Genomic DNA, 70,618 nt, shown 5'->3' on the forward strand with positions numbered 1-70,618 from the left:
CCGGGCTCTGCGAGAGAGGGTCTGAGCCCCGTGGTGGGAGGAAGCCACGACTTGACCCCTGCAGAAGCACAGAGGACGTCCGTCCTCGGATCCCGCGTCCTGCGGTTTGTGTGTGGGGCCTCCTGGGGGAGCAGACCGTGACCTTCCCCCACCCGTGGACAGACCCCCGTTCTCACTGCCGCAGCTCCTCAGGAGAGGAGTGAGATCACAGGGGTTTCCGCTTTCTGTGTCTCCTGTTTGCCGAGTTCTTTACCGTGAGCACGTATGTTGAAGTCGGAGAAAGTGTGACTCAGCAAGCTGCCTTGTCCGCTCGTCTATGGGTGGACACTTGGGTGCTGCCGTCGCTGTCAACAACGCTGTGGAGCACGGGGGCGCCTTCCCTCGGAGTCAGTGTTTTGTTTTCTTTGGGTACTTACCCTAGTAGTGGAGTCACTGATGCACGTGGTAATTCTATTTTTAGTTTTGTGACGTGGTGGTGAGTGTGGCATATAGATACATAAGAACGGGATAGCCCTCGGCCATCAAAAGAACGGAATCTGGCCATTTGCAACGGCGTGGACGGAGCCGGAGGGAGCTCAGTGAAGTGATCAGTCAGAGGGGGCAGATGCCCTGTGACTTCACTTACCTGCGGAATTTAAGAAACAAAACAGAGGAGGAAACAAAACCAGACTTAACGGGGCACCTGGGTGGCTCAGTGGGTTAAAGCCTCTGCCTTCGGTTCAGGTCATGATCTCAGGGTCCTGGGATCGAGCCCCGCGTCTGGCTCTCTGCTCGGTGGGGAGCCTGTTCCTCCTCTCTCTCTCTCTCTCTGCCTGCTTGCCTCTCTGTCAAATAAATACATAAAATCTTTAAAAACAAACAAGCAAACAAACCAGACTTAACGACAGAGAGCAGATAGGCGGTTGCCCGAGGGGTGGTCGGTGAAGGTGGGGACTAGGAGCGCACTTGTCCCCAGCACGGGGACAAATGGAACAGTCAAGCTTCAGATTCCATACCCGAAACTAATGTAACTCTGTATGTTGACTAAACTCCAAAAAAAGTGAAAAAAACAACAAAAAATATAATATTTTTGAATCTGCATAATTTCTACAGTTTTTAAGTCACTGTTACACAAATCAACTTAAAAAATAATGTATTTCTGTAGTTCCATTTTATAATGACGAGCAATCTGGGGATAAGCTGTAGGATGTGTGTGCGAGTCTGTGCCACGTTGTCTTTGTCCGTTCATCTGTCGGTGGCATCTGGGCTCTTCCCACAGTCTGGCTGTTGTGGACGTTGCTGCTACGAACACCGGGGTGCCCGTGCCCCTTCAGATCCTTATGTCTGTGTCTTTGGGGCACATGCCCCGTCGTGTGATTGTGGGGTCGTAGGGCGGCTGTTTTCAACATCTTGAGGACCGTCCACGCTGTTTTCGTCCCAGCTTGAGTTCCCACCAACAGTGCAGGAGGTTCCCCTCTCTCCGCGTCCTCGCCAACACCTGTTGTTTCCTGACTTGGAACCAGAGTTTCTCCTTAACAAACAAACTCTGGGAGTCCGGCTGTTGATGAGGTTTTCTAGGACTAGAGCCCTCAGCTGTGGGGATGGAGGCCAGAGGTCAGGGAGGCCCATGGGCCTGAGTGAGGGAGCAGTGACTGCCTGTCTCCCTGTGCTACTGGCTCTGCCCTCCCACACCTGCCCTCCCGCCCCTGCCCTCCCGCCCCTGCCCTCCAGCACCTGCCCCGCCCCCGCACCTGCCGGCTTGGCTCCAACCTCACGCACTCGGATTCCAGCGCAGACTAGACTCGAAGCAACGGTCCGGCCGCTCGCTTCTGTGACCCACGTACGACGTCGTCATGTGGAAACGTGGCCAGGCCGGGCTGCCCTGGGGTCTGCACAGGCTTCCCTCGCTCTGAGCACTGCCTACAGCGCTCCATCCGCTCCCGGTGTGGCGTCCCCACGCCCTGGCCCATGCCCTCCTCGCTGGACGGGCCCCAAGTCCCAGGCCCTGTGTCATTTCCCTGCCTTCTCCTCCCCTGAGACTTCATCTGGAGTTTCCATACGGCGGGTACCGTGACAGTGGAAGTGACTTCCCGTCCCGTGCAAACCTTCACCGTTAGCGAGCACGTCTGGGCGCAGTGACGAGCCTGGGGAAACGCGCCCCCAGCCTCCAGTTCTGAAATGAGGGTCAGCGGTCACCCTGAACAACTCTGTCACTGTCTGGTGACACGATCCCCCGTTTTCATCACGCTGGTGAGCAGGGGGAACGAGCCCCAGCAGCTCCTGGCTCCGGCCGGCTTGTGGATCCGCGGACAGCGGGCTGTGCACCTGCCCCTCAGCCTGGCCTCCCCCTGCCCTGCGCCCCCAGGACAGGGCATCGCCCAGCTTCCCAGCGGCTCCTCTTGTAGACGTGTGGCCCACACCGTTCAGAACAGGCCACAAACCCAACCTCGTGCTCGGAGGACCCTCCCCTGACCAACGGCCCCCAAGCCCTGGACCGCTTACCCTCAGCGGGGAAACAGAGCCCGGTGTGCTAGCGGCAGCTCTGCAGGGCACGAGGGACTAGGCCCGGTCGCACGGCCGGCCTGGCTGTGAGCGCAAACCAGCGCGGGGCATCAGCCGCAGGCTTCCAGGTCTCAGGGTTCTGGGAGCGAGGAAGCCCCAGAGTCTCTCTCTCCCTCTGTACAGGACGCTGACCCCATCGTGGGCCCCAGCCTCCTGCCCCCACCGGACCTGGGCACCTCCGAACCCCGCCCCACAGGGAGGGGCTCAAAGCGTCAATGCAGGGATTTGGGGCACACAGTCTGTAAGAGGCGCCGTGGCATTTCTGCTCTGGATTCTCTGCACCGTCTGCCCCTGTTTCCCACAGAATAATTACGGGACACATTTATAAAAACAATTTTTTAGTTTCTCTTAGGAAGACAATGGGGAGTTTTCAATGGGTTTTGGGAGCTGTAACTATTGTAAAGTCTTTGCTGCTCAGTTCCGTGCATCGCTACTATCTGGCGTGGAAAACCCTACAGGAAACTCCCAGGTAATGGCAAAATCATTGATCTCGGGCAGCTGCTGCTTACCGGTCCCACGGGCTCCAGACTCTCCCACCCGCTGCGTCCTGACACCGAGGTTCCGGGAGGCCCTGGCGAGCCCTAGACGGGAAGACTCCGCTAGAGAGGAGACCGTCGGCTCCAGCAGCAGGTGCTGCCCATGGCCAGCAGGTCCCCTGGCAGCCCACACAGGGCGGTCCTCCTGCCCGGGTCCCCCCCACTCCCGGTGGGAGGACGGACCCGGCAGTGGGGCTGGGCACGGCCCAGATGATGTCTGCCCTTACAGAGAGCGACGGATCACATGTGGGCCAGGACAGGCTAAGATCCCCCGCGAGGTGACACAGCAGCCCCGGGAGGCAGAGCTCCAGGCCCGAGGCCCACAGCTGTGCCCCAGACTGCCTTCCCGAAGACTGACCTACGGTGTCGTTGCGGCATGTGAACACATGGGAAAATTGATTGTCGATGAGTATTGGACTGAACTGCCGGGTTCTTCAAGCTTTCTTAGATTACACCCGTCTGTCTCCTACAGATCAACAAGAAAAAGTGCAGTTAACACCGTTAGAGAACGGGCAAAAGATGCAGACAGGCAATTTAAATAAAAATGCATAAATGGTAAGTAAACACAGGATGTGGTCAACCAAACTGGGGATAAAAATCTCCATAAAAACCGCAGGAGACTTCTAGGAACTGGTGAGATTGAGAGATTCATGAACCTCAGGGCTGACGCGGTTGGGGACACATGGACCGCTGGGCTCAGTGACTGTGTGCGGTAGGGCCAGGTATATGGGGACCAGGTACTGGGACTGGGTACTGGGACCGGGTACTGGGATCAGGTATGGGGACTGGGCATGGGACTGGGTTACGGGGACCCCCATCTAGCACAGCTCCCGTGAATATTTGCAAACAGCCATCCGGGCCCGCGGAGTCACAGCATCCACTAAGTGGAAGAGCCAGAGCTCGTGTGGAGAGAAGCCGGGCAGGAGCACGAAGGGGGCCAGCCTCAGCCGGGTCCTCGAGCGCCGGAGCCCAGCGAGCCGAGCAGCTGCGGTGAGAAGCGCCACACACTTGCGGCCAGGAGAGGAATGGCGCGGAACAGCCCTTCGGAGCCAGACTCCAGGACAGAGGAAGGGGTCCGTGGACCAAGCTCTCGGCTCCAGGCCAGGCCAGCAGATCAGCACAACCTCGGCCTCAGCTCAGGCCTCCCCAGGGTGCAGTCCCCGGGGCCCGCCTGGTCGTCCCTTACTCCACCATCGCTCGGCCCAGTGGTCGGAGCCGCCTCGGTGACCGGGGAGTGCTCCCACCCCGACTCTTGACTCTGGCCCCGGGTCTTGCCCATGCCCCTGGCTTCCTGATGTCTAACTTTAGGGGAAGGTACAAACCAAAAACTTCATAAAACGCATAATTTGGGTGAATGTTTAGGCTTCTGATTTTACAATTCAGACTGAAGACAGACCCAGGAGCTCACGGACCCCTGGGGACCCTCCTCACCCTGGTGCTCCCTGCGATTTCTCAGCTCTGATTTCCCATCAGTGGCCGTGTTCCCATGGACCTGCGAATGTGGGTCCCGTGGCCGCGTCAGGCCAGGCCTTGAATTTCTACCTGGGTGGGACCCTCGCGGAGGGTCCTGTTGGGGGTCCCTGCTCCTGGGTCTGAGCCCTGAGGACCATTCAGAGCTCCGGGCTCTGCCCACTTCCGACTGGCCTTGCACAGACCAGCTTCTTACGGTGGTGGTTTGGGACATAACCACGCAGCTCGGGTGTACGTGGCGTTCTGTCTGCTACGCGGCGTACCCCGCGCGAGAGCCACGTGCCAGCAGGAGGGACGCCGGAGCAGCACTGGGAAGGGACAGAGACCCCGTCTTGGGTCCCCGCTCTGGACCAGCTGCGGCACGAACAGGGACACAGCCCTCCGCAGACCCGGCATCCCTCGGCCCCAGGCACAGACCCCCGCCCGGGCGTTACCTACTTGATAGAGATCCAGAGGCCACAGACCCTGACCACCTGGAGGCTGCATCCACGGGGCCGGGGGAGGGCCGGTGCTGCCGGGGCCACCGGTCAGCAGGGTCCTGGCCCAGAGAGCAGGGACGGCCGTGTGTCAGGGTGGAGAGCACGGGGAGCCGAGACGAGGGACCACCCGCAGCAGAGCAGCTTGGGTCAGGGAGGACTGGCCCGGGCAGCGGGGGCCCAGATGACGCCCCGATCCACACCCTGGAGCTGTGGGGGCAGGAAAAACAAAGAGGAGTCAAGTCCCTCTTAGAGTCCTATGGGGGAGGGGCCACAACGCATCCTGGAAAATAAGCGACAGGATTGTCCGTTGAACTTTGACTGTAGAACACACGGACACGGAATCTACCGCCTCACCTCGTTGCCGGGGTGCGGTGCCGTGGCGTGAAGCCAGGCAGCCTGGTGTGCGACCATCACCGCCGTCCGCCCCCGAACCCGTCCCTGAGTGAGTGAGTCTGACACCCGTCCCCCACGGAGCTGCGCTCTGCCTCCCGCGCCCCTGGCGCCCCTGTTCTAGTGACTGTGTCTGTGGAGACGCCCGCGGGGACTCAGTGAAATGGGCCCACGCAGGGTCCGTCCCACGACAGCTGACGGCGCAAGGACAGCGTCCTCAGGGCCCTGGATGGTGTGGCGGGGTCCGAGCTTCCCTCCTGGAGGGCTGGCTAGCGTCCCGCTGTCGGGATGGCCCCCACTTCGTTGGCCCTCACCCACCCGTGGACGCCTGGGTGCCCCCACGTGGCTGTGGGGAGTCGTTCCACTGGGAACCTGGCAGGCAAGTGTCAAAGCCCGGCTTGGGACCGCGGCCGTTGCAGGAGTGTGACGTGTGAACACCACCACATGCGCCCTTCTCTCTCGTATGTGAGGAGAAGCGCCATGGTCCGGGGGTCCTCGGGGTCTCGGAGCCGCGCGGGCGAGAGCAGGGGGTGCAGGTCCCCACGGGGGAGGGGCCGGCGCCCACACTGGGAGGAGGGCAGCCTCGCAGCCCCTCCCGCGCCGTGTCCAGCACCGTGTCCCAGGCAGGGGCCTCACCTCCACTCCGGGTCAACGGCACCTTTTATATTCCTGTGTCTGAGGCCCTAACACCAGCGCTGACCCTGGAGGGACGCCCGCCCAGGGCTATCAATGCCCAGAGACGGCAAATGACTCCCATGTGCCACCAGCTGACCCCGGGGCCCTGGCCGCTCACCCCTCTGTGGGGCTTCCAGCCTCGGGGCCTCCCTCACCCGCCCCCACCCCTCAGGGCAGGTGCCCCACAACCAGGGAGCCCGGAGCCCGCGGACGGTATTCACGTGAGCCAGTCCTCAGCCTGTTCCCCTGCCTGCCTTGTCTGGTCCTCCCCATGGAAACCCTCGTCCCCTCCCACTCTGCCTCCTGGTGCTTCCCCCAGGGAACCCCAGCCTGGGCACGGCCTGCCCCCCCTTCCTGGGGCTGTGAGGGGTGAGCTAGCTTCCCGACAGCGGCTGTCTCCTGGTCGCAGGCCTCCGCAGCCCCGGAATTCGCTGCTAATCCGCTGCGTCAGAATGCCCCGGCCAGCACTCCGTTCCCTGCTGGTGGGCGACGAGGGCAGAGCTCCCGGGTCCCGCCGGAGGGAGCTGCAGGGCTGGCCTGTGCTCAGGGGTTGGCCCGGGGACCCGGGGAGATGGTGTCCTCACCCGCACCCCTCCTCCCGCCTCGCTGGTCTGCGGAGGAGGAAGCCAGGGTCTGTGTCACTCCACCCCCTCCCCCACCCCTCCCCAGGCCTTCCCACAAGGGACACATTTGTCACCAAGGATTCTCGGCTTTGCTGCTTCTAACTGGCTGCCGCCCGGTGGCCACTGTCCGACCACATTCAACACTGAGCAGGTTGACACGTGGCACAGGTGTGCGCGCGAGGGTCTGGAATCTGAGTAGCTCTGGAGGCGAGCCCAGACGCCCGCGGGCCCCGCGGTGCAGTCTCTGTGGCCCGGCCGCTCCCAGCCCCCGCGGGCGTCTCCGTGGCGTCTCGCGCTCCCTCACGGGGCCTAGAGGCCGGGATGCCTGGCGCGGGGCTGGTCCGACCCTCGCTGGCCAGGTCAGGGAGGCAGTCCTGATCCTCTGTGTGCTCTCCGGAGAGGGTCTGGCGGGGAGCGGGGGGAGGTCTCTGGAGAGACAATCTTGGCGAATGTTTTCCTGCCTGAGTCACGCTTGCTGGGGAACGTGGATGACCTTTCTCGGTGGGGGTGCTGTGAGGTCAACGTGACGCCCCTGGGGAAGGCGGAACTGGGATCAGGAGCAGGAAATGTCCCCAGGGTGGGGACGCTTGGGTGTCCCTGAAGGAGGGGGCGCACAGAGGTCCCATGAAGGCCTGCTCAGTCCCTGGAGGGCTGAGACCCCCGCAAACAGGGGGCCTGGCACCAGGAGGGGTCTTGTGAGCCCCTCGCAAATGGACCACCTCTTTGGGAAAGGGGGGCCTCGGGGAGGTAAGGAGCTGGTGACATGTGTGCTGAGGGGGCCCAGCCGCGTGGCCTGGGGTCTCATGGAAATACTGCTTTGGTGCTACTGAAGCCTCTGGTTTTCCTTTCCTCCTCCATCGGGCTGCAGGGGGGTCTGGGGGAACAGGGCCTGTGGGCGGGAGGCGGACCCTCCCCCTCCCCCTCCCCCTTAATTAGCACAGGGCAGCAAGCAGACAGCCCTCGGGCAAGTGTTTCCTGGAAGTGTCCTTCGCTCTTAGGGACAAATGCTGGGAAAGGACGTGGGGCTGGTGGTGGGCAGCAACTTCCACGGAGGACGGGCAGCCCCTTCCCGTACATGGTGAGTGGTTTTGTGAGCTCCGGGCTGTAAAGGGAAGGGCAGTCAGAGGCCACGTGTGCCACCTGCTGGGGTCACGGCTCTCCTGGGACCTTTGCCCCTTGGGCCCCACGCTCGCGGCCAGGAGCGGCCCCCAAGTGCTGGAGTGAGACCCGTGGCAGCGCAGTCCTGCGTGGGCGCCCCAGGGCTGGAGCCGCGGCCGGCAGGTTTGGGTCTCTCCGCGTCCACACTCTCCCAGACACCGCCGGCCTGGTTGTCCCCGTGGGGCTGGCATGCGCCCCGGGGTGAGGTTCCCGCCTCTGCTCCCTTCAAGGACCGCGTCCCTGCTGTGCTCCCTGCTGTTGTAGTTCCTTCGTCATTCCCAGACAGAACCTCCCTAAAATTACCCTCTTTCCAGCTCCTCCCTCAGCTGCCCGGGGCCACGGCTCCTCGAGGTGGCCCTCCGTGCTTCAGGTGGGACGGCCAGACCTCACCCGCTGATGCTCCCCGCTCTCCCGGTTTTCCTTCGCTTCTTCCTCGCCTCCCACCCAAGGTCGCCTCCTTCCTGGTGGACGGATCCCGCGCGTTTCCTTCCGGAGCCCCAGGACTCCCTCCTGCGCCGGGAGGACCACCCCCTGCCCCATTCCCCGCAGCTGCCCTACATGGGGTCCTGCGCCCCTGCTCCCAGACCCCACTGGCCTGCAGGGGGCGCCCTGTCCTCCCCCTTGCCCTCTCCGGCCTCCGTTTCGGAGGATGTCACGAGCGCGTCGGGAAACTCCATCTCAGATGCTCAGGGCGGCTTGAGCTCCTGCAGGACGTGGTTCTCAGGGCAGCTGCCGTCCGCCTTCAGGAACTGGAGCCTCGACTACCCAGGCCTGGGGGAGCGCCCCCGCACCCCTGCCCGCCTGCCTTCCCCACCCTGTCCCCGCCGCCCGCCCTCCTCCTGCGCCAGTCTCCCGGGCCTCCCGGCAGGTCTGCAGGGCCCGAGGCCCAGTGTCTGGTGCTGCTGCCCCCTTCCCGCCTGTACCGGGGATTCTTGTGGTTGTGCACAGGAGACACCTCAAGGACACACTGCTTATTAACGAGAATATTCTACACCCTCACAGGAATCCCAGCTCCATCAACAAGTCACATACCAGCATTTCTGTATCGCAGGCACGGATACGTGTGTTTACACGCAGAAATACTACGTACGTGGTCAGAAACACTCACGCGACGAAGCACATTCAGTCGCTCCAGTGAGCTGACCAGGCCCACCCGCGTCACAGGAGCGCACGAGCTCCTCGGTGGGATATTGGTCATTGCTGTCCTCACTTCCGCACTTTCTCGGGCCGGATGGCCGTGGGCGCAGGTGGGCGCTCACCTCCGTCGGTGTCGCTGCCTCACAGACCGCCAGGGCTCAGCCGCTCGGAGTGGGAGCGGTCGTCTGGGTGGGGGTCCCGTGGGTTGACCCAGCGGGGCTCACGTGTGCGACCGCTAATGCCCGCGCGGGCTGCTCACTCTGCCGGCTGTCCGCGGGGCGGAGGGGACGCTCGGTCCCGGGCCCTCGTCGTCCGTGGGCCAGGCTGGTCTTGTCCGTGTGGTGGAGGCAGCTGAGTAGGCCGTGGTGCGCGTGGATTTGAGAAAACCTCGCGGCCCGTCCAGGATCCAGGGTAGGAGAAGTGGGCTCGGCTTGTGGGGGGACGAGGACCGTGGTGCCGCCGTGGCTACTAGCATGGGAGTGTTTCTGGAACGAACGACTAGGTTCCGTGAAGAACATCTCACAGAGTCATTGTATGGGATCCCCAAAACCCCAAGACCTCGGTCATATAAAGTGGGGCCCTCGAAAACTGTTGTTCTCCCCGATACACTGGGACCCCACACTCCAGAGTGGAAGACGCCTTACCCTTCGGACAGGGGTCAGCTCAGGAGGGAGGGCGGGCGGCCCAGGGTGTTCAGGTGTGTTTTCCTTTAAGGTCCGAAACACGAATGTCAAGCGCCAGCAGGTCACAGCCCTGCACTGGGTGTGAGCAAAGTGCCGGTGAGAGCACACACTCGCGCCCAGTAGCCAAACGCCTTCTTTCCTAAAATGCTTCTGCATCCCCGGCGGGTAGAGGACAGGGCGACGGGCCCTCCGTGGTCCACGCCAGACTGCCCTCCCGGCCCTCCGCCTTCTCGCACTGCCGCAGTGATCTGCATGCATCTCCATCCAGACACACGGGTGTCTGAGCATCCCCACGTCGCTGCTCATGTCACTCTCTCTTCCTGGAGTCCCGAGCGGCCTCCCTGGGCGGCACCCTCCATCCTCCCAGACCGGGGGCCGCACACTGAGTATCTGTGTCCCCACACGGCCCCAGCTTCACACGGGGTCACCTGCCCTTGGGAGGTGAGTGGGCAGAGGCCGGAGCCTCGTGATGGGACCAGTGTCCTTAAAGAGAGGCCCAGAGCGCTCAGCGTCCAGCTCCAGATGGGAGTCTCGCCTTCTGTTGGCGACGAGCCTTCCGCCATACCACACCTGCGCCCGGCTCAGCCCAGGGGTTGTCTTGCGAACGGAGCTGGAAATGGCTCATCGCGATGGACCCCCTTGTGTCCCGTGTTGGGCGCCGTGTGAGTCGGAGCCCCCGTGTCCACGGGCCTAGTGCCACGTGCGTGTCCCGCGGGCTTGCACTGCGTGGGAGCCACCAGAGCCAGAGCGGGCACGGGCCCAGACCAAGGGAGCCACGTTCCAAATGCCAGGGAATGCAACGCCGATCGTTGCGCGTTAGAAGGCTGTGGAAACATGGAAAAGGAGATCTTAAGGCCGGACGTGCATCTGACGGTGGCCCTGCCGGTGGGCGGCAGGGACGGGTGGGCCGGGTGGCTGGAGGAGCGCGGCCGTGGGTGCCGGTCGCCCGGTTCCACATAGAGCGCGGAACGTCAGCGACGGTCTCAGGACGTGCGGCCCCACGCGACACGGGCGAGGGGAAGACAGCGGTGCAGACAGCAGGGTCCGTGCGCGTACCAGGGTACGACGTTCCGATTGGTGCCACGGACCATCAGGACGCAGCTGGGAGGGAGATGTCCACGGAGGGGCGGGAGGACAGCAGAAGGACCGGCAGGAAGAAACACAGAAACCCACGTGGGACGTGGGGGGCGCACACACTTGTTCCCTCGGTCGTGACGCTGCTTCTGCACGTGTCCCCACCGGCCAGTGGGCACCCCGCGTGCAGCTGAGTGTACAGCAATTTCCCCTCCCTCGAGCTGGTTTGAGAAGATAACAGAAACAGGGGCAGCATGTTTGATTGTAAAGTTCTGCTGTTGCACTCTGGCTCTGGGCACCATCGAGGTTAAAATCATCGAGTTTTAAATGGTTAATTATTCCGCTCTTGTCTACAGATTTTTAAATGTGGTGAGAACGAATGGGGCAGGTAATTAGACGCCAGGATTAATTCCTCCCCAGGTACGTATCCACAGACTTTCTTAGCAAACCAGACCACCGCTGGGAGCCAGAGCCCAGGTGTCCCCTGAGGTTGTCCCACCATGTCTGGACAGATGGTCACTCTCGCCACGGCCCACATCCCTGGTCCCATCGGTCCCCACAGGACATCCAGCTTGTCCCTCACTCCCGCATTCTGACACCCACACACCTCAATGCACCCACCTTCCCTTCGCACCCTCCAGACCCGGGAGCGGGGTCAGCACCGGCACCTCCCCTCCCCTTGTCCCCCACGGCCCTAGAAGGCAGCCGGTGTCTCCCTGAGCTCTGCGGGGCTCCTGGCATGTTACAGTCCTCGATAAATATTGGATGACGAAGTCATGAATAAACGGTGACCTCACTGGGTGTGGATTGAGGCTCTGCAAGCATTGTCTCACTTTTCTTTTTCTTTTTAATTTTTTAAGATTTTTTATTTATTCATTTGAGAGAGAGCTAGCCAAAGCACAAGCAGCCGGAGAAGGAGAAGCAGACTCCCCGCTGAGCAGGGAGCCCGACGCGGGACTCGATCCCAGGACACCGGGAACATGACCAGAGCCGAAGGCAGACGCTCCCCGACGGAGCCCCCGGGCGCCCAGCGTTGTCTTACTTCTGAACTCGTGTTCACAGTGTGGGCTTCCCTGACGCAGAAGCTGCATCTCCTCTGCCGCGTCCCTGGGGCTGGTTCGCGGTCACGGGCAGAGCGCGGGACGCCAAGCCCAGAATCCCAAGCAGGTGCCAGAGTCTGGGCGCAGTGCCGGACGCAGACACAGCGGCTTCTCCCAAACGCCGTAATCTGGCGTCCTCCTCCTGCAGGTCTGGCTCTTTGAATTAACTTGTCGACGTTCACCTTGTCGGGCTTTTCCCCACGGTGCGCATGGTCTTTCAAAGAACGTTTCACTCAGTTGCAAACGGCAGAAAAGCTCTCTTTAAACAGAAGGTTATTTTACTTGGGTATTTACTGGTGATTCCCAGCTTAAAATTAAACAGCTAGGGATTCTCCGCGGAGACTGTAGGGTTTCCACGGCGACGCTGGCCTTAGAAAGGCAGGTGAGGGACGCCCGCTCTGGATCCCACGGCGTTCCAGGACTCGCTGGCTGGAGGGCAGGGACAGGGAGTCGAGGCCCCGGGTGTGTGGGGATGATGGCTACTCGGGCTGGGAGTAACCCCGCCCTGGGTGGTGTCGCCGGCGGTCGGTGGGGGCCTTCCCTCCCTTGGGCGCTGCCGAGCTCTGTTTCCGGCAACACCCGGGGCTGGATGTTCTGGGTCCCCGTGCGGAGCCCTGAGCCAGGCCTGTGGTGGGCGCGCACCACGGGGCTGGACTGCGTGTGTCCTCTATCCCCCATCTGTGCTCCAGCAGCCCCCGCTCCGCTCCACCGTAAACAGAGGAAAAAATAAATCGAGTCTCTCGAAAGAATTCAAACCCACTATTACTTCAGAAGTTAGTAACAAATCCTCAGGGACAAAGGAGCTGGGGGCTGTCCGGTGAGCACTGGGACTGGACACGGTCCCTTAGTTGACAGGGGCAGACGTTCTAACGAGTCTGAGGCAAGTGGACTGCTGGCTCTGGCAGGTCCTGGGCGGGGACTGGGGACACAAGGCGGTGCCCACGTGATGAGAGGGGACGGCTGCAGTTAGCACAGACCCGGACGGAGCTCGTCTCTGGGAGGACGTGAGAGAGTCCCCGTCGTCCTGCTGGAACCTGCTAATGAGTTGGCGTCAAAGTGTCCGCGGTGCCCAGGGAGCCCAGCCCCGAGGTCGGGGAGGCCACACTCCGGGGCCGGGGCCGTGGGGCCAGGTGGTGCTGAATCAGCTGGAGCTCAGTTGCCCATTGGCAGCGTGTCTCCTCCCTGCAGAGCCAGAGCCCTGGCCCTGCCCCGACGGGACCAGGAGAGACGGGGTGTTGACACCAACAGCGTGCCTGGGGCCCACGTGTGATCCCTGGGTTCTGCCGAGGATGTTCAAGAATCAGATCCCGGCGTACAGTTCTCGCTGAGTTTGAAGAGTGGCGTCTGTTCGAGTTTCCTTTCTGGCTGCATCTGCAAAGAGAGTCCAGGTTTCTCGGTCGGTCGGTCCTCCCTGTCCAGACGTCCCTTATTCCTCCCAGGGCGGGGTCCCCACACAGTGACCGCACTCACTGGGAACTGGACGCCCAGAGTTGGGACTCGATGCCTCTCTGGCTGCCGTGACCATCACGTTCGCCGGGGACAAGGGCAGGCGCGAGGAGCTGGCAAACCATGAGACCATAGCGGTCCATGGGTTTGAGGGACCTGCTGCTGGGCGAGGACAGATGGAGTCCCCCATACCTGGGCATGTGTGTTGCGACCTCATGGCCTCCGCCCGGACGCAACAGCCTCAGGGCCAGGTAGGGCACCTGGGAGATGTTTGCTGGGGCTGCTCCTGATGGTGTGGCCGACACTGGGGTCCCAGCTGAGAGCCGTCCGTTCTCCACGTGGCTCCTTCCCCGTCCCGTCTGACGGCTGTGTAATTTTAGGTACAATTATAACCCACATTTCATTAAACCAATGATGAAATGTGCTCATTTTCACCACTGTTCGTGCTGTTCTTGAAGCTACGGTCGTATCCAGGGGCCCATACGCAGCTGCCCTGGCCCAGGCCTGGCCCGATCCTGTTTCAGGAAATAAGCGTTTTACGGGGACAAGCCACACTCCTTCTGCAGCTGCCGCCGGCTTCTGGGTCCGCCGTGTGGGCCCCACGCCTGGGTGCTGGTGACCTTGGATGATCTTCTGCCCCCGAGGGTAGGTGGGCGCGTGCTGTGCTGCTCACAGACAGAGCACGGAAAGGGGGTGTCACTCCTGGGACAAAGTCATGTCTGCCCGGTGCCGTCTTGCTCACTTTCTCCCTGGCTGGCTGGGAAGAACCAGTCGTGCGGGGAGAGGGCCTGTGGACAGGGCCACACGGCTGGACCCACGGGTGGTCGGTGGGACTGAGGCTGTGCCTGGACTCCACGGATCAAACCCGTGAGCTCACCGGCACACGTCGTCCTGAGCCACTGACTTTGTGCCGTGATAGAAAGTGGCCCGTCCCAGCAGCGGAGCTCCGTCTGGCCCACAGACACGGCACCACGCGGACACGGCGCCACGCGGACAGGGCGCCATGTGGACACGGCGCCACGTGGTCCTCACTCCCCGCACCTTGAGTTTGCGAGAGGACCAGATATGGCACGTTTCTGCACGACCTGCTGACTTAGCGCCCAGGCTCTGAGGACGGGAGGCCCTGACGCGGGCCGTGGGTCAGGCCTGGGGAGGGCTGGGGCTCCCCCGTCGGCGTCCGAGGTACATGGTCTGGACGTCCTGCCTGGGAGTGACCCTCAAGCCGCGTTCGGGCATATCTGCAGGAAATCAGAACACGGGTTTGTCCCCGGGGTCTCACTCCCTCAGGGCCAGCGGACAGGCCCACCGACTGAGCGGCGTTTCGGGGTGTCACAGTCGGGGCCACAGACTCCCCGGATGAGCACCGGCCCCTGCCGCACGTGGCCGCCTGCTCATGAGGGAAGCTGAGAGGAGTAATTAGGACTGGGGCCAGCGGGCGCCCAAGCCAGGCGGCTGTCAGCTGACCGGTGAGATGTGAAGGGCAAGTCTGACCAGAACCGATAGCTCTCATCCCTGCAATGAGTGGAAAGAGCTCTGTTCTACGTCTCCGGCCGCCCGGCAGTGGCCGCGCTTCTTAGGACGCATATTTCATTCCGTGGAACTGCCCAAGTGTGACCCTGCAGATTCCATGCCTGCCAGGCCTCGCTGAGCCCGCCGCGCCTTAGGGCCATCGTCACCACAGTGCGGCTCTCCGGGGACACCTCCCCACACACGGACTTTATAAATGAGGCTGCACAGCCCAATTCTCTTTTCTCTGATGTGTCTTATTTTCTCCCCAAATGATCGGTCTCAGTTTAAGTCAAGAATGTGACTCTGCGAAGGCTCGGGCCGGGCTGGGCTGCTGTCCCCTGTGTTGCTCCTCCAGAAGCCCCCAACGTGGCCCTGGCCCGGTTTTACAGCAGGATATGTGCCTGACCCATGGCCGAGGCGTCGCTGCTGCTCTCTGCCTTGGCCTGACCCAACGCCGGCAAGGCTCCCCTGTCCCCTGACCCAGGAAGGGCTTTGCCGGCCCCCGGGTCTGAGCAGGACTGGAATGCAGGACCATCCGTGACCAGGCCAAGGTGGGCGGCCTGCGGACCCCCTCCCCACCAGGTTCCCGAGCTGCGTCTCCGTGAACGTCTCTGCGGGCCCCTCCCTGCGGCAGAAAGCCCATTTCTGTTCGGTCCTGAGGTGTTCGCAGATTCTGCCGGACTGTCCCCCACGGCCACGGCGTCTTTGCAGAGTCTCCTCATCTACCTGATCTGGCAGGAGCAGGCGGGAGGGGCGCTGGGGTTCGGGTCAGGTGTGGGCGGTGCAGGGTGGTCCCAGAGATGGGTGGGGGTGGCCAGCTGACCCCAGACCCTGCAGGGCCTCACGTGCACCCCAAGGAGCTGACCTTCCCCCCAGGCCTCCCTGGGGCTCCAGCGGCAGCCGGGACCGCATCTGGTGGCACCAGTGAGCCCGTGGCCATCGATGGGGATCAGCTCTTTGTTGTCTGAGTCCGCTGCCCAGCCCACCGGGAGTCTGCGCGGAAATGAGCGGGGCCGATGGACCGATTTGGGAAGAACCGTATCCCAGTGGCTGTGACCGACAGCAGCGAGTTCTGCCCCGACTGACTCTCAGACTCTGGTTCCCGGTGGAGGAACCGCACACGCGCGGCTGTGAAACACGCTCTGAGAAGGCTCATAACGAAACAACGGTGTGGGCTCCGGGCTGCTCTCAGAGGCAACAGCAGGCACCCCAGCACCCGCGCCTGCGGGGCCCGGCTGTGGTAGCGATGGCCCCAGCTGGGTCCTGTGATCCCGGACACGCTGGAGGTCTGTTCTTCTTCTCCTGGGGACCGTGCAGGGGACAGAGCTCTCCCATGAGCCAAGCCCTGCGCCCGCCGGGGTTCCTCGCCCTCCAACGAGTGTTGGGAAGGTGCCCTCCAGCCACAGGGACAGCAGTCCTGGTGGCCACCAGCCTGCCCTCTGCGGTCTCAGGAGAGACAACAAAGCCCAGAAGGGCCAGGATGCCACACCATGACCAGTGAACTCTGGGCGCATTAAGGAGACCACTGGGCTCCCAGCCACTCCCTGGTGACCACTGGGTAGGTCACTGGACCGCTGCCCTCCGTCCCCTCCCCTGAGTTCCCCTCAGTCCTGGGATGTCTGGGATCTGGGACAGCCTCGGCCAGGTGGCCAAGGTCGGCACCTGCCGTGAGTCATGCTGACAGCATGTGGCCTCCCCGGGCTTTGGGGGCAGGAACTTGACCTGCGTGGTCTTCCTCCCCAGAACCAGCAACCTCCTCCGATCGTGGGGAAAACACCGGCCATGTCCCCATAGAGGCCCCCGTGCGAAGTTCCTCAGCAACCAGCAGAGCTGTGGGGTCATCGAACCCGAGGAGATCCTGCGGAACACAGACAAGGGGAGCCTGAGGAGACGCGGCAGCCTGCGCCCCGTGTCCCGGAGGGATTTCCGCACAGGGCGGGGGGTGACGTTAGGAAAAGCCAGGGAGGGCCAGACAGAGTGGACCTCGAGACTGTTCCCGAGGAACGCAGTGTTAGGGTGCGGGCTGGGCTGAGGGCTCATTGCCCTGTCTCGTCACCATCTCTGCAAACCTAAAATTGTCCTATTTTAAAATGTTACTAAAAGTAAAATGAGCAAATGACAAAAGGGTGCCGCCTCTGGGGAGAGCAGCTGCTGGGTCCCGGCTCGTGCACCGAGCCACGGAGGGGCCACGTGCACCAGCATGGGTGGGGCTGAACCCCAGAGCCCATTTCCTCGATCGGGACCAGAAGTCCTGCGTCACGGTGTGGCAGGCTGTGCGCCGCCGGGCTCCAGGGGACGGGCCTTCCCGTCCTTTCTGGCTCTGATGGGCCCGCGGGGCTCGGTGCTCCAGAGCCTTGGCCACGTCCTCCAGGCCCTGCTCTGTCCTCACATGGCTCCTCCCTGGTGTCCGTCCACACGGCCTCTTCCTTCAGGGACCCAGTGTTCACCCTCTTCTGACCCAAGGACATCTGCATCGACCGCGTGTCCAGATGAGGTCGCACCGATAGGGGTGGGGCTGGGACAGGCGTCCCAGTTCAACCCGCACCACCTCCCACGTGTCAGGTGCTGGGAGGCCTGGGCCCCAGGTCCCCTGCCAAGGAGGCCGGGAGGGAACGGACGTCTGGAAGCTCACAAGGGTCATGGGTTTCCCGAATTGCATAGCCGAGAGCGGATCTGAAACTGTCCAGTGAGAACGGAACCACTGTCCGAGCGAATGCCCCTGCCGCTCCCCCCCATCCTTGTCTCTGCCCTCCCTGCAGCCCCCCTGCTGAAGAATCCCGGGGCACTTGGCCAGGACGTGAATTTTCTAATTAAAAATGAACTTAAATCTCAAACCTTTCTCGCCGCTGTCATGTTATCACGATAATGCTCTCAAGGAAGGGCTCTATGTCCAGCCTGTTCGGTGCCCGCTCACGAGCCGTGCGCATCTCAGGTCAGAGGGGACGCGGTGGCCCCTTCCAGGCTGCTCGTTGCCTCTGTTTCCTGGCTGGGCCCCAGCCTCGGTCTCCCGTGGCGCGTGGGGAACACCTGAGAGCCTCTTGTCGCTTGGAAGCTTTCCGCAGGACAGAGCTCCGGTGTCTCCTCTCTCCGTAGGGACAGCGCTTCACCCCGTGACCCCATGTCACCTGAACCGCCCCCTACAGGCCCCATTTCCAAATGCAGTCGCCTTTCAGAGTAGGACTCGGACACAGGTTTCTTTGGGGGAACAAGTTCCGTCCATAAAGACCATCTCTGCTGGCCGTCTTCAAGATCTCCACATGGGCCCCTCACTTCCTGGCCTCTCCAAGGAAAGCCTCCTGATGAAAACCTAAGGACCTTGTCCCCAGGGGGAGGGCTGAACTCTGGGCTCTAGGACCGTGCTACAAGGCCATCTTGCTTAGGGATACATGCTATTAATTCAGCAATTAATTTTCTCTTTGCACTAAATTCCTGTCCCTATAGCCTGAATAGGACTGATTATTCATCAATATTAAAGTGGCAAATTCATTATATTCTAATGATCTGACATCAAATATTAAATCTCATTACGCGATTGGCTGGGGATTTATGGCCACTATTAGCTAACTCAGGTGAGTGGCTAGTGTCCCTCGGTGGCCGCGGGATGGCCTGTGGTTGGCGTTCCTGCCTCCCACGGACGCTGGCTGCGGGGGCGTCAGGGGGCACCTCCGTGGTCTTCCGGGCAGAAGGAAGGGGGCCTGGGGAGAAACCCTCTTCCTGGCGGCTTTCCCCAGCACGGGGGCCATCCTGCTCTCTTGGAGAGTGACTGTGCGTGACGTCAGGAGGAACGCTGTCTCTGACCCAGGAGGGCTTCTGGAAGTTTCCAGAGCTCACTGTTTTCTCCCTGAATCAGGTGTCTTACTGCCTGGGAGGACCTCCCAGCTCCTACCCGCCTTCAAGCTTGTTCCTCTTTGGTTCTACACCCGCCTCCCCGGCCCACACAGTGAGCAGCACCACGGTTGTGATGTTCGTGTCTCCCACGGCCTGGGGCAGAGGGTCCCTGGGGCGCAAGGATGGCCCTCACGGCACCCCGCCCTCTGGGGCTGTTTCCTTGGCAGGAGGTGGGTGCTCCGACAGTCTTCCTGTGGCCTCTTTTGTACCCGTGGCTGAGCAGCGGGGCATGGGACCCTGGGCCTCTGTGCAAGGGCGAGTCCCCTGTCCCAGTGCAGAGCATCCCACCGAGCACAGGGCCATAAGAGCAGGCGAGAGTACACGGAAACCAGGAAAACGTTCTCCGAATGGGCACCCTGCAGTCCTCGGGAAGATGACCCCAGCCCCCCAGGACAGAAGGGACAGGCATGGCATGGGCGAGCTCAAGGCTCTGGGTCCCCTGTGGAAGCCAGTGGCACGTGTCCCCCTCTAATGGCACCCCTGAGCGAGGAGGCGATGGCTGGTCCACACGAGACATGTGTGTGGAGGATAGGCAAAGTGCCAGCCGAGGTGGTCTTCCCGGTCCCCTCCTCCTCTAGAGGCCCAGCAGGTGCATCAGCTGGGGCTGTGGAGCCTGGGGAGCCCCGCACAGCCCTCACCTGCAAAAGCTGTAGCTGTGGGTGGAGAGGAGGGCACGGGGGCATGGGGAGGACCTCACACCTGCGCACCTGTGCCGGGCTGCCTGCTGCCGCTCGGGGACAGTCCCCACACCCATGCACCTCATACCTGCTCGCACGTCCTCACCTGGACCCTACATGGGTGTCATCGCCCCTTGCCCGGACCCCCCTCCTCGCTCAGACTGTGTCCTCACCTGGTGTTTGGGGACCGTCCACGGCCTGGGGCGCCCCCTCAGCTTCATGTCCTGTGCTGCGTCTCTGCCTGTTCTCTGAACACACCGGGGACCCTGAGCTCCCTCCCGAGAATCTGCGGGGGCCCGGACAGCCCCCACCCCGTTCTTTACCTGGAAGCCTGCTCCGCTTTCTCGTACCCTCCCCAGAGCCGCTGTCAAAGCAGACAGCTAGCGTCGGGAGGATGTGGGGAAAGTGGGTAAAGCCTCGGTGCGCCAGACAGAGGGCGTTCCCCCTTCAGGGTCGGCGGGCAGGTGAGGAAGCCCACCAGCAGGTGCCACGGGGAGCTGGCAGGACAGCGTGGGGTGGAGAGAAGGGCTCGGCCCCCCTCCTACTGCAGAGGGAGCAGCGTGAGTACAGAGCGGGTGGGCTAGGATATGCATTCTGGGGACCCAGTGACCTGGCTGGAGCTGGTTCATTGGGGGGACAGACCAATTTGGGGGAGCACAGGTTCCAACCTCACCTCCTAACCCTGTGCTCCCTTCCACCTCCTGCAGTGGCTACCCACCTCATCATGGGGCAGACGGGCATCACCGCCCAAGCTCCCAGCGTGCATCAGTGATCCCAGGTGCGGCACAACCCCGACCGGCCCCACAGCTGCCCAGGCTCCGGTCTGCTCAGCCCTGGGGGGCAGAGGCCCCAGATCCCGATGCTGCGTCTGTGTTTTTCCAGCGGCCTCAGCTGGAGGCGCTGGTCCGTCCCTGCGCCTGTTCTGCCATTAGGACTCTTGGTGGCCGCGAGCTCGCGGTGCGCTCGTTCCCTGGGAGGAGGACCCCAACCCCCATGATGCGCCAGTCGCCGCGCTGAGCTCCACGTCGTCACAGGGACACGACCGGGCCCTCCTGTCACTGGAGGTCCGTGTCACCCACTGGCCTTGGAGACGCTCTGTCATCCCCGTGGCGTAGTTGGGAACACAGTCATTAGTACAAAATCCTGTCTCCTGTATGCAAATGAGGGATGTGATGCTCTCCAGTGTCCGAGGCACATTTCCTGTCTCAAGCAGGACCCGAGAACAGCTGCTTCGAATGAGAGCCCTCGGAGAGCCCGGGTGGCGGCTCTCACCGCGGATCAGCGGGACACGCACGTGCACAGAGACACGGGCTCTTCTGGCTCCTGAATTCTGCCCTCATCTCCGTGCGTCTCCTCGATGAGCACCGGGCGGAAACTGCAGGCCGGGCGGCTACCCCTGAATGAGCCCGCCCCGGAGCTCGGGAGCGGGGAAGGGCAGCGTCCCAGACCACGCGCTCCTGGTCCAGAGGAGCCAAGACGCCTTGCGCGGAGGTCTGCAGTTCCCCAGAGCAGAGGGACAGCGGACGATAACTCAGGGTCTGCTGTGGGGAGGACGGCTGACAGGGCCACCCCTGCGAGGGTGCACATCTGGTTGGTCGTGGAATGAGCAGCATCAAGCGGCATGAGGCTGTGTGCTGTCTGCTATTGGGAGCCGCTTGGGGTGTGGACGTCAGGCAGAGGCGTGGGGGCCCCGTGGCCCTGGGGGTGGGCTGGGCACACTCTGTAATTAGCCCCGCCCGCAGTCCACTTCGGATGAGTCGGGAAAGGCCGGTTCGGTTACGGTGAGAAGACGAACATCCGGGGAACACGCGGAAATGGAAGAAATGTAGAGTCTTCTGTAGAAACTGGGTCGTGTCCGGAACGTGACAGGGAGCTGGAAGCAACTGGTTTTGTTCCCAGAGCGGCCTGGGTGTGGGGCGGCTGCGGTCCTGGTGGGAGAGGGGCACCGTGGCCGGGTCCCCAGCCCCCGCCTCAGGGAAGCCGTGGCTTGGACGAAGGTGGGTGCACACCGGCCCCGTCCTGCAGAGCAGCAGCCCACGGCCACTCGTGGCTCAGAAGAGCAAGTGACGGGGGAAAGTCCAGGTAAAGCTCCTCTTGGTCGGGCCCCTCGGGGGACTGGGGTCGGCGTGGCAGGAAAAGGATGTCATTGAGGCAGTGTTTGGGGACCTTCGGTGAGACGTGAGGCGGCAGTCGGTTTCTACTCTTTAATCTCCTGTGACCATGAAGTATCCAGCAGAAAATGTTAGTCTCGTAATTAAGAGTTGTTTATATTACCCTGGGGTACAATCAGAGAATTATTGACTTGCGTACTGTGATGTGTGTCTTATATTCAGAAAACATAATTTTTGTATTTCAGTTATTACATTTCAACTCCAGAATTTCTGATTCTTTTCATTACTTGCTCTCTCATTATTGATATTCTCTATTTGATGAGATATAATTCTCATGCTTTTATTCAATTTTCTTAGACAAGTTTTCCATTAGTGCTCTGAACACATTTATAATAACTGATTTAAAATCTTCATCTAGTAAAACCCAATGTCTGGGGCTCCTCGGGGGCAGTTTCTATGAACTGTTTTTTCCCCTCTGCCTATGGGCCATAATTTCCCATTTCTTGGTGTGTTTCATAATTTCTTGTTGAAGACTGGGTATTTTGAACAACACAGTAACACAAGGTAGCAAGTCTGGCCGTCAGATACCTCCCCCTCCCAGCCCAGCACTGTTGGTTTGCTGACCTCTCCGGTTAATTCTATCTTCTTCCCCATTGCTTGGGGCCACTAACATCTTCGCTTGGTTCAGTTAGAGGTCAGCTAGTGATTTCATAGAGATTTCCTAATGACCTTGAGCCACTGTCTCCCAGCCTTTGCTGAGGGGTCCTGTGTGTCTGTTGGGACACACCTTCAATGCTTGGGCAAACCATTGATAACTCTGCCTAGTCTTCTCTCCCTGCTGCGCAGAGCCTCAAGGTCAGCCCAAGGTGAGAAATTGGGGTCTTCTCACGTCCTCCTGGGCATTAACACAGCCCTGCACGTGCATGGGCTCTAGATTTCCAGGAGTATGTCAGCAGTTTTCAACCCCCTACAGACGTATCATTCTCCAGATTTCTCCTTGCCCTACCTAGTCCCCCCTGCCCTCACCACCCAGGCAGCTGCGGTATTAAATCATTGTTGCTGGTTGTTTTCAACAAACGGGCTAGACCAAGGACTGTCTGCATATCTTTGTCTCTGAGTTAGCCAAGCTTAGAGAAAGCTTCAGAGTGCAACTTTTCAGGGAATTGGCAGACAGATCAAATAATGATGATTCTCTGGGGAGGAGTTTTTGGGGTTTTTAGCACACTTCTCCTAAAGGCTGCTAGATTGCTGGTTTCCACAGTTACCACTGTTGTGAGGGTGCTGCTTTTTATTTTTTTTTAATATTTATTTATTTACTTTGCGGGGGGGACGGCAGGGATCGAAGGAGAGACAGTCTTAAGCAGACTCTGTGCTGAGTGGGGAACCTGATGCAGGGCTTGATCACATGACCCTGAGATCATGACCTGAGCCGAAACCAAGAGTCAAACACTTAAATGACTGTACCACCCACGTGCCCCAGGGTGCCGGTTTTTAATACCACCAAGAAGTTGGGAAGAGGAAGATGGAAATAAATTGCGATGTCACGAAGCCCAGAGTTTACTCAAGATTCAACCGATTTCCTTGGACAATCACTCCTCAGTAGTAATGGGGATGTTAGTCTCAAGGTCAGTAGCAAAACCAGAATGGCAGTCAGGGTCATTGCTGGGAACCACTAATCAATGTGGTCTTCCCAGGAGGGAGAGGTAGGCTGTGTACTCATGTGTTGCCCAACTGAATAACAAATGGAAATTGAAGCGTCACAAGCAGGAGAATAGTGCTGGCCCCTTCAGCAGAAAATCGTGGTTCTCTCCCGAGAGCATCTACACCAGTTCTCAGGCCCAGGGCCAGCGGCTGGAAGGAGAGGCTTTCCCTTTGTGGAAGGAGTCAGAAAGCCCATTGCACGCAAGCGTGGCAAGCACTTCCCTGAGACGTCTCCAGAAGGTCCTGGAGACCCTTGCCAGGGTTTTTCTGCAACAAGGAGAAAATACCCGTTGTCTCCCAGGGTCATGGCCACTGATGGAGTCTGAGTTTATACAGATTATGAGGGGACTTGAAAGTCCACTGTGCTCTTCCAGGTGCAGTGGGGGCCATGGAAGTCACATGTGGGCCGAGTTTGGTGCAACTCCAGCTCCGTGTGGCCCCGTGGCTCCACGGCCACATTTCTTGATTTGTCCCACGTGAACAACTGGGAAACAGTGTTGGCTCCACGATGTATGATGGGAGGGACCGAGCAGAAGGCGTGTCACTGACTGGGGTACCGCATAGTTGTCCCAGGACTACCGCCCACAGCCACACACCTGGTCCTGGGAGGACCAAAGGGCTTACAGCCACTGTCACATTTCCCTGCCAGCCACCCGGTCCTTTGCGAACACCAGTGGCTCACGGTCGGCTCCTAGACGTAACCAAACAATAGTCCCCACCGCAGGGCTTTCCCACCTGCTGTGCTCACCAGAGCAGATCACACCCTCTTTGGCGCCGCTGCAAATGCTCACGACGACTCTCGACGCCTTCCCCAGGGGCCTTACTGCTTGCCTACATGGGCCACATACTTGGTAGATGGTGTCCATTTGCCAAGTGCTTTCTTCCCCGATCTTTATCAGTAGGAGGATCAGAACAGCTTGTCTTGATGTGGCAAGTCCTTGTCTTACGCTGTTAACTCCCTTCCTTTCTAGAAACATGAATTCTGCAGGCGCAATGACGATCTCGTTTCCTGCAGAGCAAAACCCTGGTCCACTCTGTGGCTTATAAGTGCTAAGTGGACCCAAGAGTGGGAAGTGCCAAGTCCCCTTGGACCCTACTGGTCACAATGCATTTTTCTTCTTACTGATACACTGACTGACGTGAATTTTAAGTAGAATTTTCCATTGATATTCATAGATATTGAGAGTTTTTTTAATTTTGTTATGTCTTTATTCAATTTTGTTTTTAGAGTCATTCTAATTACATAAAATTTAAAGGAGAGTTATTCTCACAAAATACTTTCCATGTTCTGGAATATTTTAAATAACACGGATTAATCTACTTTTACTTTAGTAGATTAGATGAACATCAGTCTGAATTTCAGTTTAAATGCATCTAAATCCTTGTGATTTTCTCCTGTGGTAGAGCTTTAATGAGTTTGCTATTTTTTTTTTTAACGGTAATTGCCCCATTCAAGTTTTACACTTCTTTTTGGATATGTTTAGTTACTGCTTTATATTTCTAAGAAATTATCTCTTTTTCTACATTTATAAATGTTTCTGTGGAGTTAGATACATCATTACCTTACAGTCATCTCAACTTCCCCTTCTTGTCTGATGGTTCTCGTTTGTTCCTCATGCTCCTGCTTCTCTGTCTCCCCTGTAATTAGCGCATGAAGGTTTAACATCAAAGGATCGGATTTGAATTAAGCCACGTTTTCTACTTATTTGGTTTATTTTGTCCATATTTTCACTTTCATGTTTGTTCATTGATTTTCCTAATTCTTGGGTTCATTTTGTTACTTTACTAATGTTTTTAGCAGAATACCAAATTCCTCTCTCTTTGTTTTTCTTTAAAAGTAGTGAAACTGTGTTAAGACCTGTATTTTCTTTTAATAGAGCCTTCCCTGGGTCCAGACTTTGGCATGAAATGTTCTCCATCTCAAAGCTCGCTGGGTACTTTCTCATTTCTTTTTTGATTAACTCTCCAATCCAAGGATATTCTATAAGTAAACTTCTTATTTTCAAGCCCTTAAGGTATTTTTGGTCTTCTTTTCATTATTATGACTAATTTTACTTTTTAATGATCAGATTACGGGACCAGCAAAGTTTCAGCTTTCATTTTAATTGTTTCAAGAGGTTTCATTTGAGGCCGAGAGTGTCCCCAGTTTTGGTAAAGGATTTCCACGAGGGGAACCAGTGGCTCTCTCCGAAGGGTGCAGAGGGCTCTCTGCGGGGTGCTGGTGTGCTAGGGGCCAGGATGCCGTACATGTACTTGGCCAAGGTCACTGCTTATTCACGGAGAGGCCTCTGTGTCTCTGTTTCCTGGTGCTTCATCATGTCTGCTCGGTGATGGAACGGGGGCAGGGAGGTCTGGCTGCGCTATTGATTTTATCAAGTCCTCTTGGTTTCTAGTGGCTCTTGCTCTAAGAGTCACTCGCGTTTATCACCGAGTGACTTCCGGAGCCCCTGCCCCGGTGTCAGGAGTCCCGATGGAGGGATGAAGGCAGAGGACGTCACACGTGCCCCGTCGGCCGTGCAGGCTTCTCTCGGGGATTCCTGGCAGATCCCTCACCGCTCACCCCTTGCCGCCCTCTCGAAGCGCAGAGTGAAGATGGTCACTTCTTCATAAATGTTGCCTTTTGTTATTCGGCTGGTCTCTCCCTGTTTATGTTACTTAGTACGTCTTTCTGCAGAATCAATTTTAACAGCTTTATGGAGGTCGAATTGACCTAGAAACGTTGTACCTGTAATTTGATGAGTTTGGACACAGGCAAACCCTGTGACCCGCCACAGTTGGGGGAGCGGACACAGGCCGTGCCCCCCCCAAGATTCCTTGCAGCCCCCCTTTCCTGCAGCAAGAACATTGAACACGAGCCTCACCCTCTCAACCCGTTCCTTGGTGCCGCGCTCCCTCGACGGGGCCATCGCTGTGCCACTGACCGAGGGCGCGGCTCGTCTGGGTACCCGAACCCTCGTGGCCCGCGCACAGCATCCCACTCCCCGCTCCCTCGACCCTGCCTTCGCCACCCCGCTCCCCGCTCCTATTCGTTGACTACTCAGAGCCCCTCCTCTAAGGAGGCTGCATCGTGTTGCCATCCGGTGGCCGACTTTGGTGTCATGCCAACCTTGTCTAGGTTCACTGTGCTGGACTTTAGGACTGGCCGCCGCAGCACTGTGCTCGTACCCACGCTTCCTACAACTGCTCACCCGCCCAGGGGCAGGTCGGCCGGCTGCGCGCAGCGTGGGGGACACGTGCGGGACACGTGGGGGACACGTGCGGGACACGTGTGGGAGCCGAGGTATCCTGGAGACCCTGCTGCGATTATTTCCATCCAGACACAGAAGAGGGACCACTGGGTCTGTGCTTCTTTTACGTTCCATTTTTTGGTTTCAACCTTGGGTACTGTTTTGGCTTCACTCACGAACTTCCGTAGAGCGCTCACTCCCCTCCTGGGCCTAACGGACCAGCACCTTCGTGCGTGAACGTTCCCGCGCTTCCTCTCGTCGTCTGCGGAGCCTCCGTGTTTCTTCCTTTATTTCTGACGCTTCTTAGGGCTTCCGTTGGACTTCTCCTCCTCTTGGGTTCTGTACGCACAGGCTTCGTTTTTCATTAACGTTGAAAGCAGAGTCTCTGAAGGGCGACGGCTGTCCACCCCGGCAGCGGACTGACGGCTGCGCGTGGCCACAGTTCATAACGAATTCTACGTACTTGTATTTGCAGGTTTGATCAAATGAAGGTTTATTACATTTTCTCCAGCGGTGATTTTCTCTGTGTGGAAGCTCACTGCCGTTACTCCCTTGGACTCCACGTTCTCGAGCAGGAGAGATTTTTTCTGTAAGTGGAAAACATGACACGGCGACCTCTCACTGGTCTTCTGTCGCCTCGGCCAGGGAGGTGATGGGCTCCACGCCTGTGTTTCTCTCCACGACGCTCTCCCACTAATGAGGCCTTTCAGACTGTTTTGCTTTTTCCTCCCCTCCTCCTCAACCTTCTAGATTGTGCTGAGATTGTGTAAAATCTTCTTATTTCTGGAGCATTATTAGAATTTCCATTTTAGTTACCAACTGCATTTCTCCTTACTTGGCCTGCAGACAGACTCCCGTGTAAGAGATGGTGTGGGAACAAGGGTACTCATCGCAGTGACTTAGTGAGGGGTAATTACTAGAAACGACCCAAATGTCCACCAATAGGAGGCTGATTATAGAAATTATGGCACATTCAGGCCGTTGAACTCTGTGCAGCTGTTAAACTTAACTAGAAAGCTTTTCATACCCTCTACAGATGTGTCTCTAGGTGGAATTTTCAGTAAAAACAGCGAGTACAGCCTGATGTATATAAAATGTTGCTATTTTGTTTCACGGTGTATAAAATATTGCTATTTTGTTTCATGGCGAGGGTGGGGAGCCTGCGGTGATCCTATGATCCGTTTTGCTTCTAGAAATACACAAGTTTGAGCTGGTTTCCTGTATCCGTGCAGAGGAGCTGGGGGGGGTGGCCCTCCCAGGCCCCCAGACCAGCTGCTCCGGCTGGGACCGTCTCCCCAGGAAACGAGCAGGTGGTGTCCTCATGTGCCCTGCAGATCCCCCCCGGGTCCTCTGTGCTGACGTGCTCTTGTCTTGGGGGCTGGGGGCCCAGATGGGGTCCCTCTTTCCCGGACTCCAGGGGTTGGGAGATGAGCTGTGTTGCCTCTGACCTCTGGTTCGATGGACGCTTGCCCTGTGGCCTTGCCGTGCTCTGTTCTTTCCACCCCAAGCTTTCCATCCTCGCTGCGCCAACCGCTGCCACCTCCCAACTCCCTGGAGATTCCCATGCTGGCCTCGCGTGAGCTGCGTGTTCTGCTGTCTGGTTGGTAGAAACCTTGGGTTTTGCCCCGCAGGGCACCAGCCCTGGGTCCTCATCTTTAAACATGAGTTTTATCCTGTGGTTGTTTCCCTTAGAAAGTCTTGTCCAGGTTTTCTCTTACTGTCCTCCAGGGTCCCCTTTCCTGCCTCCCGACTTCCATTCCTGGAGTCCTGAGATGGCCCATCATGGGACACAGGGCAGCAGTGGCCTCGGGCCGGGGGTAAGACAGCAGAGCCCCGTTGGCCTCTGGGGCGGGGCCTCCCACCTGCTCACTCCCCACAGCTTGTCAGGACTTGTCAGGACCCACTCCCGGGTCTGATGGGGTGGGACCTGTCCCGGGAGTTCTCTGTGAGCTCTGGGCGATGTTTCTGGAGGATTCGATGCCTCAGGGGCCCCAACAGAGGTTTCCACGCTCAGCCCACCTCCCTGGACCCCAGACCCGAGTTCCTCCTGGATCCCGAGACCTCATGGCACTGAGCAGCGTCCTGGCCATCGGAAGAAGATGGACATGAACTGGACAGGAGACCAGTGTGTCCCGGGCCTCCCAGCGCCCAGCCTCCATCAGGGCCATTTGCAGAACACCGGGGACGGATGCACCACTGAGCCCTTCCTGACCGTTGTCCCAGCTGCCCACAAAGTACGTGTTCTTGTCAACCCTACTTGGGGGATGAGGACACTGGCCCTTGGGGCAACAGTGCTGTCCTGGCAGAGTCGGGGAGCGGTCCGTCCACACGGGCCGGGCGGTCTGAGCTTGTCTAGGAGGAACTAATGGGCCATTGCCGCTTGCTTGTCATGCTTCTTCCCCGGCCACTTCCCTGAATGAGACCAGGGGGGCCTCCAATGGCCCCCCAATTCCCCTGCATCTCTGTAGCTCTGCCAAGATGCATTTTATTACTGACCTGGAGCACAGCCCAGGTCCCTGAACAAAAATATCCAGTCGTGCCAAGCGGATCTTTTATTGTTGCTATTAAACATTTATTAAATACTCTGCACCCTGCCAAAGCCAGGGATGGTAACGGGGGATGAGCGAGGGCTGGCGCTTTGGCAGATGACAGCACGGAGCACCGTGTCATGGCGGCCCTGGGGTCGGGCGGGGAGAGGGGCTTGGGGGACTCTGGGAAGGAGCAGAGAAGTGTGGAGATGGGTGGAGGGGACGGGGTGGGGGATGGGGTAGGTAGACAGGGCGGGGGATGAAGAGTGGGGACGAGGCATGGGGATGGGGCAAGGGGTGGCCTTTAGCAGGTGGGAGATGCGCCCTTGGGGGTCACCAGAGAGAAGCGTCACCAGGACCTTGTGGCTGTAGGTGGGGCACAGGCTGGAGCAGGGCCAGGGTGGGTGCCCGGCCAGGGAGGCCACGGAGAGAGCAAGCAAGGAGGCTGCATGCTGCTCCCATTTCTGCCACGCCGGTCACGGTGGCTGGTGTCTGTACTGCTGCCAGCCCCAGGGGACCACACCTACACCGGAGCCCCCGGGAGGGCACAGTGGCAGCCTGAGGTCACAGGAAGTGGACAGGAAGGGCCAGCCCTTCTAGGAAAAGAGCCGTATGGACAGCTCAGACCCTCATGGCCAACGTCGTTGGAGAAGACCCTCTTGGGCGGCATGAACACCCCGGGCGTGTTTGGTGCGGCTCCCTTCACGGGGCCGGGGGAAGGGGTTTGCTGCGATGCAGCAGCGGGGCCAGGACACCTGGGCATGGACCCCGGCTCTCGTGACTTATGCAGGTGCCTCCACCTCCCTGGTGACACGAGCAGAGTCGGGTGCCCTCCTGGGGGGCGGATGCAACTGCTTCTCGATGGGGTGGGGTCCCTCCCCCCAAACCCTGAACTCTCAGCTGGCCCTCTGGGGCTCACCCCAGGATCTCCTGCTCCCCAGAGCTGGGCTGCCCCCGCCGGGAGACACTCTGTCCCCAGATGTGCCCCTGACACATTACCCAGGTCACTTCTGGCCAAAGTGTCCCGAGCTTGCCGTGTGGCTCAGGAGAGACCGGGGGGTGGCCAGGGCAGAGCACACCCCAGTCACGTTCACCATCGATGTGCATCTTGACGGCCAGAGTGAGTTCTGTGGGATCCGGGCTCATGGAGCCACTCACCACGCATCCCATGGCTTCCAGGCGAGGTGTCCGTGGCCCCTCAGTGTGGCTCCATGAATGACTGTGCCCTCCCATTATGGCTCATCATCTGGGGGACCGGCATGTCCTCGTCCACAGTGAGGACACCACCGCGGCTGAGGGGAGCAGCTGCCGCCTGGCCCCCCAGCCCCTGCCGTCACGGAGTCATCAGCCTTGCGGAGAAATTACAGTGAGTGGAGAGCCCACGCTCCACAGCCCGGTCTCCCTGAGCCCAGCAGAATGTTCCCTTAGAACCTGTCCTGAACATTGACTTTCTAGCCGAGAGATAGCAGCTTTGTGGGCCCACTGAGGCCCGGTCGTGCAGACACTGTCCCCCTGCGCCATGGCCGAGCACCACCCAGAGCCCGCATGCTGGACGCGTCACCCCGGGTGCCCTGTGGCAGCTCCTGGGGCGGGGTCCGTGGTGTCTGCTTCTTATTCTGGGCCCGACCAGCCTGGAGCAGGCGCCCCGCAACTCATACTGTCCCCGGGCTCCGCACCCAGGAACCTGAAATCCGCCCATTAGAGTCCGGCAGGACCAGAACCTTCAGCAAGTCCTTGGGGGTGGGGGTTTCTCTGCAGGGACAGATATCAGGTTAATATTTTTAAAATAAGCTCTGTATTTTGTAATCATTTTAGATTTAGAAAGCACTTGCAAAGCCCTCTCGCGGGGACGGGTCCTGGCTCCTGCGACCCCACAGCACGTCTGTGAAGACAGGGACTGGCCTGGGCTCTCCCCTGCTGGCCACTCTCCCGTTCTCCCGTCAGCGCTCTGTGGAGACTTCCTTCAGCCTTCTGGAGGCCGGCCTGTGAGCCCGGGGTTTGAGGGGTGCGGGGTGTGGGTTTGGCATGCTCACGTGTGGCCAGGTGACAAGCTCCGCGGCTGGGCGGCACCCCGTGCCCCACAGCCTGCCCTGCCCTTGCCCTTCTGCTCCACAGACGAGCTCCCCCACGCTCTGCTCTTTCTCCTTCTGAGCCTTTGCCCCTGAGGCCTCTATGCTTGGGGGTCCCCGTCCCCCAGCTTGCATCTCTCTCGGATAGTGCCCTTGTCAGCCTGCAGGCTCATCAGGGCGGGTGCCGCCTCCTCCAGGAAGCCCGCCGGGACCCACCTGTCTGGGCGAGGCTTGATGCCCCTTGCGGGTGCTCCCAGGACAGCAGGGCCAGGTCCTCCTTAGCTGAGACGCAGAGGTCACCCCAACACTGCTGTCCGCAGGGCATTGGGACAGATGACGGACACATGGACACGTGAACACCCCGCCTCTGTGGCTCATGCAGGTCTTCGGGGTTGGCGGGCGTCCATGGCCCAGCATCCAGCCCGAGGTGGGACCCACTCGTGGTGGCAGAGATGGCGGCGGCCACCAGGGGGCACTGTTGGCCAGTCCTCGACCAGCACTTGCGTGGCGCCGGCCGGATCCCGGATTCTGCCAGATTCGTCCGCTGGGAGCTGCTGGAGGCCACTGAACGAGGGGTCCGTGGGGGATGGAGGAACCGCAGGGACCCGGGGCTCCCCGAAATGCAGTGGGCGCCTCTGAGGGGTCTGGGCCTCTGGGAGGCCGGGCGTTGCTTCACGTCCCTCCCTTGCCTCAACTTGAGCCCCAGCCCCTGCCCCTGCCCCTCTGTCCCTGCTGTCCCTGCTGTCCCTGGCTGGAGGCGCTTCCTGGGCCCTCCACAGCCATGTGACCCTGCGTGCTGGGGACCCGACTCTCGGAGGGGCTGGTGGATGGGTGGACTTGAGGGGTCTGGGGGTGTGCTGGGTACACACACTTACAGCAAAGCTTGGAGGGTGAGCTGGGACCCAACACGTCCTTGGAGTCACTGCCTGCAGTGGGTGACCAGCAAGACATCCCAACCACCCTCCAACCTGGGCCACTGTACCCTGATCTGCTGTCCGTGCCGGGCCCCCTCCCGGGATGGCCACACCGAGTGGACACGGGGCGGGTGCTCTGGGTCTTGGGGTCTGCAGGCTCTCCCCTGTGCTGCTTCCCTGCATGTGTGTGTAGTGTGCCTGTGTGTGCGCACGCTGGTGTGTATCTTGTGGATGCGTGTTTACACACACGTGCTGTGTTCATGTGTATAAGCACACACGCGGGCCTGTGTGAATGCGCACACGCACACACGAGTTAAGCATGCATGGGCACACGTGTTTACACGTGGGCGTGTCACTGTGTTAATGCATGCGTGCCTCTGTATTTGTACACAGACACGTGTGCACGTGTGCGTTCTCCCTCTCCCCGCGGATGACAAGCCTCCTGGAACCAACAGGTTCCCCGCTTCTCCCTCTCCGCTCTCTGCCTGAGTCTCAAGCGCAGAGCTCAAACCACAGGCAGCAGGTCCACGACGTGGGGTGACCAGCCGGCTCTCCACAGTGCCTTCGTGGGCTGCAGAGCTGAGGTCAGAAGCCCTCCCTCGCTCGACCCCCTGACCTGCCTAGGTGGCCCCCGTGGGCACTGAACTCCTGGCCAGGACGCTCACGTGCACAGCCCGTCTCCCCACCCACATCCCCATTCAGTGGCTACTTCCTTCTTCCCGGTGGAACCGCTGCCCTCCCGCACGGGAACCTAGACTCTGTCTCTCCCAGCCCTGCTGGTAATTAACTACTTGCCCTGACCAGGCTGATCCTTTCCTGAGCGTCTGCAGGACGATGAGCTTCCCTCCCAGATGCCTCTGAGCCTCTCCGAGGCCCCCCGGCCCGGGGTCAGAGCCATGGCTGCGGCTGCTCCGTGTCCAGCATCCCTCCGTGGACAGCTCCTCGAGGCAGCTGCCCTGTGGCCTCATGGCCCAGCTCAACCACTGTCCAGGAAAGAGAAGATAACAGCCAATTTGCAGGGTGTCACTCTTAATTCGCCGCATTTCCTTCCTGAAATAGACCTTTCAGGTGGGGGAGGAACCTCCGATTCCAGCCCATCCCATGTTCCATGCCAGGCTGGTGGGCACCCGCGCCCCGGGGCTCACGGGGGCGGGTTAGCAGCTGCTTTTATCTCTGTCTGTTGGGACAAAGTGCTCTGTGCTTTATGATTCTTAAACTCGTGTGGCCTTCTGTGTGCTGCACGGCTCATCCGTGCAACCCTGCTTTAATCTCAAACACCAGCCATGGGGGAGAGACCAGTCTGCCCTTTGCGGGTGACAGAGCAGGAGCCCAAAGAAGGTGGGCTGTCTGCTGGGACAGAGGAGGAATGTGTGTTCTCTGCATTGGAGGCCACAGGGCACTGCCTGTGCACAGTTGGCCTGACCCTGATGGGGATTGGATCTCCCCAACCGCCCCCACTGAGGGGCCCTGCTCAATGCTGGCGGCAGACGGCGCTGGGAGCCTGGGCCCTGAACTTCCCCCTCTCTGCCCCACCCCTGCATCCCTGGGGGCCCGGGCTGTCCGAGATCAAGGAGGGCACTCCTGGGGGCGCCGGAGCACCACCAGCCTCCTGGCTACAGGCTCTTCCCCAGACCAGAGCAGAGGCCGCCCTCTGTGCGCCTGAGCCAGGCATGTTCCCCCAGAACCTTCCCTTCCCCAGAGCCCACGGACCTCACGTGTCTTCTCCCTGTAGAAGAGACCGTGGGACGCTGAGGGGTGACATCCAGGTGCTGAGTGAACCGGGGTGTCCAGCAGGAACGGAGGAGGCGACCACCCTGAGAAAGCCTGTCATGACTTCTCCATGGAAGGTGTCCCATGTCCTCTAGTAACTGGGTTTCCTGGAACGGGGGACCCTGGGAGGCACAGAAGAAGAGGGCTTGGCCTGGCTGCCCCTCACTGGCCGAGCCTGCCAGCCCCTCCTGGGGTCATGCTGGCCCTGCACACCTGGCGGCCTGAGTGTCTTCTCTGACAGCTGTTTGCTTCAGTTCTTTGTTTGACCAGAAGGAGCCCCCCCACCCGATGATGTAGGTTAGGAAAACGTCTGTCCCTTCTTCACGCCTTCTCCCTGAGCGTGTGGGGCCCCACTGGGATCCGTTCTGAAGGAAGCCCCTCTGGGCTCCCTCAGAATCGCAGTGGGTCCGGGGGCAGCATCTGGAGCCTGAGTGGGCCTTGGAGCGGGGGTGGGGAGCTGGGAGCCTCCCGTCCCTGGGAGGGACCCTGGGGGTCCTCAGAGGAGCCAGGAGGGGCCTGTGCAGTAGGCCCGGTCCTGGGTCCCTCCCGCCCCAACCAGAGCTGCCCTGTTGACCTTCCCTGTCTTCAGGACGGCCGCCGGGGCTTCCATGGGGCAAGAGAATCAGGGATCAGGAAAGGCGGATCTGGGGCCCGACACACAGCCAGTGAGCTGGGGCCGCTGTGGGGCCGAGAGGGGCCTGTGGAAGGGAGGTGCTGGGACACGGACACTGGCTGTCGCCACGAAGTCACCGTTGCCATGTGCAGCGCTCGTGACGGTCGTGTCCTGCAGGTGCACGGGTGTGCGCATCCTGCGGAGGAGCGGGCTTTCATGTGGAGCCAACCGGAGCGTGGCTGGCGGGCAGCTCAGAGGCCCAGACCGAGTCTGCAGACTCAGCGGCTGGACGTCAGCCTCTCCCCGGGGTTAGCACATGCTCGCGGGATGCCCGTCTTGGGCTGGTGAGCCAGGCTGGAGGCCGCGGGGTCCCCCCAGGGGCAGGTGTGACTGCATGGGTCCCTGTGAGGCCAGGACAGTCTTGCTTGGGACGGTGAGGCCAGAGAGCCCTCAGCCTGCCCGGACCTTCGAGAACCCTCTCCCCTCTGCTCACGGCCCTCCCCAGCTCACACACAGTGCTTGTCGGGCGTCCATCAGACACGATGTGTGGGATTCGAGGATGTGGCAGGTGTGGCCACAGCAGTGACCGGCCTCCGTGAGAGCCCCCGACCCGCCTTGTGTGGCCTTGTGACCTCTTGCCCTCCCTCCTGACCTGGGGGACCCGCCACCTGGGTGGCGGCCACCATCAGGGGACGGGTGGCCGCGGGGAGGGGCCTGGATCGGGGACGTACCCCACCATCCCCAGCCTGTTCCTCCCGGGAGCATTTGTGCATTGGAGGCGCCGTTGGTCTCGGTCCCGAAGCCCCGCGTCTGCACGGGGGCTACTAAGCCTTGCACTGTCTGGGATTCCTTGTTGTCACACTGGCTGGTCACACTGCGGCCGGCATGGGGGCCCCACCAGTAGCGTGCTGCCTTTGGCCCACCCTGAGGACCCTCATGCGGCTGCCGTGCCCCATGTCTTAGGCCCCGTCCCTGGTCTGCCCCATGGGGGCAGAGGCAAGGCCGACTGCGGTCTCCCCGCTCCGCTGACTTGTCCTGAAGAAGCCTGGTGTCCAAACCTTCCGGAAGCGTCCGCGGCGGGCAGGGGCAGTGGGGGCGGGGCTGGAGGGACCAGCTCTTGTTCCCGGGGCAGGAGCTCAGAGTGTGCTTGCCACCCCGAGGGCGCTGGGTCCCTCGGCCGTAGCGCTCACTCTGTCCCCAGTCTGAAGGCCGCCATGTCCTCCCCGGGCCGGGCAGCCCCACGCATGGCTGGGCCAACCCTGCTCCTCCCCCGGGGGGTCTGACTGGGAGCCTGTGCACGACGACGGCCCCCACGGCCCTGCTGCCGTCTGACCGGGACACTTTTTTGGTAACCAGATGGACGTGGAACCCTAGAAGGACCGACTGTTTTGTTTTTATTAAAATTTAATGGCAGTTAATTTTGATCTCCAACAAAAAGTAAGATAAGATTTATTCTTATTGAGATAATTTTCATTTATTTATTTATTTTTTTAAAAGATTTTATTTATTTATTTGACAGACAGAGATCACAAGTAGGCAGAGAGGCAGGCAGAGAGGGAGGAGGGGAAGCAGGCTCCCCGCTGAGCAGAGCCCGAGGTGGGGCTCGATCCCAGGACCCTGAGATCATGACCCGAGCTGAAGGCAGAGGCTTTAACTCACTGAGCCACCCAGGCACCCTGAGATCATTTTCATTTAAATGCTTGACATTCATAGTACATTTTGCCTTTTGATTTTCATATATAATTGTTAATCTTGGAATAAACATTTTTTGGGGAAAATACAAAAAATATTTTTATTTTTATCTCTCAAGCTTTAATTTATGTTTTTATGAAAATGTATCTACAATGTGTGTAATTTTAATGAAATTCTATTTTATTATTTAAGCCTCTAATTCATGATTTTGGGCAGAACACAAAGTAGCTGAATCTTGATTAAAGTCTAGTGAGTTTGCTGAAATTTGATCAGAAAGAGAAGTTGATACGTGATGCATGTTTTGTCTGATTACTGAACCGAGCAGCAGGACGTGTCCAGCCCGGGCGGGGCCTGGCTCGGGAGGGGTCATCGTGGGCGCCAGATGCAAACCTGCCCAAGTGACGGGACCAACGGGGTCGGGCTGAGCTGGACGGGACTCAAAGCGGTGCCCGATTAAATGACACAAAGGCGGGTTTTTGGAACGATGTTCACGTAGCAAGCGCCGCTCCTGAAGTGTGCAGACAGACCCCCCCACTCCGCCTCGGTCTCCCTGTGACGGTCACTGAATGTCAGAGCCCCGCGGGACACCCAGGTGTCTGCTCCTTACGTCAGCGGTGTCTGTGCGGAAGCTTCCGGAAGAGATGAGCATCTGAAGCCGTGTGCTCTGTGGGGCCGGCCGCCCCCACAGCCTGGGCCCTCACCCGCTCTGCCCGGCCTGAGTGTGATGGCGTCCCGCCCAGGGGACTGGCTCTCCGCCTCACTGGCGGCCCGGACGCTGGGGCAACCTGCCTGGGCCTCCTCCTTCGGGCTCTCACCACAGCACCTGCTTCCCGGCCCGGCCGGTGGACGGCACCCTGGGCGAGTCAGCTGCCCGGAGCTGGTGTCTTCATGGGTGTGTGCACACACGTGTGTACCTACGTACACAGCCCCCACACCCATGCCACACATACCCACACCACGCACGCACACCTGTGCTGCACACACCACACACGTAACACACATTATGTACAGACACACACACACCCGTGGACACACACAGACCTCACAGGCACACACACATGCATTTAGCACACACACACACACAGCACTGCACACACACTCACGCACGCACAAAGACACACCCAGGCACACCCTATGGGCCTGTTTCTGCCTACGCCCTTCCTCCCACCCCCGAGCGACTGGAGCATCAGACTCACCTGCAGAAACTCCCGTCTCCAGCCCCGTGGGGGCCGCCCCAGCCTTGCGGTCCTGGGGACCCACCGCACACGTAGGTCACAAAGGCCGTGACGTGACGAAGGAAGTTGGGATGTCGTGCCGACCTCTCATTTAGGGTCTGTGGCTGGTGCCCGTGGTTCCCTGGGCTGCTCTTCTGCGCAGGGAGGCCTGGGAGGCTCTGGGCAGCCCCGGCTTATGTGGTGGTTCTGTTCTGGGCTCGAGGCTCCCTGGGCCCAGAGGAACTCAGCTGGCAGAGAGCTGAGAGAGCTTGTCCTCGCCGCCCGGCGGGAGCCCCTGGCCTGTCCTCTGCGGTCAGTCTCCCCACCCAGAGGCCGAAGGGGAGCTGCTCCTCGTGCTCCCATGATCGGACGCCCCGTGCAGGGAGCAAGGGCTTTCCGCCAACACCAGCACGGGGGAGGACGCTGCCCGGTCCTCTCGGTACTGGATCTGAGTCCGTCTTTCACCCCCGGCAGGACACCTGCCGCAGGAGCTGTCTTGGCGAAGTCCTGCCCGGGTCCATCCTCCTCTCCCAGCGCAGAGCCGTGCTTTTCGAAAGTTCATCTAGTTTGACCAAATCCTGTCCACGCTCCGTCAGTTACTGTACAATTAACAGCAGGAAATTACACACTGCCGCACGGCCGAGACCCCGAACCACGGTCGCGTGGGCACCTGCAGGTCTGATAAGCTGAGGGCATTAAAAATAGAACAGATACAGCTCTCGGTAGACCAGCAGGCCTGAAACGTTAACAGGCTATAGCTCCAGGCGAAAGCCCGCGTCTGGAGGAGGCCGAGGGCCGCGTGTCCTGGAAAGCCCGCCGGCCGCGTCCCCGAGCTCCTCCACACCGCTGCCGTGTTCGGCCACCTGCACGCCCTCCCGGCCCTGCCCCTGCTCCCGCAGCCAAGCCTCTACCTGTGCTCCTCTCGGTGCTTCAGACGCCCTGGCACAAGCCAGGCGGAGGTTAAATGTATGTTGCATAATTAATGGATTAGTCAGATACCTGCCGGGCTCTAGAAATGCTCGGCTCGTCGGGGACGGTGGGTGGAGCCCCACCGTTCTTTGCAAGCCCCCCGAGAGCATACGTCCACTGCGGAGGCTGGCATGTGTGTCTGACGGGGAACAGCCCCCGTGCCCCCCAGTGTGGGCTCCTCTGTGGGACCCGCAGCGCTAGGCTGTGGGGCCGCAGCTGCTGTGACCTCTAGGATGGCGTGGGCACAGCGGCGGCCACCCCAGGACAGCCCGACCAGATGGCGCTGCTGCCCCTGAACCACGCATGTGCCGGCGGGTGAGTCTGCGGGACGGCCCTCTGCTCCTTGGACACTCAGGCCCAGGAGGCCAAATGCCTGCCCATGTCGGGAGCAGAACCGAGAGAGCACGGCTGGGGTTGGTCACACGCTGGGTGTGGGCTGCCAGCGGCAGAGGGCGCTCCAAGGGTGACCCCCGAGACATGCCCTCCCGTGGGCCGATCCACAGCCCGGGCGGGTTCTCAGCGGCTCACCCCTCCTTGGAGGAGCCCTCCGTCCCCGCAGGAACCCGCAGGCACATGTCTGGACCAGATGCCGGGATTTCATAGGAACTCTACGGAGACGGACCACTGAGTAGGCAAGGCAGGAAGCTCCGGGGGTCCCAGGGTCTGCGTGCGGCCCCCCACCCGGGAGCCTGGCCGGACCCCCTTTGGCCCCCCGCCTGCCATAGGCCCTCGCACAGGGCCCTGGGGACCCTCCTCCACCTCCCGGTGCGGGATGTTGAAAACAAGGTGAGGAAAACAGCTTGTGATTACGGGAGGTCGCGGACGACGCCAACAGGAGCGGAGCGTGTTCTGATCAGATTCACACGTGACGTGAGGAAAGGAAGGGGTCCTGAGATCCCCCCCGGGGAGCACTCACAGGGCAGCAGGCTAGGGTCTCCCTGGCCACGTTCGGCTCCTCGCCCGCAGGGCCGAGGCTGTGTTCCCACTCCTGGGTAGAGGAAGGCTCTCAGTGGCAGGTCAGGGGCGCCCTGGCCCATGGAGGGGACCCAAGGGCCTTGGACAGAGGGCACGCTTGTGGGCCCAGGGCTGAGAGGCCAGATCACAGGGGAGGTGGTGTGTGGCCCAGCGAGAGGCCAGGGGGCTCGGCAGGCCCAGGAGGAGGACGTCCAGGCCCGTTAAAGGCAGGAGCTCCTTGGGCAGGCCTTTGACCCTTTAAATCAGAGCTGGGACCCGCAGCTATGGCCCCTGGCATCCCCTGCCCCAGGGCCAGCCCAGAAGCTATGGGCCCAGGTACATCCCGGTCCAGGGACCAGGGAAGCAACATCAGCATGCCTGGTGAGGGCCGGGGCTCCCCGAGCAGGACCTGAGGCAGGCCCGCTGTAGTGTTTATGCCCCTTCTGCTCTGCTTGGGAAGCGGGAGCTGGTTTGAGGAAGCCGTGAGGACGATCACGAGGGTTGGAGCCTGGTCACCGAGCAAGGCCCTGCAGCAGGGCTGGATGCTGTTGACCCCCCGCAGCTTCCATGTCCTCCACAACCCGCCCCCATCACCACGGCCTGAGACCTCCCGTCCCTGCTTCCTTTCTGGTGAAGGGGCTCAGAGGGCAGGGCAGCGGCTTGGGCGATCCTAAAAGGCTCAGAGGTGTGGCTGGCCGTCCAGCGATCTGTCTGTCCACCTGGATGGGCACGCTTGGGCTGAAGGCTGGGTACACAGAGCGTGTCCCCTAGGGGCCAACACAATGGGCAGTGACCACTGTTCCTGGGCGGGAACCTGGAGCAGGGCCCAGGGCAGGGCCATCTGTGAGGGGTCCTTGGCCAGCGCTGGGCCCACGGGAGGTGCAGTGAGCCAAACGGAGGTCCCCAGTACGTCCACGCCTCCACCCCGGCAACCAGTGGATGGGACCTTATTTGGTGAAGGGTCTTTGCAGATGAGGTCAAGTTGAGTATTTCCTGATGAGGTCATCCCAGACCACCTGGGCGGGCCCCAAACCCACAGACAGGCGTCCTCATAAGGGGCACAGGGAGAAGCCACGTGAGGCTGGATGCGGGGCCAGGAGGCTGTGGCCAAGGAGTGCCTGGGGCCACCAGAGCCTGGAGGAGGCAGGAAGGACCGGCTCCAGCAGGTTCCAGAGAGAGGGTGACCCCATGCCGTGATCTTGGACTTCTGGCCCCGGAACTGTGCAGGAATACATTCCTGTTGTTTTGAGCCCTGCAGTTTGTGGTAAGAAGTTTTGGCAGCTCTGGGAGCTGGTGCAGGGGGAGAACCATCTTGAAAAGGAAGAGTTTCTAAGTGAAACAGTGTCCTGCTCCCTGCTGCACTCCGGGGCGAGCTGGAGTCCGTGGGGCCCCTGGAAGGCTTCCGGGCCTTGCTGCCTTTGCGATTTTTAAAATAATCTTTCAACTTTACAATTAAAATAATTTTTTTTGGATGGGAGGTAGGTGAGCCTGGCGGTGGGTACTGAGGAGGGCGCGTACTGCATGGAGCGTTTGGTGTGGTGCGTAAACAGTGAATCTTGGAACACTGAAAAAATAAAATTAAATTAAAAAATTATTTTTTGTCATTTTACAATTACAAAGTTACAATTATCTGTGGATTTTAGATTTACAGAGAAGTTACAAAGATAGTTGGGGGGCACAGGACACCTGGAACTGTTCCTGGTTTCGGTCTTCGTGTGGGACTTTTGTTACAATTAATACTGATCTGGATACATTATTATTCACTGAAGTCCCCGATTTCTTCCTATTTCCTTAGCCGTTACCCTCTGTCTCTTTCTGCCCAGGACCCCACTTGGGACCCCACATGATTTAGGTGACAGGTGGCCCTGAGCTGCTCAGGCTGGGACAGTTTCTCAGACATTTCCTGGTTTGTGATGACCTTGACATGTGGAGGAGGGTTGCCTGCAGAGGGCCCCTCAGTCGGGCTCTGTGCTGGGGTGCTGGGTTGCTGGGACGGAGCCCACGGAGGGGGTGTCTCTCCGTCACATGCCGTCAGCACACACTCGTGGACGCTCCCTGCGGATGCTGAGCTAGCACACCCGGCCGAGGCGTGCCGTCAGGTGTCGGCACGGTGAAGGTTCTCCCCCTTCCGCCCCAAGCCTGCTCTCGGGAGTGAGTCACTTGGGGTAGCCCACGCTCGAGGAGTGGGAGTCCCGTCCCCCCTGCTCGCCTGTGCGACACCGACAGCATCACTTGGAATTCTGCGTGGGAGCCCGTCTTCCACTGCATTCGTGGGCTCTGCGGCCATTTATGCACATTATACGGACTCAGGGATTGTCGTCAGCATTTAGGGTCACAAGCCGACACCTCGTCACACACCTCCTTGCTTCGAACGTTCCAGCTCTGGCCAGCAGAGCTCTGAGTTGGCACCTGAGTCCTTCCGACGTGCCTTTCTGCGTTGTTGTGTGCGCACGTGTTATGTCTGTGATAAGGAGGCGACTGTCAGAGAATGCTGATGTGGGGTGCGGAGAGTCTCACGGAGCACCGGGGGGGAACGGGGCCCCGCAGCCACCCAAGTCCGACAGCGGCCTCAGTCCTGGGCCGGGCTGCAGCCTGTGTTAATCCCTCGAGAGCTGTCGGTTGTGGGATGCTCCGTCTTATAAGGACATAAAACCCAGTGGGGACTGGTCCCAAATATCTGGGAATTCTGTCCAAAAGATTTGGGGGCTTTATAAGCTAAAGGAAAACAGAGCGTGACCGAATTGTGCAGACTCGGATTCTGCCTCTGTTTTGTGGACAGGGTCTTGCACACCCTGGAGCGGTCTGGGTGGAGGTCATGTGGGCCAAGGTCACTCTGTGGTCGTCCAGGAGCAATTTTCAGTTTGCAAGGTCGGCATCTTGCTCTGACCTTCAACGTCTGTCTGGCTTCATTTTCTGTCAACGTTGACTTTTCAAAAGAGGGTTTGGTTGAGGTAACCAGCTGGACGGGGGCCGGTTGGCTTCTAAGCCAATCAGATTCCCGCACAAAACAGGTGAGGCCCCTCCCCCTACACCTGCTCCCCGAGATTTGGGAGAAGCTCCGGGATGATCAAAGCTGCCCTTCCACCGGCCTGGCGGGGTCTCCCGGAGGCTGTAGTCAGGGGAGCGTATGTGGACCCACCTGCGTGGGGGCCTGGGCCCTCCCCCCTCCCATGTCTCTGCTCGGCCAGAGGACACCCCGCTCTGTCACGCCCACATCCCTGGGTGTCTGTGAGGACACAGAGGTCCCCCGACCCAGCCGATCAGTAACCGCAGAATCCCAGAATTCTGCTTTGCCGCCTGACCCTGGGAGACCCTGGGAGACCCTGGCTGTAGCCAGGGTGGACAGCCCGTGGGGAAGCCCAGGGTGGGAGACCACAGACTGGCTGGAGGCCCTCATCCACCGGCAGGCCCGTCTGCTCCCAGGGAAGGCTCTGGCTCTGGCCTGATGTCTCTCTGACGCGGATCCTTGGCCCTTCAGGACGCCCCGTCCACCCCGTGGTCCCTGGGCTATCTGCGCCCCTGCCCCCCGGCCGCACGTCTGTCCCCCTGCGGATGCTCTCGTCCTGAGCACACTTACCTTCCCCCACCACAGTTATTCCAAAACCTGTTTCCTCTTATTTCCCAAAGGCCCCCTTGAAATCAACTTCCTCCGATCTCTAAATTGGCGGAGACAGCGAGGAACCCGTGTTTCCTCCCCGACTGAGACTGAATTGCCGCTTCTGCAGACCCACAGCTCCTGGGCAGCTGGTCCCCCGTGTGACCGCTGCTTTCCATTCCGCTGGGGGCTGCAGAGGGCAGGGTGACACCGGCCTGGCTTGGGGGGGTCAGGCTCCCGCATCCGGGAGGGGCCTCAGCCGAGTTAGTCCCTGACTTTACCCGCATCTGCCAAGCCCTGGGAGCTGGCGAGAGAAGGGAAGGAGTCCCAGTTTAGATGAGGGGAGTAACGGTCAGACTCCTGGACAAGACCGCACCGAGGCTCGGTTTCCTGGTGGCGTCTCCCGAATTACATGCAGCGACAAAGCATCCCAGGGCAAGAATTCAGCCTGTCCCCGCACTGGGAGAGGCAGCTCTGGTGCCGAACGAAATGACGGGTGTGGGGACAGCAGGCTCACGCACCTGGATCCGCTTGGTGCCGTCGGCGATCACGGCACCAACCACCCACCGTCCCCATGTCCGTCCGCAGGAGGGGCCGTCGGTTCTGCGCGGGAGACGAGGAGCCACGCCAGAGCACAAGTTGGGGAGTCCCCGCAAGAGACGTGGTTAAGTTAAAAAGAAGAAGTCTTAGTCTTTAGAGGAGTGGATGGGTGGCCACAAAGCGTGAAGCCACGTTCGTGACCTGACTTTTCCTCAATCTTAGAGACTTAACAGAGATGCTCCGCCGCCTGCAGGTAGGAGCTCCCCAGGGCTCACCACTGAGACGCGGGCGGAGCTGGTTCCCTCCCCCTGCTCTGGGGGTGGCGAGCCCAGAATTCCTGGGCTCCTGGCCCTTTCTCCACCTTCTGCTGCCCTTTTTCCTCTTTTATAAAACCAACTGGGTATTTTCAGAGCAGTTTTTGGTTCAGAAGGAAATTGAGTGGATTTCCACATGCCCGCTGGCCCCGCAGCCTCCCCCACGTTCAACGTTCCCTGCCGAGGGGGCATCTGCTCCAGCCGGTGAATCAACATCGACCCATCTTCACCAGAGTCCGCCGTTGACACTGGGCTTAGCTCTTGGTGTTGTACACTCCGTGGCTTTGCACAGGCATGTAATGGCCTGTGTGTGTGATGAGGTATCAGGCAGAGTAGTTTCATTGCCTTAAAAGTCCTCTGTGCGCCCAGGGTGTCCGGGGAGCTCCATTGGCTTTAGCATCAGACTCTAGATTTCAGCTCAGGTCATGATCTCATGGCCGTGAGATGGAGCCGCACGCTGGGTCCACGCTGGGCATGGAGCCTGGTTGAGAGTCTCTCTCCTTCTCCCTCTGCACCCCACCCCCATTGCTATGCACTTGCTTTCTCTCCCCATTCTTCCCTCCCCACGGACCCTTGGCAACTACTGGTCCTTTCAGTTCTCCATGGTTTTACCTTTTCCAGAGTGTCCAGTGCTGGAATCGTGCGTGTGTAAACTTTCAGTGATGTGCATTTAGGAGGCTCCCCCCCCCCATGTCTTTGCATGGCTTGAAAGCTCACTTCTTTTCAACAATGAATAATATTCCATTGTCTGGATGGACCACAGTTTATTTCTCGACTCACCTACTGAAGGGCGTCTTGGTAGGTGTTGGCAATTATGAATAAAGCAGCTGTAAACACCCACGTGCAGGTTCTTGTGTGGACACAGGTTTTCAACTTCTTTGCATAAATGCCAGGGAGTGCAATTGCTGAATCGTATAGTCAGTGTAGGTTTGGTTTTTGTAAGAAACTGTCCTCCAAAGTGGTTGCGTCATTTTGCCTTCCCACCAACCAGGAAGGAGCCTTCCTGTTGCTCCGTGTCTGTGCCGGCATTTGTGTCGTCAGTGCTCTGGATTTTGGTCACTCTGACAGGAGCATAGTGGTGTCTCATTGTTGCTTTGATCTGCATTTCCACAATGCTGCAAGTTTGGTATTTCTGACTCTGGGGTGTTTACCTGCACATACAGAGTTTTCTAGAAGCAGGGATTTTCAGTTGCAATTATGGTTCCCACTGCATTTTTTTTCTATGAACACACATGCTTCTTTATGGTGGGGAGAGCCCTGGAGAACAGAAAACAGAAAGCAGTCAAACCCTAAATGAGGAAAATCACCCCTCCCTTCTGGCTCACTCCTTGTGATTTGCAAAGACTTCACCTCCATTACTCGACTGAGTCCAACGGTGGTCTGAGAGATACATCTACGACAGAGTTCCTCATACCCAACGTCTCAGGGCTCTCCAGGGGAGCAGAACCCATAAGATATTTATATATAAAAGAGATTTGTTTCCAAGAATTGGCTCAGTGATTATGAAGAATGGCAAATCCAAAATCTATAGGGCAGGTTGCATTTAATCTACCCTGTGTTACTCAGTTTGGGCTTCTGTAACAACATACCACGGACTGGATGGTTGTTTATAAAATGGGGACGTATTCCTCACAGTTCTGGAGGGTGGGTGTGTGAGATTAGGGTGCTAGCGTGCTCGAGTTCTGCTTTAGCCTCTTTTAGAAGACAGTTGTCTAGGATGTATCACAGGGATTCAGCTCTTACTCATGTCATTTACTGCAATGCAAGGGGAGGAGAAGGAAGACCCCTGGGAGATACAGCTAGTAGGGGAGACCCTTGAGATAGGCAATTTTGGTTGTGCAAGAGAAGGGGATGAGCTCCAAGGCTCACTCAAGCTTGAGACTCAGGTTGCTCATGCATACTTGGTGTGATCTCTCTTTGAGATGGACCCTCACCCTTGACAAGGCAGGGATACTAAAAATCAGGCTGAGTGAGGTCAGTGAAATGGTAGAGTATGGACCTCCAAAAATTCTCTCTTCCATAAAGCAATGAGAATACTGTCAAGATGGTCAGAATCAAGTTTTTCACCACCTTGAAAGTAACCAAATATTTGCAGCAATTTTGAAAACTTTATTCACTAAAAATAGCTGAATCTCTGCCAGGGCAGTAAGCTTTAAAGCATTTTACTCTGCCTATTCTAATACTCCTTTCTGCAACTCTACAGTAACCTCTACAGGAACAACAGCCTCCTACTGCGGTGAAACCCAGAAATCAGCACTCACCAGAAGGGGCAGAACAGGGCTGGGCAGAACTGACCTGTCATGATTTGACCTGTCTGGAGGACTCCATACGCAAGGTTTCTTTATTTAACCTGACTCAGCGCTTGCACAAGGCAAAAAGCCTTTTTCCCTGGAAGTGTTTGTCAAAAACAATTATAGGAAGCTGTTTAACTTTGCAGCTACGTGAGTTGGTGGATAACAGTTGAGGCAAGCATTAGGGTAATTGAAAAGCTTAACAGGAAAATCTAGGGCATGGGATGTCCACCAGGGTTTCAGAAACCTCTGGCATATCTGTGGGAAGCTAGAAAGTACCTGCATGCATGGGGCTGTGTGCATGCCCAGGAAAGACCCGAGAAGGCTCTGAGCTTCCACTTCTGACTGGTCTTGAGACTTTGCATGTGCAGGAAGTGAAGGCGAAGGCGGAGTTGTCTACTGTCTGGCTGAGCATTGAAGGCACGCCCCAACATTCATATAGGGCCCTTTGGAAAGGACTGGGAGGCTTACAGATTCAAATCATCTATGAAATATCTGTCCAGTCATTCGCTGATCACTAAGCTAACCAAGCATAGACTTTAGCGGCCAAGCATCACAGAGAGTACAGGCTCTGAGAATTCGTTAAGAAAAGTTACTGAGTAAACAGTGACAACAGCAACAATTAAAATGGACAACAATGACAACAAACCCTGGGGAGGGGAAAGAATTGAACTTCCAGAGTTGCCACATTATAGAATTCAAAATGTTCAGTCTTCAACAAGAATTATGAGACATGCAAATCAACAAGAAGAATGGCCCATGCACGGGGGAAAAGCAGTCACTAGAAATAGTCCCTGGGGAAGTCTAGACGTTGGATCTAGCAGCAGACAGAAACTTTAAGTCAGCTCCCTTAAGTATGTTCAAAGAACAAAAGTGATCATGTCTGTAAACTAAACGAAAGTACAAGAACCGTCTCACCAAATGGACAATACCAATATAGGTGCTGAAGTTATAAAAAAAAGAACCAGAAGCAATTTCTAGAGTTGAAAATACAGCACTGGGAGTGAAACATTCACTGAGGGCTGAGAGCATTGTTGAGCAAGCAGAGGAAATGGTCAACTGAGAAAATCCAGTTGGAGGGAAAAAAGGGTAAAATGAATAAAGAGAAATAAACAAAGACTTGGAGGTGTATGGCACACCACGAAGCAGATCAGCATATGCGTAATGGGAGTCCCCACAAAGAGAGGGTGGGATGAAGGATCGGAAAGAATATTGGAAGAAATAATGACTGAAGACATCTCAAATTTGATGAAAAACCACTCTACAGAACAAAGAAACTCAGAAAACTCCAGTGCAGATAAACTCAAAGAGATCCACACTAAGAAACATCATAATCAAACTTTCAGAAGTCGCAAAGAGAGACTGTTGGAAACGGTAGGTGAGAGGGGACCCCTAATGTGTCAGAGACCCTCAGTGGATGCTTTGCTGACCCCGCATCAGAAGCCATGAAGGCCAGAAGGCCGTCACATGACTTCTTCAAAGGGCTGAAAGAACAAAACTCAACCACAAATTCTATTGCAAAATTATCCCACAAAAATAAGGGGGAAATTAAGTCCTTATGGATTAATAAAAAGCAGAACAGAACTGAGGGAGCTCATTGCTACCAGACCTTCCCCACAAAAATGTTCCTAAAATAAATACTGAAGGGAGGTCTCACACTGAAATGAAAGGTCACTAGATGGTGACTCATTCCACACGAAGCAATAAAGAGCTACGGTAAAGGCAATATGTAGATAAATATAAAAGACAGTATAAATGTAATTTTTTGGTTTGTAACTCTTTTTTTTTTCTTTTGGCTGCTTCAAAAGACCGCCGCATGCAGCAGTGCCGTAGATGTTCTTTGATGGATCGCCAGTGTATAGAGATGTGATATGCATGACGAGAGAAACGCAGAGGCATGGGAGGGAAGGCGGCTTATAGAAGCAAAGACTTCTTAATCCCACCGAAATTAAACTGGTGTCGTTCTGAACGAGATTCATACAAGTCAGCATACGTACGGTAATCCTAAGGGCGACAACTAAGAAAATAACTTAGAACACCGGAGTGAGAGATGACGAGGAAATTAAATGGTATGCTAGAAATATTTAACACAAAAGATGACACCACCAACAGAACAAATACTGCCTCACACGCGCAGACAGCAAATAGCGACGCGGAAACTCTGGCGTCTGCCGGAGACACGCTTTATAGGCAGAGGAAAGAAATAGACGGAAAGCAGGAGGAGAGAATAAGCACCACCAGGTGCCGTCAGGAGCCAAGACAGCTGGACTGACTACATTTGTATCAAAGCAGACGTGAAAGGAAAGTTTGTTTCAAGACATAGAGAAGAACATCTTGTCAGCCTGAAGGAGTGAGCCCGCTGAGGGGTAACAGTTGCTGACATACACGTACCTGGAAAAGGCCCCAAAGCACACGAAGCAAAGACGGGCAGAACTGAGGGAAGACACGGACGGTTCACCAGGAGCAGCCGCAGACGTCAACGCCCCGCTGTCCGTACGGGACAGAGCAACTGAGCGAGGAGTCACCGGAAACAGAAGGCTTGAGCACCTGCATACCCCGAGCAGGTCTAGCAGACACCACAGAGCACCACGCAGGTGTGGCGTCTTGACCGACTCTTGCAAGAGCTCAGGGAACATTCTTCGAGGCTCACCATATTCAGGGCCTCAGCACAGGGGTGAAGCTGGCGCCCCAGGACGTGAGTTCTCCAGCCACCGCTGAATAAAACTAGACATCCACAAGACCGGGAAATTCGGCAAATTCACAAATGCGTGGAAATTAACACATCCCCAAATAACCGACGGCTTCAGGAAGAAATCCCATGGAAATCAGAACACACTCAGGCTGAATCCAAGCAGACGCCCAGCGCTGACGTGTGGGGCGCAGCTCGCCCCTTCGTTTGAGGCAGCTGAGACCCGAGCGCTGCGGCGGCGTCCGGAGGGAGACTCCCGGCTGCGAGCACCTGCAGGAGAACAGAGACGGGCCTCCAGTCAACGACCCAACCTTCCGCTTGCAATTAGGTTGTAGCCAGAATGAGCAGAAAGAGGGAAACCATATTAAAAAGGAAATACATGGAACAGAGAATAAAACACGTTGAAGAGAATCAATGAGACTAAATCCCCCTAATCAAGGTACAGATTCCAGGCAATTCCTGAAGCCTTGGCTGCCCACCCTGAAGAAACAGACCCCCCGATTCTAGAATTCCTGTGACAGTTCAAGAGATCGAGGAGTCCATCTGTCCTCACAAAGAACAAAGTTGGAAAACTCAAACTTCCCCATTTTTTAACCTAATACAAAACAGTAGTCATGAAAACTAAAAACCACTGAACTACACACTTTTTTTATTTAAAGATTTTATTTATTTATCTGACAGACACAGCTCACAAGTAGACAGGGAGGCAGGCAGAGAGAGAGAGAGAGAGAGGAGGAAGCAGGTTCCCCGCTGAGCAGAGAGCCCGATGCGGGGCTCGATCCCAGGACCCTGAGATCATGACCTGAGCCGAAGGCAGCGGCTTAACCCACTGAGCCACCCAGGCACCCCATTTTTTAAAAGGGTAAATTTTATGCCGTGTGAATTGTATTTTGGGGGAAAAAAACCCCAGCTCCCGTTAGTTGACCTTTTTGGCATCCGAACATTCATGCGTCACGCCTGCACATGTGACCGTCCTGCGACATCCTACGTAGATGCTCCTACACATGGTCATTCCAGCGTCTCTGGAGAACGAGTGTCTGGGTGCAGGCACCACCCGGCCACACTGGGGCACAGCCTCGCCGACCATGCCTGTGGCTCGTCCTCCTTCCAAACTCAGCTGGGCTTGTGCACCTGTTTGTGTTTCAAACAAAAGTTAGGGTCAATGGTTACAAACTATGTGTCACTAGGTCGTTGGTGGAAGACACAGGTGCCGCAGGAAGGCTCTGTGCTCTTCCCGTTCACCCCGACGCTGTCTCGCAGTGACACACTAGGTACGGGGTGTCCCCACCAGGCAATTCTGTGACCCCGTGGGGTGTCCTCAGCTGAACGCACTTCTCACACCATCTGCCTGGAGCGTCCCATCCCACGGGGAGGGGCTCCGTCCCACAGACTGCCCCCCACTTGAGAGGCAGCCCCCAAGTGGGGCAGGTCCCCAGGTTACCCACAGCCTCTGAGTGACATGGGTCCAAGTGGGATCCCTAGGAGCCCCTTCTGGAACCTTCTCACCTGCTAGAACAGCTCACAGAACTCAGGGGAGCGCTGACTCCCATTCCTCTGCTTATCGATTAGCGAAGGGTGTGATGAAGGCCACGGATGCAGCTGGGCCCACAGCTTCTCTCCTGTCTCTGTCCACGGCCGGGTGGGTGCAGGGTGGGTGCTGGGAGGGCCCTGAGCACAAGAGCGTCTGTCCCCCAGAGCTGTGGTGCGTCACCTCCCGGCCCGTGGACGTGGTCCCCAACCTACAGGTTCTCGGTATCCCACACGTTTGGGGTTTTTATAAGGCTTAATCACATGGGCGTGATCAGGTGTCCACTGACTCCCCAGCCCCCCTCCCCCTCTCTGGAGAATGGGGAGCAAGGTGAAAAGCCCAGCTTGGGATCACAGCTCGGTCCCTCTGGTGACCCGTCCCCACCCAGGAGCCCACCCAGGGTCGCCTCATCAGAACAGAAGACACTCCAGGCTCCCAGGAGGTTCGAGGGGTTTCAGGAGCCCGTGCCAGGACCGGGGGCGGCGGGGGGCAGAGGCCCAACACACGCGTTTTCTATGATTTCACCACGGAAGGTTTTTCTTTTCCGAACTAATGAAGGCTGCTGACGCACGGCTAACGGATCCCACCTTCAGGGTTGGGAGCAGCAAGGAAGCGCCGGCCACTCCGTTTACATGTGCTCCCCAGAGGGGACACGCAGGCCCCTGGGACCTCATGTGGTAATAGGTGACCCCAAGCGGCAGGCAGCCCCTCGCGCTGCCTCGTAAATGCGGGTGGATTACAGCAGCCGGACATGCGTCCTGAAGGGGGTCAGGCCGCCGTGCAGCCCCTGCCTCGGGCTCCCCTCGCGGTCGGCAGTCCAGGGTCCGCTCGTTAACAAGCGACTATGCTTCCTGTGTCCTCTTTCCTCCAGGTGTGTCGGGAGATCATCTCCTTACGGCAAGGAGAGCTCCCTTTCCCCTCCGGACCATCAGGAGGCCCACAATGACTATGGGCTGTTTTTCTGCAGAGTTTCTAGGAACAGAAAAAGCCCTCCCACTAAAATGAATTATCATATTTTCTGTTCTCATGACAAATATTTAATAAATGAAGCAATTTAGAAGCGATTTAAACGTTATGGATGAGGCAGGCCACGGAGCTCAGCCCGGGATGCGGCGTGAGCCACTGGCCTGCCCCAGGGAGGTGCTCAGACCAGAAACAATTTCTGAGCCATAAATAAATAAACGCGGGTAGCTAGCACAGGGCAGTCCTTGGAACTCAAAAAAGAATTTAAGGGTTTACACAAACATTTCCACGATGAGAAATTCCCCTCCCCAGGCACATGGGACTTCCTGTCATCATCCTGACCCCATCTGCCCTGCAGAGCCAGGGACACCGGCAGAGAACACGCTTCTCATTTTTTTTTTTTTTTAAGATTTTATTTATTTATTTGTCAGAGAGAGAGAGGGAGAGAGAGCGAGCATAGGCAGACAGAATGGCAGGCAGAGGCAGAGGGAGAAGCAGGCTCCCTGATGAGCAAGGAGCCCGATGTGGGACTCGACCCCAGGACGCTGGGATCATGACCTAAGCCGAAGGCAGCTGCTTAACCAACTGAGCCACCCAGGCGTCCCACGCTTCTCATTTTTAATATGGTTTTGTCTTCCCAGAGCACGGTGGCCACCCCAGGATTATTTTGTTAAGTGAGTGGACTGCTCTCCGCTTGGTGCATGAGCTGCCCCCACTGCTCTCCTCTTTGAATGGCCCACATGCTGTCCATGCCACGAGGGATGCCCCCAAGCAGGCCGCCGCAAAGGCTGTCTTACACCAGACGGTGGCCGTGTCCACACTGAGGCATCGCCCTCATGTCCACGCAGGGTATGGTGTTGGCAGGTCCGCACTGACCCCTCCAACGTGAAGATGACGTTGGTGTCTTTGCGAATAGCTCAGGGGAACAACCATTTCTGTCCCCTGCTTGGTACCACTTGGAATGCATTGTCCTTTGCATGACCTTGGGTTCTTCCAGGCCATCTGCCCGGGTGTGCCGGCCAGAGTGGGACGTTAGGGACAAGAATCCCTGGAAAGCCCGCCCCATGAGAGAACGTGCCTCTGTAAACTGTTTGCGGCGTTTGCAGACCTTGTAGGGGACGAGGGACCCAGGCCATGGGGAAGGGCGCAGTCTACCCTTTGATCGTGGCGTGTTTCGATTGATGCACACTTCCAGCTCGGCTGGAGATAAGTTCTCCCAACTCTGGCCGTGGGAAAAATTCAGAATCCGTGGATTGAAGTTTGATCTTGGTGGGAGAGTTGCACATTCCCGGCGTTGCTGAAATATGAAGGACGATGTCTTCAACGGAAAACTGTGAGCTGTAGCTACGGTGTTTACAAACGGCGTTAGAAATTCCTCCGTAAAGATACAGGGACTGACTGTAACACTGGGTTCCAGGACCCAAAGGCTGACCCTACGTGGGCCACTTAGCAGGTGCAGCGGCTCTGTCCACACCCCTGCCCTGCAGGCGGCCCGAGCACAGCCCGGCGGGGGTCTCAGGGTGGGACACACGCAAGTCAAGTGGGAAGGGGGACACTACCCACTTGATGGCAAGAGAAGCAAGAGGGGATATGGCTCTGGCACACATACGGAGTTCCACCAGGTCATGAGGACGATGGAGGGGGACGGTGCCGGCTGCGAGTGTGTGCACTTCAAACATCGAGAAAATGAGGTGGGTTCCCCTGCAGTTATGGGGGAAAGGGACCCCACACTGCATACTGTGGGGAGTCCAGACCCACCGGGTAGGGGAAGAGGAAGCAGGTCCCCATGTGATCCCACATCTGGGAGCAGTTTCAGGTGAATTCAGACCCGAATAGAAAGGGGTAGGGGCCGTGAGAAGTTAGAGGGAGCAGGAGGGGGCGAGCTGCCTGGGGACAGGGAAGGACCAGGGGGCACAAGCTAAGAGACACGGGCTGCAGTGCTTCCCACGGTTCGTCTGTCATGGGTGACGCTGTCCTCCGCTGCAGGGGCAAGAAGACACCTGTGGCATCTAAAACCAACATGGGGTCAGCGCCCACACTGCGAGGGAGTTCCTCTACTCAGACGAACAAGACAGAGGTCCGCGGAGATCGGGGAGGGCTTCCCAGCCACCAAACACGCACAGGTTGTCAGGCCCGTTTGTAATGAGAGGAAGCCCAGCAGGTGGACCCCTGCGGTGGGGAAGCCGTGCTCCTGCCCCAGGACGGTGCTGGGGACACTCAGGTGGGAGTGGGGACGCCTGCGGAGCCTCTCCTGGGACACATTCCAGAGGCCCCCAAGCACGGCCAAGGGGCCTCGGGCTGCCATGACGTTAGGCCAGAGTCAGAGCTGCGGTTAGGCGCGTAGGCCCCGTGCAGTGTCCAGGAAAGGGAGGCAAGTATGTGGCCTCTGCCGACGTGGAAACCCACCTAGAGACCGCTCGGAGGCCTGCAGGGGAATTCAGCGCATGGTGGGTGCTGTGAGGGCTGGCGGGGGGAGTCGGCTGGGGACAGCCCAGGGGGATCTGCGGCTTCCTCCCCTCCCCCACTCAAGTCCCAGGTCATGTGGGAGGGGCCAAAACGTGAGAGAGGAGGAGGGCGCTCAGACCTGTCCAGTGGCTGGGCCGGAGAGGACACCTGGGAGTTCTTGTGCTCGCGGTAGTGATGTTTCCCTCTCCTCTCCCAGATTCTCTCAAATGCCAAGCATCCCTTCCCTAGGTCATGCCCCCAGACGGGAGGTTCCTGGCTTAAACGTACGAGACAGAAGACCACAAGGACAGCCATTTAAAGGACAAGTCACAGTGAACCCGCACAACTTCACGGAAACACCGCTGCTCCTGTGTCCACTCTGTGACGCGTGCGTGGCCTCCCGCTTCCAAGCTCCAGCTCTCCGTGGGGCTCTGGTGACCTCCGGGGCTCCGTGCCCTCTGAGCCCTCCAGCCCCCACCCCCACAGAGCCCACAGGCTGAAGGAGCAAACTCGGGGGGCCCTCGCCATACCCACGAGTGTGCCAACGTGCTCAGTGGTGAGCAGTGCTGGTGGCCAGGTCATAGGTCACAGGTGAGGGCGAGCCTGCGCTGTGACCCCACATGGGCAGGACCTGTCTGTCCACGGCTGAGCCGCAAGCCAGTGTCAGGGACACAAGCTAACATCCGCACGGGGAGGAAGGAGCTACCGATGCGGTTCCTGAGCCCACACCGGGCCAGGAACCCATCGTCCACCAGCCGCTCAAGGGCATGGGCGGGCGAGGGCTCCCAGGCCTGTTGCCAGGGAGGAAATTGGGTCGGAGCGGCAGGTGCAGCTCCGTCCGGGCTTCCGGCTCCTGACCTGAGGGCACTCCTCTGGCCGGTGCCTCGTTTGTGGGGCCCTGGAGGCCCGTGCCGGGCAGGACGGGAAGAGGAGGCCACGTTCACATTCCTTCCTTTGGCCGGAACTCCCTGCAGCAGCCGCGTGGGGCTGGGGGGGGCACGGTGCCACCCTCGGGTTCTCGTGTGCTGGAGGACTTGGGGGGCACGCGGGCGTCCTTGGGACCCAGCTCCCTGCTTTTCTTTAAACGAGCCGTTTCCCTGACATGAAGCACTTGCTGCAGAGTCGTTCTAAGGCGGGCGGAGGGCTCGTCCTTCCGTGGGGGCTCGCGGACGGCTCGGTGTGGGCTGCTGGTCGCGGTGCTGGGTTTTGTGCTTTAACCGCCCAGACGGAGGCCAAAGTCTTCGGTGCTGCCGCGCTGGGCCCGGCTGGGCCAGTGGCTCCCACAGCCCGAGCGTGGTGTGTCCGGACCTGCGTTGCCCCCCAGGCTGAGTGCGGGGCAGGACCCGCCGTCCGCAGAACGAGTTGACCCTCCCGGAGCTCGTCAGGGTCCTGGGCTCTTGGATGGAGCAGAGTGAAGCTGACTCTGGGGGGCTGTTCGCCGTGAGCCCCTGTTTACTGACGTCCCCACGCACGTCCTTTCTGGATAGGGGCTTGTCGGGAGCCCTCCACATCCTCTCCAACCCGCTGCAAGTTTGTCGTCCCCAGAAGCTCCTTCCCGTCTGTGCCTGCTTCCCGCCGCCTGGAGGGGATGAGGGACATGTACCCCGGCTACCCCTTCCCCGGGCAGGACCCTGCGCTGTCCCCTGGGTGGAGCTTGGAGGGCAGGGACAGTGGGGTTTGAAAGTGAACCAACCACACGGTCGTAAAGGAAAAGATGGGTGAGGGTTTTGGAGGTTGAATCCCAAACCCCGAAGATTAAACCACCCTGAGCCCCTCCCCCCAACCCAAGAATTAGAGGCTGGGGACTCTCTCCTTTTATGTGACAGGTAAACTGGAAAGTGACATGGTATGAACAGAAAATGGGCAGTCACACGGGAGAGAATAAATTATGTGGCGAGGGGCCAAGGTGACACTTTAGAAACAGTCCGTGTGGAGGCACAGTCTTCCTCCCCGTCTCTGTCATGTGCTCTCTCGTCATTCACGTTCTTGTTCGTCTGCCTGCTTACCTGCGCCTTCCCTGGGGTTGACGTGTTTTCTGGATCCCGTCGTACGAGAGTCATGAGCGCAGAGTCACAGGTGGGCAGTCTGCGCACAGGGCGACGCAGAAGCTGGGACTACGTTCCCGAATAGGAAACCAGAGACAGAAGCAAAACCAACAGCAACATGTCTGGAGGGCAAAGCTGTTGTCCTGTCACCTCTGTCTGCTGGAGATGCCCCTCCTGTCCACGGAGCCTGGTAGGTGCCGCGGAAGGGGCTCACCCCGTTGGCCTGGCTGGGGGGACAGCGCAGAGTCCTCCCTCTCTTGCCCACAGCCCCGCTGGGTCAGAGCCCACAACGGGGTCCCCACACCCTGCAGAAAGCAATTCTCTGAGAGACCAACCCTCGCTGGCTTGTGCGAAGCCCCCGACTTCATCCAAGGACGAGGAAACCCATGCAGCCAACATGGGGTCGGGATTCAGAGTGTGGCTTCTGCTCCTCGGCGGGGGAGGGGGTGGGATCTTGGAGAACTGGAGGTGGGAGGCCCTTGGAAGCCTGAGGGATGGTTTTGGTGGTGCAGGGACAATTATTAGAAATAATCGAATAACTTAATTTTTAGAAGTAGTATAAAGGATATAACTAGGTCATCAAACCCATACCTTCACAGCGGTACAAGCTTACCTTCGAAAAGCATCTGAGGAAAAACAATGAGTCACTGAAAGAGAAAGTGTAAGTAAAAGTGTAGGAAGGGGACGCGGCTCCCGGAGGGCCCGTGTGGGGCGAGTGGCTCGGGGAGCTGGCGGGCACAGGTGTCCCTGGGAGCTAATGGAGTTGACCTTCCACACGGGGTTGCCAGATACGGTCCAATTAAACACTGAAGGATTCACACCAAAATTGTCTGTTTTCGGTTTAGAATAATTGAGCTCAGACCTTCATTCTCCGACCGCAATTAGAGAGCAGAGCAGCGGATCTCTGACGGCCCTCGTTAGTGACAATAAAGGTGGCTGTCGGAGTGTGGGGGACGCACACCCTGTCTAATTACAGCATCGGGCGCTTCTGAACGACAGACGTGCTTGCCAGCCGCACCGGAACGGGTGCCGGGAGCCTGGGGCCCTGCTTTGGCTCTCGCTGCTCGTCAGGGAGGGACCGACACCCTATTTATTTCTGCCGGGACATTTCCATGTCGGGTCGTTCATTTTGAGCTACTTTCTCCCCACGACACTAACCAATTCTGCTTGGAGTCCAACTATCTGAGAACAACGCGATTTATAGACGGAAACAGTCGTAGTGACGCTGCGGATAGCACTTAGGTGGTTTTTAATGTCTTGACATTGTTGTGCACGTAGGAAAACAGATCTGTTTGGTCAGCACTGCCCATAATAAAGGTTTCCATGGAGATTTTTAAAAAGATTATATTTTTCAGTAATCTCTTCTCCCGACGTGGGGCGCGAACGCACCACCCGGAGGTCCGGAGTCAGCCAGGTGCCCCATCGCTGGGATCGCTGGAGGAGCACGGCCTTCTGGCTTGGGAGGCGCAGACACGAGTGGGCCGGTGTATTCTGCAGGTCACAGCAGGTCACGAGCCTCAGCGTTGGCGCTCGCACGGAGACAGCCGAACGCGCCGTGTCTGACGCGGAGTCGGAACCCGTGGCTCCTCCAACCTCAGCCTCCCCGCACAGCGGCTCTGGACCCAGATCTCTGATCTGCCATTGTGCTGCTGAGCCCAGCATGCGTTCTCCTGTCTAGGGACCTGGGCCCAGCCCTGTGACCGCCGATGCCCACCGAGTGATGGCAGGAGGGGAGCCAGTGCGCTTGGGCGGCTGAGATCCCCTGGTGGGACCCCCGGGGGGCCCTGCCCCTGCCTCCAGGGCCTCGGCATTGGCCCTCATGGAACACACCCGAGTCCAGCCCTGGGTTGGCAGGGAGCGTCCTCGACAAGCAGAGCCCGGAGCCGCCCACCCGCAGTCGTCCTGCAGCCTTGTGGGCACGAGAGTAAGTGCTTCTTAGAGAACAGTCTCTGCACTTGGGAGTCACTTGTTACCCACCATTATCATGGCAACACCTGACGGATGCGTTTCCCCCGGCCTCATCAGACCCCTGAGCAGAGTATGCAAGGCACAGGCAATGAGAGGGGTTGCGAGAGCCGATAGTCACTGAGTTTAGAGTCAGTGTTACAAGGATGGACGTCATCGTGTTCCCCATAAACAACACGCACATTAAAATGCGTTCATCTGGGGCCACAGAAACCCCAGAAGAAAGTGGGACGCGTCCGTGTGGACAGTGTGGACAGGGGTGCTCTCTCGGCAAGGACAGGGCTTTCAGAGCAGAGAGAGGAGCTCTGAGTCCGTGCGAGATCTCCAACGTGATTATCGCTCACCGGACCCCGTGGCAGGACTTGGAGGACGCGTGGAGACCTGCACGTCCCCACTGTATGCACGGGTTCCTAAAGCCGGGAGCTGGACGCTGTGGTCCATTTTCGACACCGAGTCTTAAGTCAATGCTCATCCATACTGAAGCCCAGGAAGAGCCTGACTCCCAGGTCTCACGGCCGGCCACGTGACAAAGCTCTGCGCACGACGTGGCCCAAGGCTCGTTTCCTTGGGTCCCGTGTGGCTGCTGAAGGTGCCACGGAAGCGTGTCTCCGTGGGAGGGGCGGGGATGATGCGCAGGACGGCGCAGACCCTCCCCGAGGACACCGGGTCCCACTCGCAGGCCGAAGCTCGCCCTCCCAGCCCTAGTGGGGCGGTTCTCAGCTATGCGGCCGCAACAGACCCCCGCCCGCGTCCACTCAGTGCTACGGGACACTCCGGCCCCAGAGGAGCACCGCGGGGTCCCCCCATCTGTTCAAGGAGCGGCCCTTGTGCGGAAACACTGCCCCGTGGTGGAGAGAGGCCCAGCCCCATAGGGCACAGCCCCACAGCAGCGCCAGAGCGGCCGGGTCGGTTCCCCGGGGACGGGTGGGTGTGAATCCTCCTCCCACAGGAGCGGGGAGCGGGAGCAGCCGTGAAACGGAGGCTGTGGTGTTCCGTGTAGAAATCAGCTTGTGGAGACTGAAGACGCCCAGGGGTCCGCGCACAAGCAGGGGCCCGAGTCCTCCGGGTCTGGCGGTTCCTGGGGTGGCCCCGCTCACAGAGGATGGGACGGGCTTCCACTTTGCATGAGACTTGGGGCTCCTGACCTGGGCAAGCACATGGTGGGACCCTGGAGGCATCCTCTGCCCCCCAGCCTGTCCCAGGAGCTCCAGGCACCCTCGCTGTCCCAGGGCCTTGGTCGTGAGTCTTGCTTGGTTCCTCCTAACGTGGCGTTTTTCACGACAAGCTGTGACTCAGTCAGCGTTGTCGTCGCTGATTGGGCTCACGCTGGAATGACTGCTTAACCCGCGGCGGGGGTTGGATGACGCACGCGTTTTGTGACAATTTCTGACTTAGACTGTCCTAATAGTCTCACTTAGGATACACAGAGCCAGGCAAATGTGAGGAAACCATCCAGCAGTTTGTGAAAGGACAGACGGACCGTGTTCCCAGCTTTGCCCGTTCAGACGGCTAGCGTTGTCCTCGAGTCCTGTTCTGTTGGAAAAGGTCACGTCTGTGGGGCGAAGGCTGTCCTTCTGCTTCCTGTGGGGGCCTGCCCCTCCTGAAGGCTCATTAGGGTGGACGGAGCTGTCCCCTCATGCCCCCAGCCATCCTCATGCCCCCAGCCATCCCCGTGTGCTGCCCCATGTGCCACCATGAAGCCCCCTCAGTCTCAGCTCGCACACGAAGGCCGACACCTTGGTCACCGTGAGCCTGAGCGAGCGGTCTGCTTGTTCTCACCCGGTGGTCATGGTTTCCTTTCACGAGGCCCTTCTGAGATGGGGCGGCTCTGCGCCCACGTGGCCATTTGGCGTGGGCTCCCAACCCCTTCTTCCTGCTGAGCTCTCGGGCTACAAGTTCTCTGTTTGTCATTTGTCCCCAGATTGGCCGCTGGCTGCGCAGAGTCAGGCCGTTCCTCCTCGGGCCGTGGGCTGCTGGGCTGCCAACGCTGGTCTGGGGTCGTAAGGAGGGCCTCACGGGCAGAGCTCCGGCTCAGGGTGTAGGCAGTGGCTCCAGGCGGCCTCCCAGGGTGACCACCTGTTTGTCTTCAGGTTTTGTGTCCTGCGAGCCCGGATCCCGTTGCAGAGACCATGGTCCCTGGCAGCCAAGGCCAGGCAGGGGCCGGACACTCAGGTGTGCCGGCGTCACCAACACACCTCCGCCCGCTTCTCCCCGGGATCTGCCTGCGACCCACATTCCCGCCCTGTCCCTCTAGGGCACCAAGGACGATCTGCACCTCTGTGGCCTCTCTGGGCCCCGACGTCAACAGCATCGTTCCTCTGAGAGGCGCCTCAGAATCGGGGCCGCAGTTTCGCACGTGCCGGGGTGGCCGGGCTTCTTGGAGTCCAAGTGCTTGCAAACGGGATTCTGATCTAGAAATGACTTCACTAAAAATGTCCTTGGTGAAGATAACAAGGGATTTCGGGAACCAACCCCTGATGAACTGGCCCAATTTCCCTCCTACGTCATCCCAGTCCGTTCCCGACGCCAGGCTCCCTCTCCCCTTGGCCTCCACCCAACCTCCCTCACTGCCCTTGCTGGACCTCTACCTCAGGCCCAGGGACCCTCCTCCTAAGCCCCCGAAGCCAGCTCCATCTGGGCCCCATCCCCTCTGTGGGGCAGGTGTACAGATGGCTGTGGAGCCCCAACCTTGGACCTGAGCTGAGGGGAGAGCCATGTGGTCAATTTGAGGGTCAGCCTGGCTGGTCATGGGTGCTGGTTATGGTATTTCTGGGGAGATGAGCATTTGGATCAGGTAATGTCCCCAGTGCACGTGGGCTCATACCCCCAGGAGGGCTGGGATGGAAGAACGAAGGGGGACGGGAGGTGGGACTTCCCCTTTGCTACAACTCGCCGGTCCTGGCCTGGGGCTTCTACTGGACTCCCTGTTCGCAGCCCCTGGACTCGGCCGCGGGGCTCCACCCGATGCCCCGAGCCTCCTGCTTACAGACGGCTCCCCGAGGAGCACTCAGCCTCCGAGACGGAGGGTCCAGTCCTTCCTCCATAACTAGCAAAGGCCTCTGTCCGTCTGTCTGTCCGTCTGTCCGTCTGTCCGTCCGTCTGTCCGTCTGTCCGTCTGTCCCTGGGTCCGTCTGTCTGTCCGTCTGTCCATCTCTCTGTCCACCTCTACTGGTCTGCGGCTGCATTCTTGGAAGAACCCTGACCCGTACGACAGCTGTCGTAAAGAGTTTCGCTAAGTCCCGGACAGACCAGCAACGGGACAGACAGCAGCGGGACTATTCTGGGGCCCGTGGCACAGGACGCCCTGCTCTCCAACAGCGGGTGCCCGTGCCAGCAGAGCCTCAGATGTTAAGTCCTAGATGGAAGGAGCCGGCTGGGCTGACCCAGAAAAGGACGAACGGGACCTTCTTTCCGTAATAAATCTGACGCCCGAACACGAGACAATGTCTCCTGAAAGCCGTGCCCCAAACGCTTCGAGCGGGCAGGAGATGGACGGGCACGCGGACCTTCCCACGCTGTCCCGGGCTCTGGGAAGGGGCCGATGTAGCCGTGCCTCCCGCCTCATTTTGTCAATGAAACGACAGCGACGTCGAGAACAAGGCTTAGGAGGGAAGGGCAGTCGTCAGCCGGCGGTGGCACTTGCCGGGAATGGTGAGCGGCTGTCAGGACAGGGCGACGGCGTCCTGCTGACGGACGGGCGGGGGCTCGCGTCCCGGTTCACCTCCTATCGACAAAGACACTTGCGATACTCTCAACAGAGGGACCAGAAGAAAAAGAAGAAACAAGACAAGGAGGAATATCTCATCAGATCAATGAGCTAATTAGCTGTGAATGCCGAGAGCAGCCCTCGTCCATCCCTGGGAGTAATGGGAGCCGCGGTGCCCACCCTTCCACCCGGCGCGGCCTCCGCCCTAGAGGAAACGTCCCACGCGGTGACATCTGACCTAGTGGTGGGTGTCTCCTGACAGACCTCACAGCACAGTCCTGGGCGGTCAGGGGCTGCAGGGCTGCTAAAGTCCCTCCTGGTCCCCAGCCCCCACATCAGCTGTGATGTGGAGAACGGGGTCATGTCCCAGGGGTTCAGGTAGGACGGCGGTGGGTGTGGGCATGAAAGGGCAGCAGGAGGGGCCATGGGGCAGGAGGCTCTATGCCCCTGCCCCATCGTGGTCTCACACTGTGGCTCTGCAGGGTGTCACTCCTGGGGGAACTGGGTAAAGGGCACACGGGGTTTCTCCGTGCTGTTTTCTGTGACTGGAGGGGACTCCACAGTCGTCTCCTAATAAAACAGTTTAAAAGGAAAATGAGTGGCTCAGCTCTGTCCTTGGCTTTCTGTGGGCCACGTGGCTGGGGGGATGCTGGTAGAACACTGGCTTCAGGGACTCGGAAGATTTCTGCAACGGGAGAGCCTGTGGCAACGGTCTGGAATGTTCTGGAGTAGTCCGGAATGTTCCAGAATATTCCAGAATGGTTGAGTTTTAGTCCTGTTCTTGCCCCACATTGTTTTCTTCCTTTAAGTCAGTGACAACACAGGCCGGGACTGCAGTTTTCTCACCTGTCACGTAGAGGGGACTCTGTGGGATGATTGACAAAGGCAAGGGGAAGACAGGAGTGTCCACCAGGCATGGGGTATCTTGGACAGACTCTGGTCCCTGTCACCCTGGAGGTGAGGGAGGAGACAGGGGGAGGCGTCCCCCGAGATGGCCCACATTGCAGAGGATTAATTCCAGGTGGTGCTCACAGGAGACAAGCGTAGGAGATGGGGGTCACCCTGTGGTCTGCTCCTACCCGGGCCCACGGCTGCCTGTGGCTCCAGAGGCAGGACAAGGTGAAGGGAGGTGATTCTCTGGGCGGGAGGCCACATGGCTGCCACGTCCCTTTACCCTTTCCTGTGTCTTCAAGGTTGAGGTGCCTCTAGGGGACAGGAAAGGGAAAGAGCACCAAATGCCCACTTTGGCTAAAGACACGTAGCGTGTCCTCCAGCCTGAGCGCCGGACACAAGGAAAACCACTGGTCGGGCGGAGCGTTAGCACCGGAAGAAGCCAGCCTTTAAATTGAAACAATAAAAATGACTTCACTTTCCTGCTATTTAACCCAGATGTGTTTACAATTGCATTATGAGCTAATTCCTCAAATAAGCTGAGGCTGAACCGAGTGTCATCCGGTCAACGGGCAGAAGCCCACGGGTGACCCATATTCCAGGGACAGCCACAGAGCGGTTCTTGAGCAAGGCCCCGAGGGCCCTGGGGTGATCGCGGGGCCTCCGACAGCTGTGACGCCCACGTGGCTGGCCAGCGCTCCGACCGCTCCCTTGTGGTGCCGGGAGAGCCAGGGACTCTGCAAGGGGACTTGTCATCCCCGTTTCCCGGAGGGGGAGGTGGGAGCTCAGTGGAGGAGCTCTGTGTCCAGCCCCAGCGCTGTCCCCGCCTGCATTCCCGCCCAGCCCCCGGGAGCCCGGGCACGGTGGGGTTCTCAGGCCCACTCCTGACTCTTCACTCTTCTGATTAAAGCCGTCCCCCCGCTTCCCTTTTCTCATAAATGACGTTTCTATCCACTCCAGTACCCTCCGCGCCCCAAGTGCCAGGACTTTGTCAACATCTCAAGAGCCACTACCTGCTCCCCGCCAGTCAGAAGCCCGGGGGGTCTTGTCTTCCTGACCCCTTCCCCGGGGCTCCTATTCAACAGGCCGAGAATGTGGGAGGATCCACCCCAAACACTCCTGGACCCTAAGCCTTTGCAGGACGCCCACCTGTCGCTGGGCTTCAAGCGACTCAGCAGCACCTGGCTGCCCCTCCCCCTGCACGCACCTGTCCTCTGCACCTGTTCCTGATGCAGCAGCTGGGGGCCCTCTGCTCAGACCCAGCCACGCCCTCGTGTGGCCCTCCGAGGGGATCTCTCTGGGGTCCCTCCTCTGGGGGTCCCTCCCCAGCCATCAACCCAGCCCACCCCTCTGCTCCCTCTGGGAGTCCCCCCGGCTGCTCCCTGTGGTCACCACACTGCTCTCTGGTGTCCTCGGCCTTCTGGCACATTCTATATGATTAAAAATTTGCTCCGTGTCTGCGTCTCCCTGGCAAGGCTGCAAGCTCACGGAAGGCAGGACGCCGCCACTGCTTGGGGGTCGCGGAGGGCTCCCCACGCGGAACAGTGCCTGGACGTGTGGGTGGACGGCGGCCCCACCATTCCCGCGACGGGACCTCCCAAGTCCAGGCGGCACCGGCCACGCTGCGACGAGTCTGTGTGTGCTCCCTGGGAAGTGGCAGCCCGGCTGACGGCCCGAGCAGGGGAGGTGGGGAGGCCGGACCGGGGAGTCCCTGGGCTGGGCTGTGTCACCTGCGGCTGGGGACGGAGTGTGGGCGTTTCTAAGGTCTGTCACCAGTTCTGGTCAGTGTCACCTTTCTCTGTGCTTGTCCCGGACCCGCTGCTGTGTTCCCTGAGCCGCGTTTGGGAATTCAGAGCTTTCCTCTGCGTCTGACTTAACACCCACATCCTCACTCCTGATTAAGCCTGACACGGTCTTTATAGAGTGAGTTGTTAAAAGAGGTGAAAACCTGTGTGCATGGCGATTCCGCTGTGCACCCGCGGGACGGCCTGGAAGCTGGGTCCTCGCTGAGATGAGCTCATGGCCTCGGTGGCCTCACACATGAGCGGAGGCCTGTGGGGCCGGCGGGGTGGGGGGCGCTGGCGGGTGCCTGATGCGCGTTCTGGAGAGACGTGGAATTCTGCGTGATTAACCCGTAGAATCCACTCAAGGACGTGCCAGTTGCTTACAGACATGGGAAGGCTGCGGCTCTGGGCCAGGAGCAGGAACCACGCCTGTCCTGTGTCCGTGTGGCCACGGCTCCCACGGCAGTGCCCAGCGCGTGGCAAACGCTCCACTGGTATTGGTGCGTGCGTGCAGTACAGATCTCTTGAGGCGGGCGGGGGAATCGAGCCACGGGCTGGTGTCGTGGGGCCGAGTCGGACTGGAGATCAGGGCCCCAAGCTTTGCGAGGAGCCGTGTGCGTCTGAGTGCTGCCCACAGCTCCACCGGCTGGGAAGGGACTCTGAGGCGTGACGACCACGTCGTGAACCACCGTCCGGGCCCTCAGTGCTCTGTGGTCCGTCTCCCCACTCTCTGGCCAAGCCCACGTCTCTCCAAGCGGACCCCGCCCGGGCCTTGTGCCGAGGGGATGACACAGGCTCTCCGTGGGCCGGTCGCTGGCACCATCGCAGCCAAGGACGGTCATAGACTTCCCCGTGCGCCGTGACCTGAGGCCGGGCTGGTCTTCTCCCCCGTGCGCCAGGATACTAGGAATTTTTCATGACAAAGTAATGACGTCCAGGAATGCAGCCACCCAACGCACATTTTCACGGAGAATGGATCATTTCTGGGACATAATTACGATGACTCAGATGACGTCTTCTCCAGCACAGCCAGAATATAGAGGCGGGTCATCTGCAACCTCGGGGAGACGGCCTTGGGGCTGGATCACAGCCATGTGCCTGCCGGCCAGGAAGCCTTCCGGGCAGACGTCGATGACGCTCTTAGTCACCTGAATCTCACCTGACCTGAAGCCCCAGGCGACCCACCCAGAGACGTAAGACACTTACCGAGTCTGGAAAGAGAGGAGGCTTGGTGAGAAGAATGGCTCTTTCCTCCAACGTGCTGGAGATCCTTGGAAACCTGTGAGTCCTTCCGAGGTGACGACGGTGTGGCTTCCTGCCCCAGCAGCCAGTCCTGGGGGTGAGCTCGGGGTGCGCCCGGCGTCCCCGTGGAGGAGGCAGCACGAGGGACAGAGCGATACTCCAGCACGGCTTCCCGCCGAAAGTGGGGTTGGGCGAACGGCTCCTGTGGCAGCCGCGACGTCATCGGAACACCGAGAGGACCCAGAGACAGACAGACGGAAAACCAGCAGACAGTGGGACGGCCGCCCCCCGCCCGTGAAGGGGTCCTCGGGTGCTGGACTGAGGGAGGGAGACGGCAGACGGGATGCTCCGGGGGTGGGCCGGGTGGTCCTTCCACGCGCTGCGCCTGACCGGCCCGGGGACGCTCGCGCGAGTGCACGGCTGTCCGGATGCCTGTGAGTTTCTTCGAATGTTAGCGTCAACACCTTTGAGAAAACGAAACGAAACGCGATGGGAGAAGGCCCTGAAATTTTTGTTAAAATCCAATGGGGACTTGTTTTGGGAGGATAGGTTACGGTGTGACTTAAAATTAACGTTTTTTCTCCCAAATACATCAGGAATTGCTCACACGTGGGGGCCCAGCTCACAGACTTGCCGGCCTGGCTCCAGGCCGTGGCTGCGTCCGTCCACCCCTCACAATCCCGTAGGGCTCCCTTTATGCTCCCCTCACACTCCAGGTCCCTGTCCTCTGGCGACGGCCTTCCTGGAGGCACCGTCTTCTCCTTCCAGGGGACATTTCAGATCAGCGCTGGAGGTCCCTGGGAGCTCCCCGGGGTTTGGTGGGGCCTGGGCCCTCTTCCCCCGTCCCTCCAAGCAGGCAGGGCCCAGCGTTCCTGGGACCCTGCTGGCGAGTCTCACCCTGGGAAGCCTGCTCTCCCACCGCGGGACAGGCGCACACTTACTCCTGACTCCATCCTGTGCGGGCAGCTCGGGCCCTGTGACGAGCGCCGCACACCGGGTGCGTGCGCTGTAGACAACACATTCACTTCTCCTGCTTCTGGAAGCTGGACACCCAAGATCTCATGTCCTCCCACATCCACAGAGAACTCGCTTCCTGGCTCACGGACGGCCACCTTCTCTCCGTGTCTGACGTCTCTTCCGTTTCAGAGAAGGCCACGGATGCCGTCCCGGCCCCCTCAGGACCCTCACCCCTCCTGGAGGCCTGCATCCGAACACCATCGCGCTGGGGGCAGAGCCCCAGTGTATGAGTTTGGGGGACACTCAGCCTGCAGCTCCCTCACTCCCTTCCCTGGGTATCTCTTCGGCCATGCTGGTACCCTTCAGAGATTTGCTCATTCTGCCTCTGCTCACTGATTCGTGGTCCCTGTTTCCGTGAGTGCCACCAGGGGAAGGACGCTACGTACGGCCTTCCTCATGTGGTTCTGCTGGAGGCAGAGTGCGGGGTTCCCTTCTGACCACCGGACATTTCTCAGTTCTTCCACTGAATTCCTAGGTGGCTCTACGTAGTGTTTCCAAACAATGACCGTTTTCTTTGTGTTGTTTCTTTACGTGTCCCCTGCTTGGGGCGTCTGGATCCTGACTCCAAATCTCTTCCTGTCTCTGTGTTCCTGGGCCAACGATGAGCCCTCCCAGTCCGAGCCCGTCTGCAAAAGGGGGCGTCACCGACCAGTGTCCTGTCAAAGGCTCTTATTAAACCTCGGGAGGCCTGTGGGCATGTGACGGGCAAGGTCCGTGGTCTTGGGCTTCCCTCATTGTCAGTCTGAGGAAGGTCCCCAGCGGGACTAGCGGCCAGAGCGTGGTGACACGCTGAGCACGGTGACAGGGCCATGGTGCCAGCAACCCCCCCCACCGCCGGTGAGAGCCACTGGATCGCTCACTGGTGTGTGTCCTCCCCTGTCCCCAGGAGCCATACGCACAGGGACGGTGTCAACTTTTGTCAATGGCTCGTCAGCAGGAGCGGAGCTGCCCTGTGGCTCTTCCCCGCTAACGTGGGGACTCCATTAGCGGGTTTTATTAATGGGAGTCTGGTGTGAATCTGCCCGGAGGAAGCATGCAAACAGGTTTCTGGTAAGACTGTCAAGAAGGGAGCTATGGCGGGGGGTGACTCCAGGGCTCAGTGAGACAGGGGCACAGCCGAGGGGGCCCTCCAAGCCCAGGAGTGTCCTGATGGCTCCCCAGCCCTAACCCTATAGCTGGCTCCGACGGCCATGGCTGCCAGAAAGCAGCCCTGTCCAGTGCCCAGGCCGAGGAGCTGGACAGAAACGGTCTCCTGCCTAAGCTCCGATTCCCCGTCAGACTCACCATCATCTTGTCCTGGGATGACGTTGTGGAGCTGACCCTGGCCCGTTCCAGGACGCACCTCTGTCCCCAGAGACCGTGAGCCTCGTAAGCAGTGACATCCACCCCGGAGGCCGAGCCCTGGACCTGAGGCCCAGGACCTCTTCCTGGTCACACGGTGTCTGTTGCTGGTGCTCCCTATGGGGGGTTTACAGGGCTCTACGGGGCGGTGGGTGCAGGGGTGCGGCGGGAAGGGATTGTGATCCTCAAACAGAATGAGTGTATTCTGCTCCTTGGAGACACGGCAAGTCCTTGTGTTTTCCCGTCTTCCGTGGGTGTGTCTGAGCAGGGTTGGGTCCGCCCTGGGGGGGCACGGCTGGGGGCAGGGCCTTGGGGGGGGACCGTGGGGCTTTCCTGAACACACACTCTTTGTCCCTCCCTCTGTCTGCATTATGGGATACGGCAAACGCGCACCCACGTGGAGGGGACGTACGCTGGGCTGCATGTGGCCACCCTGGCTCCCACCTCACTGATGTCATGTCGCTCTCGTCACTTTCCTCCATGGCCCGCTGCGTGGGGCCACCCGCCCCCGACAGGGTCTGCCCTTCCTGTCCGAGACGTTCCTGTTCCCCGGCCCGCACTCGTCTGAGAGAAATCCTGCCTGAGCCAGCAGCATCCTGACACGCCGTCGCAGGACACGCGGGAGGCGTCCGAGAGCTTGGGGCACGGGGTGGAGAAGGGACGAGCCCTTAAAGAGCAGGGCAAGCGGAGACAGAGCTCAAAGGTCCAGACATACTGATGACCGACTCACGGCTCCTTGTTTCCGTGAACTCACCTCTACGCGTGTTCACGCAGGCGAGGAGGAACCGTGGGGGTTAGGGCACAGCAGTGTTCACGGTTTATATTTATTTTCCCCAGAACACACTCGTAAATCTGCAGGAGTTTCATCTTCCGCGAGCCGCAGATGAACCCCGCCGTACTCAGACATTCCGCCCGCTGTCAGGTGACGGCGCGGACCACGGCCACAGTCAGTTCAGCGCGGTCCTTAGTCCCCGAAAGGAGATCACCGCGCCCTGGAACTGGGCTCCTGCCGGGTTCCCTCCTGCCCTCAGCTCACCTGCTTTGGGCAGTCTGCAGAGAGGAGAGGCACGACCGGAACATTCTGCCTCCCGATCCTACGCCCCCTCCCCCAGCTCACACCCTCTGCTCCTGGCCAGTGCTCAACCGGCCAGGGCTGGAGCAGGGGCACAGGTGTCCAGCATCTGCAGAAGCAGCTCCTCACGGGCCTGACACGGGAGAGCGTGTGTCCTACTCTGCTTCTCGTGAGCTCGTCTGTGCACCTCCCTTTGTCCTCAAGTGACAGAACCATGGCCCCGAGGCTGGACGGCAGACAAACCGGTGGTTTCTGCAGATGGACGCACAGCAGGTTTCCCTCCTCACACCCGCATCTGGAGCAGAGGAACCGCCCCCACGACCCTGCCCTCAACAACCTGGGAGTGAGGGTCAATCCCCAGGCAGGCCCCTGACGGGCTTCCACCGGCCTCGGCTCAGCCAGGCGCGTGGCGGGTGTCCACGGCGAGCACCGGTCAGCTACAGGACTCTGCAGACTTCGTTTCTTCTTAAGCTGATTTTGCTAGGTTGCATTTCCAAGCAATGTGTCCATTTCAATTACGTTGCGACTTTAAATTAATGTGTTGGCAGAAAGAAGCAACATCAGCTCTTGCTTGTCTGTGACATACAGAAAGGTAAAGGCTGTGGCCGTGGTGTGACGGCGGCGTGGGCAGGACGGCCGCGTGCGTGGAGGTGTGGCGTCCCTGGAAGGCACGTGGCGAGTCCCAGCGAGAGCCGCCGTGGACGGTGACAATCACAGAGACGCGCGATAAGCCAGCAAGGGCGATGACATGGGATCGTAGACACAGTCGGTCCATCCGGAAGGAGTCAGGAAAGAACTAGGATTGGGGAAAACATGGACCCAGGACGACAGACATCGACTTGCAAGGAGGTAGTTGTAAGCACCAGAAAAATTCACGTTCACACAAAGTCGGAAAGGCCTAAATGCTTCTGCTGAAATGCAGGGAGTCGGGTTGGCGTACAAGTCCGGGCCCGGCCACGCACTCTCCGTCTGAGAAAATAAACAGACTCAGGGTTCCCGTGGGCTCCCGTGAAGGCGGCCGGCAAAGGCCTCCGCGCTCGCGGGATACATCCGTGATTGTACTCACTCCAAAGTACCTTTCTTTGTTTTTAAAATTCATTTTCAAGTCCTACAAGAATGAACAATTTATCCAAAAGAATGCAGCTGTCACGTTAGTCTGAGGTGGAGCTGGGCCGCGGGCCGGCTTCAGAATTCCTTGTTCCGAGGACCCGCTCACACCGGCTCACTCTGATGTCGGTGCTGCTTCCGTGCGTTTAAGAGCAACATGGATCTCAGGGGCGAAGCCTGTCACGGCACAAACAGGGAGGGGGACGTTTGTGGAGACCACGCGGCGCCCTCGACGCTCACACACCTGACCTGAGGCTCGAAACACGGGACCCAAACTCCCACATGGTGGAGAGGAGCTTGAAGAAACTGTATTTACAGCCTGAGATTTAAAATGACTCTCTCGGCAACGGACGGAATAAGTAGGCAGGAAATCAGTAACCATATACGCCTCGAATTCTGGGGAGAAGCCTGACGTAATCGGCATTTATCAAACAGTCCAGCCAACAACAGAGTTTACTTCCTTTGCAAGCGCGCGGGGAGCATTAGCGAGACCGAATCATGGGCTGTAAACGTGTCACGACGTGATTAAAAGCATTTAAGTCACACAAAGGCTGCTTGAGAATACAGTCAATTAATCACAAATCTGTAAAATAAAGATTTTTGACCCCCCCCCAGTATTGGTAACTAAACCACACATTATTTTTTCAAAAAAAAAAAGAGGGAAATTTAGGACATATTTTAACAGAGAGAAAATTAAAATACAGGAGATTGAAGTTTGCTAGGGCTGTTCTTACCACACGGAGTGCCTATCTTGGAAAAGCGAGAGCCGTCCCTACCACTGGTCTCCAGGAAACCAAAATAAGGTCAAATTAAAGCTAAGTTAAGTAGGAGACGATAAATCATGAGCTAAGAGCAGAAGTGGATAAAAGATGAAACAGACAAGAGAGAATCAGCAAAACCTAAATCTGCTTTTTTGGAAAGACTTTAAAAATTGG

This window comes from Enhydra lutris, unplaced genomic scaffold, assembly GCF_002288905.1.
Source record: "Enhydra lutris kenyoni isolate GAN:26980312 unplaced genomic scaffold, ASM228890v2 scaffoldscaffold55, whole genome shotgun sequence".
Lineage (NCBI taxonomy): Eukaryota > Metazoa > Chordata > Mammalia > Carnivora > Mustelidae > Enhydra > Enhydra lutris.